The sequence below is a fragment of the Syzygium oleosum genome, unplaced genomic scaffold (assembly GCF_021117445.2).
Source record: "Syzygium oleosum isolate NSW1041296 unplaced genomic scaffold, Sole_v2.1 Sole_v2.16, whole genome shotgun sequence".
Classification (NCBI taxonomy): Eukaryota; Viridiplantae; Streptophyta; class Magnoliopsida; order Myrtales; family Myrtaceae; genus Syzygium; species Syzygium oleosum.
Window position 1 is genome coordinate 955,559 of NW_026607500.1, and position 71,035 is coordinate 1,026,593.

A 71,035-nucleotide genomic window follows, 5' to 3' on the forward strand; every position below is an offset into this window, starting at 1 on the left:
TGCCTATGGCGAAGAGTTAGGAGGCGAGGGAATCGACGGAGCGTCAAAGCTCGCGAAAGGGGATGTGGAGCCGCATGAGAACATGAGGAGATGAAAGTGGTGATGTCGAGGGAGGGATTGGGGGGAGCAAAATGGGTTGCGCTTTGTTGTAGAAAGAAGTCGATTTGGAGTGATTTGGTCGCCATTGAATATGAATCTTGACTCCTTGGGAATTTGAACTTCAAGCCAAGCGATCTCTGTTCCGGGATTAGAGAGAGAAAGAGAGAGTTTTAAGGTCAGGTCATCGTCCACATTGGACTACCTATGCTATAAAAAAAAGTCACACAAACATTAAAATTTCTATAAAAAAAAAAGTCAAGTGAGACGAATTGTCGGAATTTATCGCTAGAGACACTTAAGTGATCATTTTCCCACCGAAATGATATTGAAGTGATCCGTCAAAAAGTTGCGATACCAAAGCGAGCGCCATATGAATATTATGTGACACTCCTAGTGTCTTTTTTCTGACTTGGTAATGAGCGTGTCAAAATGAAAACGGAAATTACGGATGGGTATCTGATTTTTTTTATTTTTTTGTTAGAAGTGGGTGCGTGGGGATACTAAATGACAATTCACAAATTATGTGTGGGCGAGAGACCCAATTAGTGAGAACGATGACAAAGCCAAGTGTGTGGTAGGAAGGAGCTCGATGCGCGAAACGAAGTCAAAATGTGATTTTTGTAGTTCCGGAAAAAAAGAAGAAAAAAGGAATTTACAGTCGTTTTCGTTTTCCAAAAAGTCTCAAATGAACAACCAAATCGTTTGACCCCCAAAAAAAAAATATAACAAAAAAAAAACAGAACAACCACGTCGACGAACACGCGTGACTTTGACCCAGCGCCAGCGGACAAAATCCCCTTCACGGGGGTTGGAAAGGCCGTCGTCCTCCCTCAAAAACCTCATTCGCTGAAAAAAACGCAAAATCATATAAAAAAAAAAGAAGAAGAAAAAACAGAGAAACGAGACTTTGGGGCTGAAGCTTGTCTCGTCGTATCGACACCTCCCGACCGACGGGGGAAGCCAAACACGTCACGTCGTTTCGGGTCGGGGGGATCTCCTCTGATGTGACCGGGGGAAAGGGATTGGGGTTGGGAGGGGACGCCATCAAATCGGAAAAAGATATTTTTCTTCGGATCCCTGACGTGTGTTGTGACTTTCAATTTGATTCGGGCAAGTAGTGTCCGAAAGCGTTGAACTTTTGAAGTCACGTCTCTTCCAGCGTTTTGCTTAGCATGTAAGCATTCCCCGGGTTCTCCCTTGCTGTTCCTCGTCCCCTCCCCCCCGCCCACCGCGTGGGAAGCTTGTCCCTCACGTCATGGTCCCATAATTCAACGGCGAACTGACCACGCGAGAGATCCGCGCCAATGACACGGGGTAGAAAGACCAAGTGGATGCCGTTTATTTGGCGAAAAATAAATAAATTTAAAAATATATTTTCTTAAAAATAATCACTCGTATCGTATTGAAATAATTAGTCAATGAATAAATATTTTCCACTATCGACATTAATTTTTTTGTTAAATGTTTTTCAGATCGTTCGTTTTTCAGCGAAGCAAACGGTGTCTGTAATAAAATTCCCACCTTTTTTTCTTTTACTTTTTTTTCCGTCATTTCGGTTATTGAAAATGTATATATTTACCTTTCAAAACCATATCAAATTTATGTCGAGATTAGACTCCCTCCAAAATTTGTCTTTTGATTGTATTTTAGCCCTCTCTAGCCATGCGTATGAATATGGCATTGTAATTGGGACAATAATCTATAGAAGAACCTAATTTCTCTTTCTTCTTTTTTCCTTCATACCAAACATTCAAAATTATTTTGGATAAATAAAAAACGGGAGATATGAAGCAAGATAAATGTTTACTCCTGAATTATATATTCGTAAATTATTTTCCCTCGAATATCCTCCCTTGAATAATAAAACTAGATAAGTCATCTGTCCCTTGGGGGCAAAGTCGGAATTCGAGGAAGAATCTTATGGAATATTCTAACTCATAAATAGCATGAGGGATCTGGGATAGATTCGAAACAAATTCGAAAGAACTGGTATTTATATGATTGGTTTAAAACGTTGGGATAAAACTGTAGAAAAGGATGGGATTTATTTTGTCACTTGGTTCGGGATATAATGACTTAAAAGAAAATGAACCAATACTTCTAATATACTTATCTTTTGAAACTTAATATTAGCATTTTACTTAAGCTTTAATCGATTGAAAACAATAATAAAAAAGAAGCCTTGTTACTGCATAAACATCTCTAATACTTCATGGCATCATAACTGCTTAAGTATATTTAATGGACAAATGAGACTTGAGGATACAAGGGTTGATTATATAATTTAGGGTTAATACAACGAAAAACCCCAAACCCGTACACCTATAACAAATTTACTCAAAACTAATTTTTTTTATCACCAAAAACCCCAAACTGGTATATATGTGATAATTTTACCCTTTGTTAGTTTCTGTTAAATTTTACTGTCAAATTTCTGAGTTTGATGACACGTGCCAGTTGACGGGTATACCAGTTTGGGGTTTTACCCTGTGTTTGTCACAGGTTTACCCATTTGTGATTTTTTGTGATATTAATCCAATTTAACGGAAGGGTAAATTTGTTATTAATGTACCAGTTTGGGGTTTGTGGTGGTCAAAAAAATAGTTTGGGGTAAATTTGTCATAAGTGTACAAGTTTGGGATTTTTTGTGATCAAAAAATTAGTTTGGGGTAAATTTGTCACATGTGTACCATTTTTGGGTTTTTCGTGGTATTAACCTTATAATTTATAGTATGAATTCATGTTAGTTAACTTGTCTAAAAAGTGTGGGGGCAAAAATGTAAAAGTATCTGTGTTGCATATCTCTATAAATAATGTTAGTAATATATATATTTTTTAAATTCGCTGATTGTGAAAGCTACATTTTAGAAAATCATTGTATAATTATACACAGACAAACGTTAGAATCCAAGCAAATGAAGATTTCATCGATTGTCGTTGTATAAACATTTTTATTTGTGGAGTACCAACCATAGTCCTTTTTCTCATTGAATAAATTATGGATGTTGAATTGATCTATTTAACAATGAAATTCAAGGTTAAAAGTATTTAAATTTGCTTTTGAAATTCGCAAACCGGAAAAAATTGAGAATTGGCTTTATTATATAGACTGCGTATCTAAGATAAATACAAAAAGTGGAGTCCTTGAGAGTATCCAACAACTTTAACTCATTTTCAAACTAAAAAAGAAAATCAAACTAAATTCCTAAACACGTCACATCATCAAATTCTTAATCATCACCTTTAATGTACACAAATTAGTCTACAGAATCAATTAAATAAATTATGGGGTACACCATGAGCGACTATTTTTTTTAAAAATTTGGTGATATTCAACTCTTGATAAAAATCTGACATATCATCATAGATACCAATTTCGTCAATCAATTTTAATAAGCATAATATTATTTTTTGAAATATTTAACAGATCATATAGAAAATTTTTATAGTGTAAGAATGTGGAGCAGTCAACCAAAATCCAATGTATTTTCCCGTCTTGAAATGGTACCGAGAGAATATAGTGTTTACAATTTCTTTTTCTTTTCTTTTTTTTCGTTTTTTCGTAGTTTTACCTAACGAAAACTTAGAAAAGGAAAAGAAAATTTGGACTTTAGAAAAATGTGAGCATCAGGGAACTATCGGAAAGAGCAAATTACTGAAAAAATCGATATTCATATGATACGCGGCTCGTGTATATATATATATTTTTACACTATTCATCTTTATCATTATTGATCGAGTCATTATAACTTAAAGAATTGATGAACCGTCGAAATCTATAACAATGGATGTGGGTTGTCTTAGAAAATAAAAATGAACGGGGTTGTATTTAAAAAGGAAAATTCTAAACGCCTTTATTTGAAACTATCACGGTTACTGCATGCCATTATTTGAAATAAAATTCATTTTGAACTTTTTTTTGAGAAAATGAGGATACTTCATGTCTTTATTTGAAATTTTCCCGTATTTAAAATATCTCCTCTACGGTTTTTTTTTTTTTTTGGAAAAACGATGGTGGAAAGAAAATGAGTGGAAAATATTTACCAAGACCGGCGTTTCCTTCCTTGAAGGGCTCAGCCTCTTCGCATGATAGAGAGAGAGAGAGAGATTTCTCTCTCAAAAAGCAAAGAGATTGTTCAGGAGAGAGAGAGAGAGAGAGGAGACACAAACACGAATCAGGAGAGAAAAGGTGGTCGACAAGGAGGAAAGAGCAGCAAGAAAGGTGAGAGAGATTCGATCTCTGACACACTTTCTTCCACCACCCTTCCGCCATCTTCCCACGGATCCCGATTCGGAGGGAGGGAGGGAGGGGGTGGGCGATGCTTCCGAAGGCCCCTTCTCTCTTGCATTCCCCGTGTCTCCCCGTTCATTTTCACGAGACTTGTCGGATTCTAGCCGTGTGCCGTCCGTGCCTTCGTTGTCCTCGCTTGTCGTCGTGCTAATCACCTCTGCACCCTTGCTGGGTAATGTCCGTTTCGCGAGGTGTTGTTCGAATTTGGGTCGTGAGCTTCACGGGCATCTCTGCATTTGGATTCCCCGTTTCATCGTCGTTCTTGATGATCCCTTTGGATCGTTCTCTTTGTAGCTGGGTTTTTAGGGCATCGTCTGGACTTTCAACTTGAATTTCTGTTCTGGGATCTCTCGTTGACCACGGGGGTTGGGAAATTTGATCCCTCGATTATAATAAAAGCAAGAAAATTTGCCTTGCGGGTCTGGCGTTCTCATTATCTTCTGTTTTGATCTCTGCATCTATGGATGAAGTTACGCACATCTGATTACGTATGTATGTATTTTTAAATTTGTAATTCTTTTCAGGGTTTGTGTCTCCTCTCAGTCAGCACAAGAGTCATTGCTCTTGATCAATCAGATGGAGCATGGTAGCCTAAACAGCTGGATATGGGATGGAGTGTATTACCACCCACATCTTTTTGGTGGACTCATGCTGACAGCGGCTATGCTTGGCTTGTCTACAAGCTATTTCGGAGGCATCGGGGTTCCGTCATTGCCATATTTGTGGTCGGATGTGGGCATTTTCCACAAGAAGAAGCGCGGGAAGAAGCGCGTTCGTGTTTACATGGACGGATGCTTTGATCTGATGCATTATGGACATGCTAATGCCTTGAGGCAAGCAAAGGCCTTGGGGGATGAATTGGTGGTGGGAGTTGTCAGCGACGAGGAGATCATAGCCAATAAGGGTCCCCCAGTTTTGTCCATGGAAGAGAGGTACTTGTTCACTCAGAGTTATTGACCTTACTTGAACATGTGTTGTTGACCTTACTCCTATGCCATACTCTGATCAGATTTGCTGTTTTTTCAATTGTTTCTGTTCTGAATTTTTGCTGATTAAATATAGATAACATATTACCACCATGGTAGTTGGTCTAGTGGTAAAGGGGTTTCCTTGTCTTCCATGAGGTCATGAGTTTGATTCACGCTGTGAGCGAACCGCCGAACAGCTCGTGTTGCGTTGCCTAGCTGCGGCATATCTCGTGTAGAAAGACTTCTCAACTCCTAGCATCGTGGGATTTGGTGACTGGCTTGCCAATCTCAGACCTTCGGGTCGCGGGTAATGCAACCGGACATTTTTCGGAGGACGTAGGACCCTTGTGGAGATCCCTAGTGCTGGTTGACCTACCCCACCCTTGTACTAATATGAAAAACTATTCTTAAAGCGAATCAGTTTTTGGTATGAGTGATATAGGGGGCTGAGATGGTGAAATTTTCCTCTTCTGTGGTTCTTTCTTATCTATCTTCTTCAAAATTTTCCCCCGTACTCTTGTTTTTCTACTGAAACTTTTTCTCTCTTCCGGTGATTCCTGAAATGTAATAGAAAAATTGGAGCGTTGGAGGTGCTCGATTGGCCATTAGTAAAGTTTATAGCCCTGAAGGACATCTACAATTTGAGAGTTTCATCTTGTGCATTCATTTATCATTTACATACTTCCATGGACATATCTGTGGTGCAATTGGCTATAATTTATGCTCGTAGATAATTAGGTGTCACGCAGTCAACAGATTGGTCTGTTTGGTAGTAGTATGGAGCTCATTCTCTTGTAATCTTGAAATTATTCTTGTCTAATCATGATGTTTCTAGGCTTGCACTTGTTAGCGGGTTGAAGTGGGTGGATGAAGTTATACCAAATGCTCCTTATGCAATAACAGAGCAGTTTATGAAGAGTCTTTTTAATGAGCATAAAATTGACTACATTATCCATGGCGATGACCCTTGCCTGCTCCCAGATGGAACAGATGCTTATGCCTTGGCAAAGAAAGCCGGACGTTACAAGCAGATCAAACGCACTGAAGGTGTCTCCAGCACAGATATTGTAGGTACTATATCTGCTTAATCTTTCTCCCGGCATTATTGAAAGGAAGTGCTCTTTTAAGATGAAATACATGGTGTTTCCTAACCATGGTTACTCATTTTATGCTAAAATTTCAATGCATAAGTAGCAATATATTAGCAAATGATAATGCTAGAGAGCAGAATTAGGTTCTTTGGCTTTTGTAACACGAGAACCTTTGCTTGTAATTTGTCACCGTCATGATACAACTTAGCAAGTTGCAATTGTTTATATGCTGGAAACGAGAGTAAAAAGCGGGTGGAGAGAGAGAGAGATGAGGGAGAGACTTTGGTAGCTGCCGAGGGCAAACCTCAATTGTAAATTCACTACATAGTCCTCTATACGTGGTAAAGTGAGTTAGGAATTATTCTATTTTTTATGCATCCTTTGAATCTATTCGAAACATCACATGAGCGATAAGTCTAACTGAAGGTTGGAGATTCGACATTCAAAACCCTTAAAATGGATAAGCGTTGAGGCCTTGAATGACGTAATATTTGCCATAGTCAAAGCATCCTAAGATGAGGACGTCGAGCATTGATGAGCATCATTTTGAATATCTTGAATGACATATCAGCAAGCAACACTTCCCTTCTTGTCTAGCCGCAACAAAATATCATTACATGCAGGTTTATGACAAGAGAAAGATAATTTGGATACTCTTTCTTTGTTCAAATTATCCTCTTCTGCTTCTGCTCATTGTCCCTTTTCTAGTTTCAGAATTCGTACTTGTTATTTCTTATCTCTCTTTTTTAATGCAAGCTAACTGTTCACTTGTAGGAAGGATTCTTTTATCTTTAAAGGATACAGAACGCGACAATTCTTCTTTAAACGGAGAGCACCATGAATCTATATCAGAGGATGCCCACATTTCCCAATTTCTACCAACATCCCGCCGCATAGTACAATTTTCGAATGGAGAGGTAAGGGCCATTTCTTTGTGAATCAGATTATTCTATTTCCTTATAGACTTTCCAAGTCTATTTCACCTCCTTGTTCTGCCCAGGCTCGGCAATACGTGTGATGTCTCCGATAGTCAATATTCCACCCTACATTAAAATCAATGCTTAACCCTTTAACTGTCAATCTAATTGGTAGAATTCTCTTTCAGTTCAACTTGCAAAAGTTCTGTTGCAATGCTGGTGGTTATGAAGCTAGCATGCAATGAGATTTGCTTTCTATCTTTTGATGCTGGTATCTTTTACACCTCAGGGTCCCAGTACAAATGCTCGTATTGTTTACATCGACGGTGCATTTGATCTCTTTCATGCTGGACATGTTGAGGTAATTTGGAATGTTATGCTTATACTAGTGCTCCTGTTTAGTGTTGTCGTTTATACCCCACATATTACCAACTGAAATTTTGACTAAACTACAGCAAGGAATTGCTTCCTTAAAAAAAAAAAAGAATAAAAATTGTATCAAGAACACTTCCAAGATAGAGTTACTGTGGGATTCACCTCCGCGATAAGCTCGGGAGGACCTTGGCCATTCTCCCCTCACGTAAGCCTGGACTAGCTTTTCTGCTTACCATGCACATCCTAGTACAGGAATCAAACTCAGAATCTTCTAGTTTTCTCTATTTATGTCGATATTAGAAAGAATGGCCATAAAAGATGTTTAAATTTTAATTTTGCTGCTATTTTTGTGCATTCCAATGATCTTTTCCACTTTTTTGTTGATCAAGGTGATGTCATAGAAGTTGAGTGAAAAAATATGGATTAACTGAACACGATGAAGCATCAACATCGGTGTTCCATATAATATGGGTATTCGAATATGTTTTACCTGGTACTTTGGCCTTGATCTAATCTCTTTAAAGTTCATGATTTTGGTCAACCTGAATGTGGTTAGCTAAACATTCTTTTTCTTCGCCAAAAACGAGAAAATATAAACATTCTTTTCTTCTTTTGTAATTTATGGTCAATTCCCTTGTTGATCATGACTGGCGTTTAAGCAGAACAGTCATGATGATTTATGCAAATCAAATCAGACTCAAGGGTGAAAAATTGGGGTTTAAAGATTGAATGCTGTCAGATCGCATCCACTGGCCTTGATGTGACAATTCGTACGCTTGGTCTGGCAATTCCAAGCTCCATTGAAGTTTGTAAATTGTATTCTGTTTTGTTATACCTGGAACCAAGTCATTTATATCTCATACATTCTTGCTCAGATCTTGAAGAGAGCCAGACAACTCGGGGACTTTCTCTTAGTTGGTCTCCATACTGACCACACTGTGAGGTACCATATGCTTGACTTTTGTTACCATTAATTCAATTAGCACCTAAACAATGGCCTTTATTTCTTTTAATATTAGCTATTTGAGGAACATTATGCAATTTAGTACATTCTGCAATAAGTGATATGTGGGGAGTCAATTAAAAGGTTTCGCTTTTTTTTATCCAGTGAACACAGAGGGAAACACCACCCGATCATGCATTTGCATGAGCGCAGTCTCAGTGTTCTAGCTTGTCGTTATGTTGATGAAGTCATCATAGGTGCACCTTGGGAGGTCTCAAAGGACATGGTATGTAAAATATTCTTCTATGTATGCCCAATTTCCATTAGATTATCCTTTAATTGCGTATTTTTTATATTTCTTTCAGTTATTCGTAGTTTCTTCTCTCTATTTTAAGTGGGTAAAAGAAATATAAATGTTGCAAAAGTTGACGCTTTAGTCAGTTGAATGTTCAAATTGAGGATCCTACCTGCACTTTAGCATTGACAATGTTGCGATAACAAATAACTTTTTTTGGTGATGACTTTGACATCTTCGAATTTACTCTGTTCTTTGTGGACTCCATCGATAGCTTTTGTTGGTGATGACTGAAACCTCTCTGAATTTTACTCTGCCAGTCCTGAAGTCCTTAATAAATTTTGTTGGTGATGACTACAACCTCTTTGAATATTATCAATCCACCAGTCCTGAACATCCGAATCGAACATACTTTTGGAGTAGTGAACAAGAATCTAGTTGTACTTAGTGGCTTTTAGTCTAGGTAGTCATAATCACTTTTCTCTAAGATCGGTGGGAGGATCATAAAATGGAATCTTTAAGACGAAAGATTTTCAAAGTAAATAAATCATTTAATCCTATGAAGAGTGTTAATGTACTTTGGACAAGACCATAATTGATTTGATACGTTATGAACGGTTATCCATGAAGTAGTTTAGCTACAAACCCAAACTCAAGAGTCAAGATAATTTGACCACCACTCAGAGAAGCATGAAATAGAGCTAATGGACTATAATAATGAATATTAGAAATTAAAAAATGAGTAAAAAAAGATAATTCTCCATTCTATTTTTTGAACTCAGTTAATGACATGAAAGTGAGGCGCAAGGATTAGCCCCATTTAGGCTAGTTTAGATAATGTGTTTGTTGACTTGGCAATGTCCATAACCTTTAGTGAAGGTTTCGAGTTTCCTCAATTTTGGGAGAGAGAACATATTGTCATAGAGTTCTGAAATTTTTGGGGCCACTTCAACATATTAAAAGGAATTTTGTCTTTTTTAACTCATCTACATCTTCATCGGATGTGCATGGTTCACCGTTTCACTAAAAAATCATTCTTATCTTTATCTACTTGGGCTCTCTGTTCAAGTAACTAATAAGTAAAAATAGCCCAAAACCGAAATCTGTTGTAACACAATTGTCGCAATTTTATCACTTCAATGGCTCAACTCTCAATGTCAAGCACCATCTTATCTACTATATGACTTGTGAATGAGTTGGCTTATTCCAGCACATTTGAACGTAAAAGAGTATAACATTATGATTTGTGAACGAGTTGGCTTATTCCAGCATATCGGAACGTAGAAAGAGAGTATAACATTAGCTTCAATAATGTGTACCATACGTCAATAGTATATTGTTGTGATTTGGTCCGTATTATTGTTATCAGTGCACTATAATCGTAATTTTTTCTGTTCAAGTGCTTTTCCTCTTCACTTTATGAGCCATATCCTACTTGGTGCTTTGGTTGATGATATAGTCACCCCAGTTGGCTGCTGAATGCTGTAGCTTTGGAACTGCTTGTGTTCACTAGTTCAAATTAATAAAGGGTTCAGAATCCTTGATATTTTCTTATGTCAAAATAATTGGAGCTTTTGGAAGTTTTAGAATCGTTTGATGTATAAGTCTACTCAAGAGATATTTTCTCAAAGAAGTAATTCTTCATTTGAATTATGGGCTAAGAAGTTTGTTCTGCATTGAGTTGGAACATGGGTTTTATCAAGTCCAAAATGAGAATCAGACCCGAAAGCAAAAGACTCTGGATTTCACATGATGTATTTATAATTATAGTTGCAAAGTTTTTTTTTTGTGGTAGTGAAAAATGCAATCTTCCATGATTACGCAACTTAGTTGAGAACTATTAATTCATGATACAGTAGGATTCATGTTTCCTTTGTTTCATGTCCCTCCTAATATTTTAACCTGATCAGATAACAACATTCAATATATCCTTGGTTGTGCATGGCACAATTGCTGAGTCCAATCCTTTGTCTCCTGTAAGTTGTTATGTCCCCTTTTCGTTTCCAACCTATGCATTAGATTCATTATTGAAGCGGACTTGTCTTGCGTTATGCAGGTTGGAATTGATCCATATGCTGTCCCTAAGTCAATGGGAATTTTTCAGTTGCTTGAGAGCCCAAATAGCATAATTACTTCTTCGATAGCCCAAAGAATTGTTGCAAATCATGAGGCTTACTTGGTATGCTCTCCAATCTTATTGTTCTCTTTGCATGCAATGTATACATGCAATGTTCAATCACTCTTGGCTCCACTATTTTCGTAGATATTGTGTTCGATATCCCTGCCTTGCCAAATTTTGTCCCCCTTTCTGTTCCTATATGTACTTACCAGGAAAATGAAATCCTGTCTACGTAAGGCTAAATTATCTGTTAGAGTAGGGAGTAGTTCTACTGCCATGGGATATTAATTTGGCAAGAATGGTTTAGGATAGCGAACAGAGAATCATTATATCACTAACTGGCACCTAAAATTCTTAAGAGGGTTACTGCTATTGAATATATGTCAAGTCACTATATTCGGGAGCTCGCTAATAAGATTGGGTAAATACAATGTAATCGTAGCTGGTGCTTTACTGCTCTGTTCAGTTCACATACTTTTGTGTTTAATCTTTTAGAGTACTAATGTAGCCAACCTTTCTTTTCTAGAAACGCAATGCGAAGAAGGCACAGAGTGAGAGGAAATATTATGCAGAGAAGAAGTATGTATCAGGCGATTAGCTTGGATTATCGATTTTGGTGGTTAGTTCAGTTGTCCACACCTGCCAACCTTAACCATTTTAAGGATGCCTATTGTTATTAAAGATGAGAGATGTAGTTAGCACATATCTAGATTTGTGTACCCAAAGATGAAGAGATGCAATCAACACGTACCTAGATGATAGGAGAATAGAAGACTATACAACATTTAACTTTTGTCCGCACTTCAATCTTCAGTGTTTGTTCATCTTGTTGTAACAATATTCAGAGCAGAGACAACATATCAAATTGATCTGATAATTCATTTTGCATATTCATGGTCACTCCTTCAGTCCTACAAATGGTTCTTGTTATATTCCAAGTCTGATGCAATTTTGTGGGTGGGGTGCCCGCTATTTTTCGAGAGGTTATTGCAATCTAGAATGATCTTGAGTGATATGTATTTTATCGTGAAGGTTGAGTTATATTTATGATGTTCTAAATATCAGTGGTACTTCTTAGATGCTTATTCACTTTGGTACATGTTGTATGAGCTGAATTTGACCTTCCAAAACTCTAGAGCTAAGAATTGGATGCTTATAGTTATATGGTGGTACTTTTTAGATGCTTGTTCACTTTCGTACTGTTCAGATGTTGCTAAGTTTGCCATGTAAAAGGTTGGAGCACAAGTTTTACAACCCTCTTTTGGATTGTACTGTGAACAAATTGATTAATCACTATAATGGGATCCGGAAATGAATGTTTGGGTGCATTTGTTTTATCGAAAATTTCATGATAAAGGAAAATATTATCCATGAAAATCATTTTCTAGAAAAATAGTGTTTTCATTTGTTTCGTGGTTTATTGTAGGTGATTTCTTTTTTGCCAGGAGGGGAAGTTATTATTCCCAATCTAAGCTTGTTAGTTTTAGTCCATGGAAAACTTTTTGGCTGATATTTTCCGTTGGAAAATCGAAAAATAATTTTTCAAAAACAGTTTTTTTTTTCAAACAAACAGCTTAAGAGGTTCGGGCTTTTCTAAAAAATTCCTTTACATTCCAAACTGAAAAAAGTATAATGCAAACTGTATTTATGATTTGCAGCACGACAAATATGGTTTTATAGAAGGAAAGGTAACTTAAGCAAGAGAAAGGTATAATACAAATTAGAAAGACGTTGTACGGACAAGAAAGTTTCTTCATGAAATTGAAAGTTACGTTCCAAACGTTACTTACAACAAGATGAGAGATATTACTACTTGAGGAACATATTGGGAACATATTGGCAATGAACGAAATTCAAAGTTTTCTTATGAACGGAAAGAAAAAATTCGAATTGAAATTCTCTCCTGATTTAATTTAGAAGTATTTTATTATTTTCATCTAGTTTTTTTCTTTATTTTTTTCTTAGTTCGCCGTGATGCTCTTCTCTGATCGCGCGTATGTTCTGCTTCCATCGTTAGAAATTAACCCGATATATACATATAGTTTATTGTACAACCAAACTTCTTGGTACACCTAATCCATTCTGTCCTCAACTAAATGAAAGTTTGATCATTCTGCGTAAGTAACTTTTCTTTAATGTCCGTGAATTACCGACACAACCAATTTTGTGAGTAACCCGATAAGTACCGATAGTGCATCGTACAACCAAACTTCTTAGTGCACCTAATCCATTCATGTGCCAAAGGAAGCCTAAGGGTAGAACCAAAATTAGATAGAGCGGATGATCTCTGGCGAAAGAAATCGAATAAAAAAAATGATGTCAGGATACGATCCCCTCCACCAAAAGTTCCATCTTTTGTGTAGCGGCTAGCATGACCGTCGATCCATAGAATGGTGAGCCGCAAGACTTTCTGTTTTTTTGAGTTCTCAACCGTTTTCATTTTTGACTCTATGTTTTTTTTCTTCTTTTTTTCTGTATTTGACTTCTTTGTTTCCTTATTACAAGCTCAAATTGAGAGATAAAATCATAAGAGAGCCCACGGAATAAATTTAAATTAGATACTGAAATATAGATAATTACAAGTAAAAAAATAGGTTTAATATCACGAAAAACCCCAAACCGGTACACCCGTGACTAATTTACTCCAAACTAATTTTTTGACCATAAAAATCGTGATAAATTTACCCTCCGTTAGTTTATGTTAAATTTTAATATTAAATTGTTGAGTTAGATGACACATGGGAGTTGACAGGTGTACCGGTTTTAGGTTTACCCCCGTGTGCCATAAGTGTACCGGTTTGTGATTTTTCGTGGTATTAATCCAATAATAGAGGATAAATTTGTCATAAGAGTATCAGTTCGGGATTTTTTATTGTCAAAAAATTAGCTTGAGGCAAATTTATCACTGTCGTAGCAGTTTTGGGTTGTGGGCGGTAAAAAAAAATTAGTTTTAGGTAAATTTATCACGGGTGTATCAGTACGGGGTCTTTCGTGATATTAACCTAATTAAAAGATGAGAAAAGATTTAAAACCTTCACCTCGCAACTAATAACAAAATCATTATGCAATGGATCGGCCTCGACTAACCAATTTACATGATATTTGCACACGTGAAATAATTCAACACATGCATGCAACACGTGGAACCCTTGCTCTGTATTTCTTGCACACGAAAATTAGCTCCCGTCCGATGTTCTCAGCACGAAGTTAGATGGGGACACAGATCCGGTCGGAGACCACAGGCGGTCACCATCGTTCGTTGACCTGCGGGTACGAGGCCTTCGCTCTCCCCATCTACCTCTGCTGCCTTGGACGCTGCTGCTTTTGGATGTTTAGTTCGGGGACGTTCGCTTGCCTTTCCTTCTCCGCACGCCCCGCCACCATTTATCTCCTCCTGCACCTTCGCTTTCTCACTCAGACGAAGTGATCCCATCGCTCGCACTTCTTCTTCTTCTTCTTCTTCTTCCTCTTCTTCTTCTTTTGCTGTTTCCCTATCTGTCTCTGTCTGTCTAGTCTTCTGGGGCAAATAGATGGTCACGGTCTCCCGCAGTTCTCACACCGCCAGGAGTATGGCCATGCCGCCTCTCGCCTCGCTCGTCCTGCTCCTCGCCGCCACTGCGGCTTCCCTCGCTTCCTGCTCGGTCATCGTCAAGACCCTGCCCGGGTACTCCGGCGAACTTCCGTTCTCGCTCGAAACCGGGTGAGCTGCAGATCGCAGATTTTCTCGCTCTCGCTCTTCGTTCTTGTTTCCCCGAATTCCCATGAACAGTAAACGGATGAGTTCATTGTGGTGTGGGGTTTGTGTGTGTGTGTGTGTGCAGGTATGTGGGAGTAGGGGAGGACGAGGTAGTGCAGCTGTTTTACTATTTCGTGGAGTCGGACAGGAATCCTTCCGAAGACCCGCTTCTTCTCTGGATCGAAGGCGGCCCCGGCTGCTCCAGCCTCGGCGGTTTCTTCTTCGAAAACGGTGCGCGCGCTCTCTCTCTCCCTCTCCGATCGAACCATGCTCGTGAATAAAACCAAGTTGTTCCCGCAATTCGACACTTAGTCTACGAAATACTACATTGACTACAAAGGAAAATGTCATGGTGCACGTGTTCATGAAAATGCTAGATGTAAATTGAAAATCTCATTAAAATCTCCTTACTGAGTGACGTGGCAAGTTTCGATTGGGTAGCGCCACAAACGGAGCCAATTGAGTTTAAAAAGGTTGGCTTATTTAAACAGCCAATAGAAAATTGCCACATTATTCATAGCATAAGTTTTTGTCAGGATAACTAGATTTTGAGCCGAACCGTTCTTTGCCTGACGAACATAATTTAAGGAGAGAATCGTGTGTAACCGTGCGAGCGTACATTAAATTACACTGAAGTTGGCTCTCTTGTCGGCGAGTCAAGTGATTTGGATAAATGTAGTACGTGTATAATAGTTCAAGAATTTTTTGTGATATACAGATTATTTTATAATAAATATGATATGAGCGTACCAATTTAGAATAGCTTAAATATCGGGAAAAATACACAACCGTTGGCTGGTGGCCCAAAACAGATAAAAAGGAAGAAGTGAATATTTGCTCCGAGAGAAAGGGACAGCCATATTTAAAAATGTTCCCGTACATCACCGTATATTATCCATAAGTCAAAATGTATAGTTGACCATGAATTTTGAAAACCCTGGACCCCCAACCTGGTCTACGAATCCTAAGTTCATCTAAACCATGAATTTGATGGGTTGGTGGAATTCACCAGAAGTTCAATGATTCGTATGTATTTGGATGTGTGCACTCGGCATGTTTAGTATACCGATGTGTATACTACCGAATGCGTCATTTAGTATGTCTACTCGATCCATCCTATTTGACAGGCACACGGTGTCGACCCGGCACATAAATTTAAATTCACATAAATCACGTTGGTGCATGAAATTGATTGGATTTGACTATTTAAACGTAGATTTGACGTAGAGGCTCAATGCGTATGCCATTATTGCGAGCAAACTCTGTCTATAGTATTTCTACTTGACCATGTAATTTTGTTGTGCTTAAGGAAGAAACCACCAGAAGTCAGGCAGCGCTGTCTTTTCTCAGTACAACAACCAGCACTTGGTTGAAAGGTTGGTAGAGAAAGTACAGAAAAGATTGCCATTTTTGGACCGATTTTTAAGGTGTCTAAACTAAGTTTTTTGTTGGCGAGAGAAGGTGTCAAGCTACTTAACGCGTCAATTAGAGCACTGCACGGACCGATACATCCAACACCTTTCTAGTTATTCCTGAATGTCCCGGATAACACGAGACCTGAGAAGTTTCACATTTGTTTCTCTAAGTGGGGTGACAGAGACTCCCTTGAACTTAGGTTTTCGCAAGATACCGTAAATCGAAATTATTATATTACGAGTCATTCACATCGAATATTTACTTGATATTTATATTTTGTCTATCAATGTGATTGATTGTTATATTAATTATGTCCGAATAAACATAACCGGTGATCGGGCAGCGGATTGGGCCGCCAAAGCCCGTGATGATGATCAGGGTCTCCATCCCAATTGGGTTCTCTACCCTCCTTCAATCCACTGGGCCTTGCTTTGTCATGATGTTTCAAAGTTACTTAATGAAATGAGTATCCCTTTGTGACCAAAAACTCCAACAACAACATCAAACTTTCTCATGATCTTCTTTCTTCTCTGCAATTTCACAGGTCCACTGAATTTTCAGACCAGAGATTACAATGGAAGCTTACCCAGTCTCCATCCCAACCCATTCTCATGGACCCAGGTGCAAAGAACCCCTCGAACTTCCCTAATCTATTATCGGCTTCATACACACAAAGCGAACTGCATTTGTTCCTCCGACGAACCCTTTGATTGATGGGTCACACAAAGTTAGGGACATCGCTCGGGATTGTAGTTCCTTCTGAAATATAAGCACGGACGGCGTCCGTATCAGTAACCCCTCGATCGGGAAACATCGATCAAATCTCTAAATTCGATGTTGTTGTTGTTGTTCCCATGTTTCTTCTAGGGCATGAACATCATATTTTTGGATGCACCCGTGGGGACGGGGTTCTCTTACTCGACCACCACCGACGGCTACAATGTGGATGACTACTCCTTTGTGGCACAAAGCTACGAATTCTTGCGAAAGGTTTGGTTCTTATTTTGCCTATTTTTTTCATTTTTTATGCGTTAATACCTTGTCATTTTGATGAAATTTTTTTTAAGGGAAAAATGATACAAACAGTTCATAAATTTTGGCTCAATGTGCAATATGGTCCTTGAACTTTTAATTTGTTCATTTTAATCCCTGAACTTTAACCTAATGTGTAATATGATCGTGAACTTTTAATTTGTTCAACGTCATCTCTCAACTTTTGATACATGTTCAATTTAGTTCCTGAATCATATAAAAATATTCAAATTTAGTCCTTCCATTGAATCAAGTTCAAGGACTACACTGAAATATTTACACATAGTTCGGGGACTACATTGACCATGTACCAAAAGTCCATAGACCACTTTGAACAAATTAAAAGTTCATACATCACATTGAACATTAAGCGAAAGTTCAGTAATCACATTGAACAAATTAAAAGTTCAGGGACCAAATTGCATATTAGATCAAAATTTACGGACTGTTTGTGTCATCATCCTTTTTTATGAAGTGATTTTCACTTTCGTCCTTGGGCTTGCTATGGCACAGTGGTTGGTGAATCATACGCAATTTTTGGAGAACCAATTCTACGTGGGGGGCACCTCTTATTCCGGAATGGCTGTTCCTATGATCGTGGAAACGATCTTGGAAGGTAAGCCATCCATCATTTTTTAATGTATTTATTGTATAGTCCATGTATTTTTATCTGAAAAATCAAAACCGTCATTCTGTATTTTTTTTTAAAATTTTACATTAAGGGTGCGTTTGTTCCGCGAAAAATGAATGATTTAATAAATATTCTCCTAAATATAATCGCTCAAATCGCTTGCAAAAATGAACAAACAAAATTTCTTTTTATTGTCCGCAAAAATGTTCAGATATAAATTGCCGTCTAAGTGATCATTTTTAGAAAAATGTTTTACAAATCATTTATTTTTCGTGAAATAAACAAAACCTAAATCCTCCCTTTATTTTTTTTAAAATGTCACCAGCCATCCTTAAATCGGCACCCAACCCAAACCCAACCCAACCCAACCCACAAAAATCTAAGACACCAACAATGCATAACCTCTAATTTGTAGATAAGTCGCTCATTATTTTTCATTCGTTCATTTTTACGAGGGATAAAAATGATCATTTTTAGCTAAACGTTATCATTTGTTTTCCGCAAAATAAACGGAGCCTAAACGCAGAAATCTGCCCGCTCACGGTAATGACTTTTGTTTCGTCTATGTTATATAGGAATTGCAGCCGGGAATGAGCCAACTATCAACTTGAGGGTTTGAATCCTTTTGCCAGCTTCATTTCAATTTAGATTCTGCTTACCAATCTTCTGTTTCATGAAAGCTAAATCCAATTCTTTTGGTGGTGAATCGTTAGGGTCTCTTGATGAGCAACCCGGTGACGGATGCATTCATAGACGATAACTCGAGAGTCGAATATGCTAACCGGATGGCGCTCATTTCAGACCAGCTTTACGAGGTAAAAACATGTTGTTTCCACAGCTACTCATCGACGGAAGTTAATCACGCAGTCGAGTCGAGTGCGTTGATCCGGCACATGCATGATCCTTTTTGCTAAAGCCGATACTAACCGGGGTGCGCGATGTTGTGATCCAGGCGGCCAAAACAAACTGCAATGGCGACTATGTGAACGTCGACGATGACAATGTTCAGTGCATCGTAGATATAAATGCCATCGACGAGGTATGACTCAAACCTTAAAAGACACAAAAAAGAAGAAGAAGCAATTGACATGTTATGTCCGTATATACACTGTTTTTGCATGCTTTCGCCGTGTGTGCGTACATGAAAACACCTCCTTTTATTTGAAAAGTTCGCAATTTCTGTCACGCAGAAGAAATAATTTACAATTAATCCCCTGCACGAAGGATATTCAATTCTAAAACGTTCAATTTGGTGTTCGTTGGGACGCAAATCCGGTCAGGCTAACTTTCCGATCGGAGGAGCGATCGAATTTGCATTACGAAACACGAACGGGAGGGGGGGCGGATGGTGAATGGTGAATCTTCCCTAGGAATGGAGGAAATTATGCGGTTTACCCTTAAACTCTGTGGTGCATCTTGTGATTTGCAGCTCACCAGCCAAATCCTGACGGTCCACATCCTGGAGCCGGATTGCAGCAACGCCCTGCCTGATCCACAAGACGACGCTTCCCTCCGAAGATATCTCCGGGAAAATGCCACGGCCAAGTCCACGGACCATCCCCTCCATGGGCCCGCACTCTGGTGTCGTGTACGTCTCTCTCTCTCTCTCTCTCATTTCGAACAAAAAATAGCGATACCGTGCTCGCTAGATGCATCAGATCGATCTAGGACTAATACGAGTACATTCGGTTACCATGAGTTAGGATCATTTCACTTTGCTGTGAGCATTGCTGGGCTAGTTTCTTCTTCTGATCTGCTTTTGTGATGATCAGAACTACAACCACATGCTCTGCTATATTTGGGCGAACAATAAAAGCGTTCAAGAAGCGCTTCATGTCCGACCGGTATGTCTCAACATAAGATGCTTTCTCATTAACAAACATCCATGTACACACCTTCGCGCATGCACGCACTCGTTCTCAGCAATACAGTAGTTCGATTGATGCCCACGTTCCATCATCGAACACTTCTAAATTTACCATGCCATGATCCGGCGTCCAACCTAAACATGCTGGAATTTCCGATGCATGTGTATGCATGTCGCTGAGCAGGGGACAACGACCTACTGGCCATACTGCAACATGACATTAGCTTACACGAAGGTCGTTAGCAGCGTCGTCGATTATCACAAAAACCTCACCAAGGCAAACGTACGGGCTCTCATCTTCAGGTACCGAATGGCATTTTCTTTTCATGTTTCGTTATCAAGAACGCCTTCGGATTTCGAATCCCTCTATTACTTTTTCACTTCACTGTGTCTATAAATTTGTCATTCTGGTGCAGTGGGGATCATGATATGTCAATCCCGCACATCGGTACTCAAGCCTGGATAAACGCTCTGAATCTGACTTTAGATGAGAGTTGGAGGGTGTGGTCTGTGGACGGCCAGACAGCAGGGTATGTCCTTCAAATTTTTCTTCAATTTCCTGGCCTCATGCACGCAAGCGCCGTGTGCCGTACATAAGAATATCGAAGTACACGAGCATACTCTCTCAACGTAACCTAATAACTGGGGCACTTTTTGACATGTTTCCTCTGCAGATACGTCAAGACGTACCTTAAGGATGATTATAGCCTGACGTTCACCACGATCAAGGCAAGAAAAAACCCCCCTCACTCAAATCTTCTTGTGTCATATAATGCTCAATTGAAAACACACGAAGCATTCAAACATGAACTTACTTGACTTCTCGGGGTGTATCGTACAGGGAGCAGGACATTTCGCGGCAGAATACAAGGTCAAGGAGTGTTTTCACATGGTGGATAGATGGATGGCTTACTACCCCTTGTAAAAGGAATATCAAGCCTAGGAGACACTTTGAGCTCAACAGTATTAGCAATCACTGCTTTTCTCGTGCAACGCCATGTTTTGACGGGATGATTGTAGCTCCTTTCTGCTGATATTAGAGGAAAATAAAACTACTCTGATGAATGATCTCGCAAGCAATTGTCGGAATAGATTGTTGGTTTCTTTGCCGCAACATGAGGCCAAAAGGGTCCATAAGTAAGCTGAACAAATAGAGCACATACCACACGCACTTGAAGTAGAATGCTCCATGCTACTGCAAAAGACAATTTCTGACATCGCTGTCAACTCTACGAGCAGGAACAGAGGCAACTTCCTAGTTTTGCAACTTCAATATGCAACAGAAGAGTCCTAAGCCCTAAATTATGAGAAGATTCTAAATAATGAGAAGTTTTGGTGCACTATCAGAAACAAAGTCATCTGAATTATTCCCAGAACCAGACAGTTGCCAATAATTTTAACACACTAGGCAAAAAAGGGCCTGCAAGTAGACACATGCATACAGCCAGAGTGTATACCCCCCCCCCCGGGCAAAAATAAAGGGAGAGATCCAGTATTTTAATATACATTTTCTTTTTCTGTACAAAAGGGTAAGGAGTAGGAAAGGAAAATATCCACTTTTATCTTCAAAATGTCGGCCAACACAACCAGAAATTTGATACTACTCTAATGCCTATCGAAAATGAGAAGCCAACTGAAGTTATTGTTACTTACCTTCGAAAGAGCAACCATGTTAAAGAAGTGTAATTTCCACTTTGTGAATTATTACCATAAGATTCGACCAACAAAAAAAATATTACCACAAGCATATAGAACATAAAAGAGATTTGGCATACAGATATACATAGCCATCCGTATGATACAATAGGATACCGCACCACTAAGAAGTTTTCATCTATCTGACTTTAGCGAGCTTAAGAAATCCATAATGCATGTGCACTAAAAGACACTGGGTGTTCTAGACTTTCACAGCCAAATCATCAACTCAGGCACTCCAAGAAAATACGTCTCGGTAAAGAAATCTCACAAACTCAAGTCAAGTCAGCCTCGCTGACAAGATAAAACAGATGGAGGAATAGAATATTTAAGACTTGCATGACAATGTAGGCCATTGATGCACATTCAAAAGCCAATAACATGATTATAGCAGACATAACATTGAATTCGAGCAAGCCACACCAACAGTGACAATGAACCAAACAAAAGTCAAACATCTTGTATCACCAGTGGTAGGACTCATCAGCAAAAAGAAGCCGCCAACTTCCCGGTCTTAATTTAAATGACCTCAAAGTAAGGATAAAGTGGAAAAGGCTTCACTTACAAACAGATGCCAATGCAGAAAACAGGAATGGTGATATCTCTTGCAGTGATATTCAGACAATTTCCATATCTGATCCATAGGCGTCATAGCTAGATTAAGTTTGTCCAATCACACCTATAGGTTACACATAAGTGATATAATATGCTTCAGAAGTTTCATGTCGAAACAAGTTTTACAACTCACAGAAAGGGAAACTCAAAAGCCAATTGTGGACAGTTGAACTGCCCATAAGTAGAAAAGATGCTTAGGGCTCACCCATTTTGATGAAAACAATCTTCTGCTACAGTAGCCCAAACATAGCAGAGCTTACGTCGGTACTTGTTTTAAAAGAGGAACCATTGAATCCAGAACATTAATATTTTCAAAAGTGGAAAAGCATAATGTCTGAGATGATATAGAGTAAAAACACCTCAAGCTTTAGTATCTATGCAAACATTATCTATATAGGAGCACAACAAAGTAAAACATTACTGAAATAACAAAAAGAAAAATCAACACTTATGCGCATGCACTTTTCGCTTTAAATATTGCAAAAGAACCACACCTTATTCTCTCAGATTTTGTGCACTATGGTTCTAACCACCAAAACAGGACATCTGTAGTTCTTTGCCCCTTCCTGGCTTCATCACTCAATCATCATCAAATAGTTAATACTCAGGAAGTCAAGATGCACCGAAAGATCAGGACACGACAAACTTCACAGCCAGTCATCTTACAGTTCAAACACCTACTCAAGAAGAGCATTCTGTGTACGAAAAAGCAGAGGAAACAAATCAACTCCAGGAAGGAAAAGAGGAACAAATGACGATATCATCTTATCTAAAAGCTTCGGCACAAATAAATTAGTCTAGTGAATTCATTTGTTTCAGCAGCCCTCTAAGAAAGGGATTTTTGTTGAAAGGATTGGGATTTTGGATTGCCGTCCTTATCCCTCCCTGAAAAGAAGAAAGACAAATGAAATAGAGACCCAGCAAAGCTTACAATCAAGTGAGATTGTTATAGCAGCAAATCTAGAGACAACTCCACGATGACCTTGGCCCTCAGCTAGATGGAGAAAGCAAAATGTACATAGAAAAATCCCTCCAAATGGATCATCGTAGACATATTTCATTCTCACAAATAAAAACACTTGCATTACATATATCATGGCCATCGACGGGAGAGAAGAAAATACCATCATCACCGGAGGCACTAACACTGCTTCAAGCCACATATATTACATTACGTTGAAGCGCGGAAAACTGAAAGAAACTTGCAGATTTACAAGATCGTAAATATCAACAAGGAAAGCAATTTACATCAAACAGGAGCTAATGTCTCGATAAATTCATAAGCATCAAGCCACCCATATTGTAATGAGCCATATCCTTTAGAATGATCAGCTGGTATCTCATAAAGCTTCCTGAAAGTCTTGTCACCAACATTATATGTCAAGATTTTACCTGGCAAATGAACTAACAGCGATGACTCCTCATCGTTTCCTTCTCTGACCAGATGAAGCATAACAAACGCATAATAATTCATATAGCCAGGATCCATGTAATCCCGCACCATCTCCGGGAAAGCACTCACGATAGAATCAAGTTCCACATGATATTTAACAAACCACCCAGAATAATCCTTTTCCAACTCGAAAATCTTAAATTGAGCAGTCCGTGACCCATAAATCTCAAAAAAATGCATATGCCCACGAGACTCCCCAAAATATCTGAACCTCCGACTCCCCCGATTCTCCGAAATGGGAAGTCTTGGCATCGTCCCAAACTGCTCTTTCTTGACATCAAAGCACAGGGAAGCCCCCGTTGGGCTAATCCAATGAATACCACCATTCCAACAGACCCCATTGTCAAACACCATATCGAACGGAGCGACAAAAGGAGACCCAGAAAGCCTCCACCCGCGGTCTCGAGACGAGTAAATCTCAATTTGATAATAGAACGCGGATTCGACAGTGCTTCTAACGCAAACGACATCATAATGAGACGATTTAGAAGGGTCGAAGGCCAAACTTACTCCATAAACAGTAGAGGCACAGGAGGAAGCACCCCCCAACTGGGGAAGCATCACGAACTGCCTCGTCGTCGGATTAAAGACGTAGTAATTACGCTGACACCCGATCTTGCGGAAGCTGCAGCACAGGAGCAACCCGCCGCAGGACTGCAAGATCTTCAGCCCCGCAGGGTCGGGGGCGAAATCGAGGCAGTTGAACGGACACCCAGAAAGGGAACCGCCGCGCAGCGGCAGGAATTGGTGCTCCGAGGGGGTCCGGCGCAGCAGGACGCCGGAGATCCCGGAGCCGGCGTGGAGCCGGGCGTGGCGGCGGGCGAAGTGGGGGCCGGAGATGACGGACCGCCACCGCCGGGAGACGCACTTGAAGCGGGCGAGGGACCTGGCGGGCAGGAGGAGGAGGATCTCGGAGACGAGATCCTCGTTGCCCGCGATGATCTCCGCGGCCGAATTGCCCTGCACCCTCATTTCAAGAAAAGGGTCGGAACGCCCTGCACGCAGAGAGAGAGAGAGAGAGACAGACAGACAGACAGAAAGGGTCTCTTGCAAGAACATCAGCGGGGCACTTTCATTTCAAGAGGAGGGTCGGAACGCTCTGCACACACGCAGAGAGAGACAGAAAGGGCCTCTTGCAAGAACATGAACGGGGCACTTTCATTTCAAGAAAAGGGTCGGAACGCTCTGCGCGCGGAGAGAGACCGAAAGGGTCTCTCGCAAGAACATCAACGGGGAGCTTTCGTTTCGAGAAAAGGGTCGGAACGCTCCGCACGCAGAGCGATCTTGCGCGAACATCAACGGGGGAGACATTGGGGGAGAGGGAAATAGTAAAGAGCATTCATTGGGAAAGAACCAAAAGGGAAGCGTGCGATTGGCGGAAGGATTCGCTGTCACCGGGGGAATTTGGTGCGGTGGGGTCCGCTGTCGAGCGTGACGGGAGCACTGTGGATGATGGATGGGGGCTGCTGCTGGTGCTGGTGCTGCTGCTGGTGGGCGGCCAACCCCCAAAAAATAATCTCTTGAAGATTCAAAGCGAGTTTGATGAATATCGAATGCCCAGTTGCCCAACCAGCAGCGCGCCAAACCCGAGCCGGTCGTATTCGTTTTTTTTTTATAATTTTGCCACCTTTTAGAATTTCGTCAAACGCAACAAAATTAACAAAATATTATTTTATTAACGAGTGCTCTTCATGTTAGCCACGAAAACGGCACCCGAGATGTCCATAGAGGGAAAAGGTATTCACGCACCTAATTTGAAACACATCGTTCTTGATGCGGAAATCGTTTTTCCACAACTCAAGTGATTCTCCTCTATTGTCCTCTGTATCACCGGCTCAATGAGACTGCCTCTCGATGCAATTTTGTATTGCTCATTATGGGAGGTTATTTGTGCGTCATGATTAGAGAAGAGACTTGAATACTACTTATAGAGTTTTCAGCCACGAACGCTCTCTCACAGGTCGGACTTTACTCGACCCACACCAGCTAGTCTCATATTAGACCAATTAAGAATCTTGATATCTTACCTTATTTGACCAACCCTTATTATACGTGGATACCCAATAAGTATGTAAAAACTAGTATGATATTTTAAAATACTTGACATGTAAGATAATAATTGAAGTTCATAGTGGAAAATTTTAAGATTTAGTTTAAATAAAAATGAGATTGAAAAGATTAACGATAGAAACATTAGAAAATTTATTTGGATTTTTATAGCAAGGTGTGTTTTACCATTTGAAATTTGAATTACAATGGTGAATGAGATATAAGTTGAAGATAAAAATGTAGTGATATTGATGTGCAATTATATGAGTGATTATGAATTTTACGGATGATAATTAGAGCACAATCAGTCACTAAAAAATTTGAAAAAGATTATTGAAGATATTTTTTGAGTAAATTGGCGATTAAATGTAGATTTAATCATGGCAAACGAAACCCCAATTGGGTTTTTCTCTCTTTTAGAACATCAATTATAAAATGAATGAAAAAGATAATCGATTCTTATCAATCCATACCCAACCCTTGTAAAAGGCGGGTTAAACCTTTTTGACTAGTTTTTTCTTCTCAAGAAATGGGTCATATATTTAGGGTGCGTTAGTTTTGCGGAAAACTTTATAATAAAAGAAAATGTTTTCTGAAAAATCATTTTCTAGAAAATTGTTTGCTATCCTCTTTTCAGTTTAGAAAATTCATTTTCCTAACTTTAAGTATGAATTTTTTTTATCGCAACTGGTTTTCCATTGACCAACCATTTTTAGCAAACCAAAAGCGTGAAAGTTCGAAAAACTAATTCACGGAAAATTTTGTCACTCAAACAAACACATCAGTAGTGTGTAAACATTTCATGCAATAAAGATCTGAACCTAACTAATAAATGGAAAATTTACATGTTGGTCGCAAATCCATATTATCTTCTAAAGAAATCGCAAAAATGATTTGCTCCAAAATCAAATTAACAAATAAATAGCTATTCAAGAAGTTTCACATCCCTATAATTTCTTGACTTGGAAATATGAAAAAACAATGTTTTGGAACCATAATAAAGTTGATTTCATTAAAGAGCATCATCAAAAGTAAATATTGTACAGAGTACTATACTTTTTTTACCAATAAAAAACACGATAAAACTGAAATAAAACTCCAAATTTTAATGTGACAACATCAAATTAGCATCTAACAAACAAGCGAAACATCCAGGAAATTATATAGGTCACACAATTCTCTTACAAGTAGCCTGACTAATATAAGCCTGTATATTTTGTAATTTTGACTATTACTAATATCCAACTATAATTCAAGCGAAAAAGAAAATATTGTTCCCATGTCGAGTCAACTCGAGTTAATACGTTTTTTTTTGTCTGTTAATAATAAGTTGACCTGGCCTAAGAAGTCAATTATTTTAGGAGTACCGGTACCAACCAGCACCCGACAGAAAAACTGTCACACTCCCTCAACAAGGAAATTTTGTTTAAGTGTCTTGTTATGTCTCCCATTTTTCAAATTATTTTGATTCATCCATTCAATATAAGATATTAGACTAATGACATAATTTGAGTGCATTACACATACGTTAAGCTAAAAAGATTGAGTACCGTGCAGCTTTGACTTATTAAAAATTCTAACTAGGATTTGTGCAAAAAAAAATTTGGCACCATCGAGTTGAGATGGGTAACACTAAGTTGACCCAACCCGCCTCGGAAATTTTTAGGTCCCAGTCGGGTTGGAAAAAAAGTCAACCGATACCCTATCATTCAAGAGGTTGGCTCCAATATAGCAAGTCAAAAGTCGTAGTGGTGCTCCTATGCTATCTTTTAACCCAAGATGTTATGGGACCTCTCCGGCTAATTGATGAGACAACCCTGGTTTTTTTTTTTTTTTGGGACAAAGCAAATGTGTAAACTGTTGACCAACTCATTTTCAGGACCAAATCAAGAAACACAGCTATCAATTTTAGAAGGTTCGACCGTGAATATTGGTGAAGCCATGTGGTAGGGGCTGCACTTCAATCATGGCTCTTATCCAGAACCAATGGGTCCTGCTAATCTAATGAAAGAGACAAACGAGCTCTTACTTGTATGGCAATTGGCAACAAGTTGGAATACAAATAACGTTGGAGTTCATTTGACGAGATCTACACGAGAAACGTGTACTTCATCCTCCTAGTTGCCTTCATAATGCCTCAATATTAGTCTTTTTTGCAAGAAACGTTAAAAGAAAGTCTTTATTTATAATGTTTACAGCAAGGTGTGTTGCCTTTTGAAGCATGAATTGCAATGGCAAGTAAGTTGTAATTTAAATCGATATAGGTTGTGATGTCGTTATAGAATTATATGAGTGAAATTTTTTGGATGATAATTATGACAAAATCAATCGTGAAATGATATAAATGAATTATTGGAACTTTTTTTTCAAGTTGAAAAAGTTGGTGATCAAAAGTAGATTTTGTTGTCGGCTAAGTTCGTATATCAGAAATTAAAATCAAACGTTAGGAAAAACTAACCTGAAAGCAGTACAACCAAATAAGCAGAATGTTGATCCGAGCCCAACGAAATAACGTCGTGTCCTTAAGACGAATTTGGCCCCTCAATCAGTACCCGAGGATATTGGACAATCGTCTCCCAGGATAGAACGGATCTCGTTCCTCCGAAGCGGTACGTATTCGGAGGACTCCAACGAACGCAATTTTGCAGAACAATCGCACCAAATGAAAATGATGAAGTGGGAAAAAATGAATGTCACGAAGTGATATTTTTTTCCGAACTAAACTGTTCGGTCTTATTCAAGTGGCGAAAAGTGAAGAGTTGTGAGTTTTCGAGAGAACAGTAGCGAAGGTCCACTTGAACCGGTTCGGTTCGTGAACAGTCGCGAAGGGCTTCGGTTTTCCGTTCGGGCGAACCGAACCTCACGAACAGACATGTTTATTTGTCCAAAAAATAAATAAATAAATAAATTCTAAACAACGTGTCTGTTCGAAAAATAAAAATAAAAACCGATAGAGAGCGGACCCGGAACCGAACCGAGCCGGCCGGACGGACGGCGGCGGCGGCGCGCGCGCGGGGGGTGGACCGACCTAGCTTGACGTAGGTCCTCTCTCTTCCACAAAAGTGGGGTACCCCTTGGGGCCCAAACCCATTTGTGAGGCTCAACTTTTTGAACCCATCTCCCATCTCTCTTCTACCCTATGTGGGACACTTTCACCCGCACACTTCTCATTCAATTCTATGGGATTTTGGTTCCAAAATCCCAACAATCTCCCACATGAATGAGAAGTTCAGATTTCATGACTCTTCGTGTATGCATGAGATGCAATGTGCGATTATTCCATGAGAAAACGTTGCATCAGGATAAGTAGTCTGAGACCTTGAACTTTCCTTAGTGAAACCTATCGGACTTACTCAGTCAATCAGTAGACTTGATGTCTTTGAACTGTCGACCTTTGGTGTAAGCCTAGACAATAGAAATCACACAACCTGTTTCTCGAACAAAATTGGTTCTCACCGTTGTGTTCGTTTTGGCCATGAACACCGCTCGGTCTCATGAGTGTTTTAGAGAATTCGGCCTTTTCAATTCTCACAGAAGCGCCCTCACTTCACACTCACATAGGTGATTTCTGAACATATAGTATATCACATACTCAATTCAGAATCATTAAAAGCTTTTGCTTAACCTTCACATATTAGTACTGTCTTCATCCGGGAATGAGTAAAAAATTTGACAGTACTCTACACTGTCTTCATAACTTAGTTGTCCCTTTGAACCTAGATCTTGGGATCTCCAGTCAACTAGGTAGGGTTTCCGCTATGATGACTTGTTTATAGGCCTTAAACCCATTCCCCTTGATGTTTTCGTAACCATCTCTCTAGTTAGGCCTTTTGTCAATGGATCCGCAATATTATCTTTTGACTTCACATAGTCAATGGTGATAATTCCACTAGAGAGAAGTTGTCTTACTGTGTCATGTCTTCGACGTATGTGTCGAGACTTACCGTTATACATGACATTCCTTGCTCTTCCTATTGCCGCTTGACTGTCACAATGTATACATACAGCAGGCACTGGTTTAGGCCAATTAGGAATATCTTCCAAGAAATTTCGAAGCCACTCTGCTTCTTCACCGGCTTTATCCAAAGCAATAAATTCTGATTCCATAGTGGATCTAGCAATACAAGTTTGTTTGGATGATTTCTAAGACACTGCCGCTCCCCCAAGTGTGAATACATATCCACTTGTCGATTTTGTGTCTTTAGTGCCGGTTATCCAATTTGCATCACAGTATCCTTCAAGTACCGCTAGATATTCTGTGTAATGCAAAGCATAATCTTGAGTATGCTTTAAGTAGCCCAATAAACGTTTCATTGCTTTCCAATGATTTTCATTTGGACTAATTGTAAATCGACTTAGCTTGCTAACCGCACAAGCTATGTCCAGCCTAGTACAGTTCATGACATACATTAAACTGCCTAGTATACTAGCATACTCATTTTGAGCCTTACTTTCACCAGTATTCTTCGAAAGATGTAAATTAACATCTATCGGAGTCTTTACCGGTACAATATCTAGATTCTTGCACTTTCCAAGAATCGTCTCAATATAATGGGATTGTGATAGAGCTAATCCTCCATATGTTTTATGGATTTTAACTCCTAAAATAACATCTGCAACCCCCATATCTTTCATATCAAATTTACTTGTGAGCATGCGTTTGGTCGCCTTAACAACCTCACTATCGCTGCCCATTATAAGCATGTCATCTACATATAAGCACAAAATGGCAAAACCATTATGAGTTTTCTTAACATATACACATTTATCACACTCATTGATCTTGAAACCATTCGACAACATGACTTGGTCGAATTTAGCATGCCATTGTTTCGGTGCTTGTTTCAATCCATAGAGTGACTTGATAAGCCGACATACTTTCTTCTCTTGACTTGGAACAATGAACCCTTCGGGTTGTTCCAAATATATTTCTTCTTCCAAATCCCCGTTTAAGAAGGCCGTCTTAACATCCATTTGATGGATTTCAAGCTTATACACCGCTGCTATGGCAATTAGCATCCTTATAGATGTAATTCTAGTAACAGGTGAATAAGTATCAAAATAATCAAGACCTTCTCGTTGCTTGTATCCTTTTACTACAAGCCTAGCCTTATATTTTTCAATAGCACCATCCGCTTTCATTTTCCTCTTGAAAATCCACTTACATTGTAGTGGTTTATTACCAGGAGGAAGGTCAACCAATTCCCATGTATGGTTTGACAAGATGGATTCAACTTCACTATTGATAGCTTCTTCCCAGAACGGGGCTTCTGGCGAAGTCACAGCTTCTTTGAATGTCCGAGGCTCATTCTCTAACAGATACGTTAAGAAATCAGGTCCAAAAGACGTGGAAGTCCTTTGTCTTTTACTACGTCTAGGTTCATCCTCAATTGGATCATTTCTAGATATAGTATCTCGAGACCTCTTATTATTATCAATTGGCTCATATACTATGTTATACGGAAATATATTTTCAAAGAACGAAGCGTCCCTTGATTCAATTATCGTATTAACATGTATATCTGGGATCTCTGACTTGTGAACAAGAAAACGATATGCATTGCTATTCTGAGCATATCCGATAAAAACACAATCAACAGTCTTTGGTCCTATCTTAACCTTTTTAGGCTTAGGAACCGCAACCTTAGTCAAACACCCCCACACTTTGAGATAATTCAAGTTAGGCATTCTGCCTTTCCATTTCTCATAGGGAGTTTGTTGTGTTTTTCTGTGGGGCACTCTATTTAAAATAAAATTCGCCGTCAAAACAGCTTCCCCCCACAAATTCTGTGGTAAACCGGAACTATTCAACAATGCATTCATTGTTTCCTTTAAAGACCGGTTTTTCCTTTCTACCACTCCATTAGATTGCGGTGTATAAGGAGGAGTCATTTGGTGAACGATACCAAACTCAGTACAAATTTCCTCAAAAGGAAATTCATATTCACCTCCTCTGTCACTTCTTATCATTTTAACTTTCTTATTCAACTGAGTTTCAACTTCGGACTTATAAATTCTAAAAGCATTCACAGCCTCATCTTTGCTACTAAGCAAATAAACATAACAATACCTCGAGCAGTCATCTATAAATGTGATAAAATACTTATTACCACCTCTTGACGGTATTGATTTCATATCGCATATATCTGTGTGTATCAAATCTAAAGGTTCTGAGACTCTATTGTCTACAGAATGAAAAGGAGGCTTAGAAAATTTAGATTCAACACACACTTGGCATTTCTCACTAGAACATTCGAATTTTGGCAATAATCCCATGTTCATTAATTTCTTTATCGACTTATAGTTAACGTGTCCTAATCTAGCATGCCATAAATTAGGAGACTCAAGCACATAAGCAGAAACAACTTTATTCATAACATCATTGGGTACAACAGTCATTACATTCAACTTGAAAAGACCATCACTGAGGTAACCCTTTCCTACATACATCTCATTCTTGGAGAGTACAAACTTATCGGATACAAAAACCAACTTGAAGCCATTCTTGCTAAGAAGAGATCCGGACACTAAATTCTTGCGTATATCTGGCACATGTAGCACATTATTTAGTGTCACAACTTTCCCAGATGTCATCTTTAGAGCAACCTTTCCAATACCTTCAACCTTAGAGGTCGATGAATTACCCATGTAGAGTTTTTCATCACCTTCCATAGGCATGTAAGATGAGAACATTGATTTATTGGCGCAAATATGACGAGTTGCTCCAGTATCAATCCACCACTCCTTGGGGTTTCCCACCATGTTACACTCGGATATCATAGCAGTTAGATTGATATCATCAACACCATTGGAAATTTGTTCCACCACATTAGCCTGAGTTTTCTGTCTTTTCTTGGCTCTGCAGTCTTTGGCTCGATGTCCAGACTTGCCACAGTTGAAGCACTTGCCAACAAACTTCTTCAGGCCTTGGGTGAATCCCTCTCCAGACTTGCTAGGCATTTTCCTCTTCTTATTGGGTTTTGATCCTTCTTCAACAACATTGGCTCTTGAGACCGCCAAATTGCTGCCAACTTTCTTCTCGGAATTTCTATTGTCTTCCTCTATCCTCAACCGAACAATCAAGTCTTCAAGTGACAACTCCTTTCTCTTGTGTTTGAGATAATTCTTGAAATCTCTCCAGGATGGTGGCAATTTTTCAATGAATGCAGCCACTTGAAATGTCTCACTTAGAGTCCTTCAGCATGAATATCATGCATAATCACTTGAAGCTCTTGAACCTGACTTAAGACAGTCTTTGAATCAACCATCTTGAAGTCCAGAAATTTACCGACAATGAATTTCTTCAATCCGGCATCTTCGGTTTTGTATTTCTTGTCCAGACTATCCCATAACTCTTTAGCCGTTTTAGCGGACTATATACGTTATAGAGAGTATTGTCCAGACCGTTGAGGACATAGTTGCGACACAGGAAGTCAGAATGATTCCATGCATCCACAGCAGCAAGCTTTTCTTTATTTGTCTCTCCAACGTCCAATTTAGGACCATCCTCATTGAGGAATCTAGCCAAGTTCAAGGTCGTGAGATAGAACAACATCTTTTGTTGCCATCTCTTGAAATCCATACCATTGAACTTTTCTGGCTTTTCTCCGTGATTCGGAATAGGATTAACCGAAGTCGAAGCCGAAGCCATTTCTGAAATATAAACACATACCATATTCACGAACAGAATTGAAAATTTCTAATATCAACAGTATTCGAAAAATTTGTTAACGAACAGAATGTGCAAACAGAATCGTATTCTATACGACTATGACAAGGAACATACGAACTATACAAAAGTTCGAATTAAAGAAACGGCAATATGATATTTGATAGAAAAACTCAATGAACAACGCATAAGAATATACGAACAGAACCGAAGAAAATTCGTCTTAAGATTGTTGTCGGCTAAGTTCGTATATCAGAAATTAAAATCAAACGTTAGGAAAAACTAACCTGAAAGCAGTACAACCAAATAAGCAGAATGTTGATCCGAGCCCAATGAAATAACGTCGTGTCCTTAAGACGAATTTGGCCCCTCAATCGCACCGAGGATATTGGACAATCGTCTCCCGGGATAGAACGGATCTCGTTCCTCCGGCGGTACGTATTCGGAGGACTCCAACGAACGCAATTTTGCGTAACAATCGCACCAAATGAAAATGATGAAGTGGGAAAAATGAATGTCACGAAGTGATATTTTTTTCCGAACTAAACTGTTCGGTCTTATTCAAGTGGCGAAAAGTGAAGAGTTGTGAGTTTTCGAGAGAACAGTAGCGAAGGTCCACTTGAACCGGTTCGGTTCGTGAACAGTCGCGAAGGGCTTCGGTTTTCCGTTCGGGCGAACCGAACCTCACGAACAGACATGTTTATTTGTCCAATAAATAAATAAATAAATAAATAAATTCTAAACAACGTGTCTGTTTGAAAAATAAAAATAAAAACCGATAGAGAGCGGACCCGGAACCGAACCGAGCCGGCCGGACGGATGGCGGCGGCGCGCGCGCGGGGGGTGGACCGACCTAGCTTGACGTAGGTCCTCTCTCTTCCACAAAAGTGGGGTACCCCTTGGGGCCCAAACCCATTTGTGAGGCTCAACTTTTTGAACCCATCTCCCATCTCTCTTCTACCCTATGTGTGACACTTTCACCCACACACTTCTCATTCAATTCTATGGGATTTTGGTTCCAAAATCCCAACAGATTTGATATCCGACCAAAAAAAAAAGTAGATTTGATAATTGCACCACGAAAATACAATTTGGTTTCTCTCAGTTTTAACACATCAATCATAAAATGATTGAAAAGGATAACTGGGTTGTTAGATACAGATTTTTTTTGTTTAAAAAATCGTCAATACTTTCTTGGCGTATTAATTTTTGTTTATGTACTTGAAAATTAACATAAAATGTTAGAAAAATATTAATTAACTGAGGTCAAATATGGAATGTACGGGATTTCTTCTCCTTAACAGTTTGTTATGGTAGGGGTGTTTCTTTTTTTTTTTGGTCGGATGGTAGGGGTGTTTCGAAAGAAAAAACAAGGCGATACAAATAATTACAAATTTGAAGTTAAATGAATTGAATTATCATGTTATTTGGTGCCGGCGAGGGAGAAGAATGGAAAATTAAAGCATTATTATGACTTAAATGCCCTTTCAGGTACATATAGTTAAGATAAAATTAGCACATAAGTGAGAAAGAATAAAAATTTAGGCTCCGTTCATTTCGTAGAAAATGTAATATTTCTGGAAAATGGTTTCGAATAAATCATTTTCCAAGAAAATGACAATATTTTGGTATTTGGCTGAAACCTGAAAATGAGCGAGAAAATATTTTCCGTCATTTGGTATGGAAAATCTAATTTGATTTTCTTGAGAAAAAATATCAAAAAATTCGAATTTTTTAATTATGATTTTATTATTCTTTTCTTTTCTTTTCTTTTCTTTTTCCTTCTATCTCTGCCGGTCGCCGGCCATGGCGATGGCCGGCAACCGGCCACATGCAAGGTGGAGCCACAGGCGAGGTCGGTGAGCTCGAGACTCAGGCAAGGCTCCACCTCGCCAAATCTAGCAAGGTTGAGCTTGCCCGAACTGGCCTAGGAAGATGCAAAAATTTAAAATAAATTAAAATAAAAAAATAAATTAAAAATAATTTTTTTAATATTTTAAATTATTTTGAAAAATGATTATAATTAAAATTCGATTTAAAAAATTTAAAATTCGAATTTTTTTAAAAATAAAATAATTAAAAATTCGATTTTAAAAAAAATATTTCTATAAGAACGAGTTTCATTAATCAAGGACCCGAGCCTGAGCGTTGAGGATTTGCACACGACTTTTGTGGACCCAAGTTTGAGTGCTAGGGACTAGAGCTCGAGTGTCAAGGACCCGAGCCCAACCTTTATGGACACGGGCTCGAGTGTCAGGGCATTAGTCACAGGCACAAGGGGATCAGGCCCGGCCTTGATGGACCCGGGCACGGGTGCTGGGGGCTTAAGCCTGGACACCAAGGTTCCGAGCCCAGTCTCAATGGACCCAAGTCCTACCTCAATGGACTTGTGCCCAAGTGTCAAAGACCCAGGCCTAGCCTTGATGGACCCGGCCTAAGAGTTAGAGACTCGGGAACTAGAGTTTGGATTCCCGCGTTCAATCGTAGAGTTTCGGGTCCAAACGTCAATACCTAGTCATATTTTGGAAAATGTTTTTCAACTTTTTCAAATCGGAAATCATTTTCCTAAATTTAAGCATAGGTTTTCCGCTGACCAGAAAAACGTTTTCCGTCAACTCATTTTCCCAAACAAATTGAACGGCAAAAAATGAGAAAAATATTTTATGCGAAACAAATGGAGCCGTACTCATTAATACACAAACCCATCTGGATCCCTTCGTAACTTAGAGGAATTTAAAATATTAATAAAATAACTTTACTAATCGCTCCTAATTTTTCCTACTATTCTTCCTCCAGCCAAATACGAATGCATTTTAAGAGAATCCTTTCTACTCTCTCTTATTCCCTCCTACCAAATATAGTGTAAATGTACAAATCCCTCTAGCGTCTATTAGCTGATGCAATATTTGTAAAATAAGCAACTGATTATATTTTGAGAAAAATCAAGAGCTGTCAAAGACTAGTTACTTTCCACGAGCTATATGGGTACATGTTTTTTTAAGTATGTTTATTCTCCTTTTTGTTATTACCGTCGACAATATTTATATCATAGTACTTTGTTGTATTGTATCCATTGAGCATGAAAATTACCGATAAGTTGTAATTTAAATCAATATAGGTTGTGATGTCGATCTAGAATTATATGAGTGGTTTATGAAATTTTATGGATGATAATTATGACAAAATCAATCGTGAAATGATTTAAATGGATTATCGGAACAATTTTTTCAAGCTGAAAAAGTTGGTGATCAAAAGTAGATTTGATAATTGCACCACGAAAATCCAATTTGGTTTTTCTAAATTTTAAAACATCATCATAAAATGATTGAAAAAGATAATTGGGTTGTTAGAAAAATAATAATTAATTAAGGTCAAATATGAAATGTATGGGATTCCTTCTACTTAACACTATGTGATGGTAGGGGTATTTCGAAAGAAAAAAAAAAGGCGATTCAAATAATTACAAAGTTTGAAGTTAAATGAATTGAGTTGTCATGTTTTTTGGATGCCGGCAAGGGACGAGAATGGAAAATAAAGTATTGTAATTTAAATGCCCTTTCAGCTACATATAGTTAAGATAAAATTAGGGGATAAGTGAGAAAGAATAAAAATTTACTCATTAATACACAAACCCTTCTGGACCCCTTTGTAATTAGAGGTATTTAAAATATGAATAAAATGGCTTTACTATTCTTCCTCCTGCCAAATAATAGTGTAAATGTACAAACCCCACTAGCATCTATTCGCTGATGCAATATTAGTAAAATAAGTAAATGATGATATTTTGAGAAAAGTCAAGAGCTGTCGAAGACTAGTTACTTTTCACGAGCAATATGGGTAAATTTTTTTTTAAGTATGTTTATTCTCGTTTTTGTTATTACCATTAACGATATTTTTTATTATAATACTTTGTTGTGGTGTATCCATTGAGCATGAAAAACACCGAAGAAGATCGTTTGCTACATTGGACTAGCAAAATCTGGCCGGGAAGTTTAAACATAAAATTAACTAAAATAGACGAATAATAAAGCATTTCCAAAAGAAGAGTTTGAATACAATTAAAATTCTTCGCATTCGATTCTATTTGCATTTGTAGAGTATGTGAATTTCAATGTCATATTCTCTTAAGGACATTGTAATCCAATCTGAATGTTTAAGTTAAAACTTGAGACTATTTGCCTTATCCATTATTTCTGGTTCCATTTGAATGTTAGATTGAAAGCAAAACCTGTCAAAGAATAAAGTAATAAATTAAAACTTCATGAACTTCTCTCTTGTCTTATTCAATTGCGATGCCCCTTGCCAGGTGGCATTTTTTTTTTAAACAAAAATGGACTTTCTTAAATGACATAAGCTATCTTAGAATAAGTCGATTTCAAAAGATGGATATAAAACTAATTCATCTTGAAGTTTTGCCGATTTAAATAAACTATACCGTTTACTTCATTCTTAATTAAATATATTTGGTTGAATAAAATACAATATTTAAACCCAAATTTGCATCATTTAAGAAGACCCATTATTATTGGTACGATACGTTCTAATAAATTAAATAAAATTCTATCATTATTCATTCATAATTACATAGATTCGTTTAAATAAAAATTAGATAATTTAAATTACATCTAAGAGAATTTATCTTTATCGAAATTAAAACTTAATGTAAGATGAAACTTGCTGGGGAAGGTGAGACTCGTGCATAGAGGCAAAACGAAGTATCACGCGACGAATATAGAAGTCAACATTCTCTCGATTGTCCATACTTGTTTTATCGCCATATGAGGCTTGGTCATGAATAATATTGGTGAAGCCATGTGATAGGGGATCCACTTCAATCATTGCTTTTATGTAGTATTTGGACGATAATATCCACAACCACCTTACTCCTGCTAAATTAATGAAATAGACCAACGAGCTCTTAATTTCATGGCAACAAGCTGGAATGTTGGGGTGCATTTGACGCGACCTATTCAAAGAAACGTGCACGTCATTGCTATAGTTAAACTTATAATGGCTTATTTACATAGTTTTTGTAAGGGATAATGACACAAACAGTCCCTGAATTTTGACTCAATATACAATTTGGTCCATGAACTTTTAATTTGTTTATTGCAGTCCTTAAACTTTAGCCTAATGTTTAATGTGGCATTTGCACTTTTAATTTGTTCAAAGTGGTCCTTGGACTTTTGATATATGTTCAATATAGTCCCTGAACTTGATTCAATGGAAGGACTACATTGAACATTTTCATATACTTCAATAACTAAATTGAACATATACCAAAAGTTGAAGGATGACATTGAACAAATTAAAATTTAGGGACCACATTGTATATTGAATTAAAGTTTATGGACTACAATGTACAAATTAAAAGTTAAGGGACTACATTGCATATTGAGCAAAAGTTCAGGAACTGTTTGTATCATTTTCCCTTTTTGTAAAGGGTGTATTTGTTTCACGAAAAATGAGCAAGTTGAAAATTATTTTCCAAAAAACGATCGCTTATATTATTTAGAAAAATTAATGAACATAAAATTTTTACGTCACCTAAGAAAATAGTTAGGCATAGTTTGTTATTGATAATGAAAATATTTTCTAGTGACTAATTTTTCTAAACAATATAAGCAATCATTTTTCGAAAAATGTCTTTCAAATCACTCAATGAAAAGAACGCACCATAAAGCCCCGTTTGTTTTGCAAGAAATGAATATTTTAAAAAATATTTTCAAAAAAAATTATCGTTTGAAATAATTAGCTAATGAAAAATATTCTATTATTGATAATAGTTTATATCCAAATATTTTCGTAGACGATGAAAATATATTTCGTTCATTCATTTTTGTGAATGCTTCGTACAATCATTTTTAATTATTTTTAAATTATTTATTTTTTGTGAAACAAACGTACGCTTATACCAATACTAAAGGCGCCCTAGATAAAAAGATAAAAAAAATTTCAAAAACCAAAACCTACTTAGCAGATATTGGCCGACAAGATAAAGCTGACGTAGAATTGAAGAATCCTGTCCTGGTCGGTGGAAAGTGGGGGGAAAAAGTGACGTGACGAAAAAGACCGCACAGAATAACATTATTAATGCTTAAACTTTCGTTATCGTGTACTATTATCTTTGAATTTTTAATTAATTTAATTAAACCCTTAAACTCTTTTTCAATTTGAAATGACACCGATGAACTTTCAATCGATTTCATTAACTTTGTAAAACGTTTCGATAATTCTGGTGCCATTATCTGACATTGTTGACATAATCTAATCGAAATGGATTCCGATTAACAGAGTTATTTTTAATTGGAGATTAAATTAATTGTGGGTGGAGAAAATTATATAAGTAAGTAGTCAGTTTCTTCTGTGAGCCTAATTCTAAAAAAAAATATCAACTTTATTTTGAATGATAATTCTGAGTCGAACTTTTTTTGATCTCATAAAAAAATCATCAATTTTTATTCAAATTCCAAATCTGACCCGAACAATTTGAAAATTTCGTATCACAAAGGGTAAATTTGGGACTCAAGTAAAAGTTGGTGATTTTTATTAAGACAAAAAAAAAGTTCGAGTCACAATTATCACTTAAGGTAAAGTTAGTGCTTTTTTTTTTTGAATTAGTCATTCTTTTGTGCGATATTTAAATGAAACTGGAGAGAAAAAAAATTGATACATGATTCTTTAGTTAGGCGTGCCATTCACTTCAAACATTCTATATTTTTCTTTGCTTAACTAATCTAATTGACGCTTTCATTCATTTAATCTTAAAGCCCATGTGGATGGTGGGCAGCCGGAATATTGGGCCTCTCGAAGGAAGCCGAAGATCGTGGCTTACAAGGGACTTTCTAAGTTTCTGTCATTTCCTCTTCTTTTTTTTTTTTTTGCATTTCGGATTTACTGGTGATGCATATTAATTAAAGCAAAATCAATCACATCTTCCAGCCAAACATCTGTGATATTTGAAATGGTCAAAGGGTTGGGGACAAAAGAAAAGACGAGACTCGTCAAAAGGAAAAAAGAAAAGAGTGGACGCTTATATTCAAGGGTAGAACGGCATGCTTAGGAAGACAAAACAAAGACTAGTCAAAAAGACAAAGAAGGGTAGACGCTTATATTAAAGGGCAGAACGGCACGCGTAGGAAGAGAAAGAAAGAAAGGGAAAGGAGAGGAAAGAAAAATAAAAGAGAAATGAGTACATGTCATGAGGATCGTGTCAAGCCGGATTAATACCCGGTCAGGATTCAAGCTTTTTGTTCATTTAATCAGAATAATTTTAAAAATTAGGACATAAATTTGGAATCATGTGAATTTTAAACTACGAGATTCAATTTAGGAGTTGTTAAGTAGTGGAATTATATGAAAATGATAGTTTATGGCGTTATGGAGCTGTGGGGTTACAATTTAGTTGGAGTAGATTTTTAAAGTTTCGCACGCGTGTTCCGTGTTGTGGACAACTTTAAATATTTGCTTTGAGCAAACGTTTTGTTGATGTGCACGAGTCATTTTGTCAACGCTTAAACTTTATTTAGTCTATTCATAATTGAGGTGGCATTTTATTATTTTATTTTGATGTTGTTGCTCACTTATTTGATAGGATTGCAATTTTGTTGGTTCAAGTAACTTTTGTCGTTTGGTTTTAAGCTTTCATATGAGTGGTCCTTATCTTTTCTTTGAGTTTGTAAAAGTAATATAAATTAAAATATATTATGAGTTATGAAATGGCTTTTTTATTGCATAAAATCTAGATCATGCATTTACTACTCTTTGAATATCCGTGAATGGTTTGAGAGGTGTTGACACCTATTTTATAATTTACCCAAAATTAATTAAGTAAAAAATTAGGGGTCAATGTCCTTAATTACTAAAATTTTTTTTTATTCAATTGCATTGCATATAAACATAGGTACATTTTACATTATTAGAATGTCTTTTTCTTCTTTTAATTAAAATAAATTAAAAAAAAGGTTTAAAAAATAGGGGCAAAGCTGGGCCAAGGAAGGTCCAGCTCGGCTCGGCCTCCCTTTCTTTTTTTTTTCCCCTTCCCCTTTTCGCTGGGCTAGGCCCAGCTCTCTCTCCCTTTCTTTACTTTCCTTGGGCCAGCCTCTTTCCCCCTCTCTCCTTTTCCCTCTCCCTTTCCCCATGGTTGCCGTGGCCACACCACAGCCGAGGAACGGCAAAACGCTCCACAACCGTGCAGAGATTGAGCGGAGCAGAATGAAGAGCAGAGAAGAGCAGAGATTGAGCGGATGAGAAGGGGGTGAGCAGGTGGCTAGCGGCCAGTATAAAAACGAAGAGAGAGAGAAAGAAACCGGGTGGGGGGGGGGCGCGGGGTTCGGTTTTTGTGTGTGAAACCGAGAGAGAGGAGGGAGAGATACAGAGAGAGATTGAGCGGGACAGAGAGCCGGAGAACTTTTCCGGCGACCGCCACGCTCGTGGCGCGACCAACAACTAGTGGTCGTCGCCCCTCCCCCGTGCCAAGCCTCGGTAGGTTCCGGTACGCCGGTTTAGAGGTCGTTTTTCCCAAGGATCCCGGTTTGACGGCCCTAAGGCGGCTGGCCATGGCCCGACTTGTCTCGGGCTCGCCTCCAAGCCGCCGTCGCCGAGCTGGGTAGGGACAACTCTCGGCCGACGCCCCTGGTTTTCTCTCCTCGCCAGCCCCTGTTTTTCCCCTGTTTCGGGCATGCTAGCTCGCGGCCGTCCGGCTCGCACGAGCTCCGGCCCCATTCTGTCCTTCGTCTGTCTGATGTGTGTGTCGTTGTTCATGTGTTGAGAGTCCCGGCTCATGTTTGAGTCTCAGTTGAGGCAAAAATCATTCGTTTTTTAAGCGCTCACCAAGTGTTCGACAAAACGACTGAGTGAGTTCCGGTTTTGGTTCGTCCGTTTTTGGCTGGCGTCGAGTCGCCCGTGCGTGTCGTGTTCCTTTTTGGCGTCCCTATAGTGTTTTAGAGTTCCAGGCGTCGGCCACGTCCCAGCCACCGCCGTTGTTTCGTTTGGAAGTTGGCCGGGGATGCCCCAGCCGGCGCCGTCAAAGCTGGTTGGGGAACAGCGGCCCAGGTGGAGGCCGGGCCTCGGTCTGGGCTGGCCGGAGCGACGCCGGAGCAGGGCATTGCCAGGCCGAGACGAGTGGCGTCTCGGCCGTCTCTGTCGAGTCCCCCGGAGCAGGGGACTCAGGGGGGAGTCGGGTCTGTGTGGGGAGTGCAGAGTTGGGTCGGACCCGGGTTGGGCGAAAATAGGTTTGGGCTAGGTTTTTTTTATATTTTATTTACACCCTACCGGGCCCTTACCGGATCCAATCCGGTTTAGGACCCGGGTCAACGCCTTTGGATCGTGTCCGTTGACACGGGTCGGTTCTGACCCGGCTCTGGATCTGCTGCCCCCACCCGACCCGGTCGAATATTATATTAATAATTTTTTTTAAAAAAAAATTAATTTTAAAATTATGAAATAGTTTATAAATTAATATTTTTGAATATTTTTCTAAATTACTTGATTAATGATCATGTTTAAATCGGATAAGTCTAGTATTTTGCGTGTTATTTTTATTATTGTTGTATTATAATTATATATATTGTTTCTAATTAGAATATAATTGCATAAATTGTCATGTTTTGAAATTTGTTGTCTTAGTTAGGATTAGAACCTTAGGCAGCATATTTATCTTGACTACTAATCGTTAATGATTGTGCACTCGCTTGATCACCACACATGTTAGGAGATAGGTCCTAAAATCAATCCAAACTGCCTGATAAATATTTTCTAAAATGAACAAGATGAAAGGTATCGAAAGGGCACTACCCACTCAACTAATGTAATCAAGTCCCCGAATTCATTTAATTTTTAGTTCGTAGGAGTAAGGTGATTCTCCCGTCACTTTATTTGGGTTTCTAATCGACGCACCCTAAATTGATTAGTGGCGACTTCTTGATAAAAATCACTTGCAGATTCAAAACATAAATCACAACTCACGATATGGTATGGGCTTGGGAGAGCCCAATTTAAGTCATAGATCTAGACTTAGCGCGTACCAGGCTACGCCACATTTTCCCTCTCCAAAGAAAAATTTGACGGGTCGCGACAAGAGGCGTTTGATGAAAGGTATTGGGAAAGGTTATATGTATTGATTTCCAAATTTGGTTTTTAAAATGAATTTTGAAATGATTTGAGAAATGCTTTACGAAATGTATTCTGACTGAGGAACTGAGTTGTGAAAGGTTATCTGGTTTGATTTGTAAAATGTATTTTAGTTTATGAGATGAATTGTGGATTTGATTTCTAGTATTGGAGAATAAATGTTTGATGCTTATTATCATTGTGAATCCGATTGGGATTTTCTGGAATGCATACTGGTTATAGGTTATCCTTCTGGGTCGAACCACCGGCTCATAATAGGTGAGGACCTTGCTTTTGGGGGAATCTTGGTCGCTTTGCCACTAGGCATTATGTTGTGACCATATTTGGATATCGAGCAATAGATTGGTTAATGAAATGGACTATTGACGTGTAATTTGATATAGATTGATAAATATACTTGACAATTGATGTTTGAATTGTGATGGTGGGTTAAATGAGTATTTCTTGTTTGTATAAAACTTTGTTGAAATGAAACAACTCATATTTGATTTGGTACGTATATTATTATTTTGGGTTTTGATTATGAGATTCTAGTATTACTAATTATAAGTGTATAGTGAATGTTCGATTTGCTTATAAAAGATGTATTACCCACCGGGCTGCAATTGTTAATACCATTCATCTTAAATGTTTTTTAGGCTCCTTGGTTAGCAGGGCAAGAGTGCTATCAACAGGGAACTTTTGATAGTGGGATTTTTGGATTTGAGTTTCATTAGTTGTATATTTTTTGAGTTGTTTATGGCAGAGATGAGTTTGCTGGGTTTAGTTGTTGGTTGGAGATATATGAATTTATTTTTTAGATTATAGAAACTCTGATATTGAAACTAACTTGTTGGTTTATCAAATATATATGTATATTATATATTGAAACCAACAAGAATATTGATAACAAATGGGTGGTTTGTGTTTGAGGTTTTGTTCTTTGGTGGAAAGACAGTTGTGTTATTCTCATATTCTTGCTGGAGTTGGGCGTGACGATATCAACGACAATCACTCTGTAGATGCTAAGTAAGGATGCATTTATTTCACTGAAGACTTCATGATAAAGGAAAATACTTTCCATGGAAATCATTTTCAAGAAAAATAGTTAGTTTTCATTTGTTTGATGGTTTTTTTTTTGTTGAATTTTGTTTGGTGATTTAGGGAAAGTGATTTCTTTGCTAGAAATGGGAAGTCATTTTCTCCCAATCTAAGCTTGTTACTTTCAGTCTATGGAAAACGTTTTCTCTAGATTGATTAGTTTCCGTTATCTAAAGACCGAAAAGTCGGACAACAATTTCTCAAAAATAATTTTTCTTCAAATGAACGGACCGTAAGATTATTATATTAGTTGTTTTGTCACGACGAATGAACGCGGATCACTCCTTCCAAAATTAATTTCGTACATCTAGCTGCTCTAAAATGAGAGGTGCAAGGACGCGGGAAATTGAAAATAGAGAGCTTGTTGGGCCATCGAAGGCCCAATTCAGCCCCTCGGTTCATCTAGTTGAACAAAAGAGAAGAAAAGAATGAGCTTCTCTTCTCCTTTGCGCAACCGAAAGAAACTTAAAGAAAGACGAAAAGAAGGCAGGAGGGATGCGGTTGAAAATCTGGAGTAATGCTAGAAAATGCCTTTTGCAAGTGATTTGGTTAGCGTTTCAAGAAGCCTTAACCCTGCTACAAGTTAGTTCAATGTTTGGAGTTCAAGTTTAGAAACCCCAGCCGGTGACGCTTCGGCCTAGTCCAAGCTATCCAATGGTAACAATTAGATCCCTTTCATCCCTAGGAACGTGTAGAATTTCAAGAATCACGATTTGGACTTTAATTATAAGATATTTTGGTTTTCGAAGTTCTCGGAAACTACTATAATAGTAAGGTCTGATTGCCACTGACAATGTTCCGTGGAGTATTTTGTCCGCCGACCAGATTTTGAGGTCGGGGGAGCTTTGGATCTTGTAGTCCTCCGAAATTCTTTATACATAGAGTTCACTTGAAAAGAAATTCGGTAAAGAGAGATATGACGAGCCAAAGTTTGCTGCGCCAAGTTTGGTACTTGTGTGGACGATCTGCCAAAAATAGCGTCACCAAATAGAGTCTTAATCGAGTTAATTTGCGTGTAAGTTTGACATTTAGTTGATATTTGTTTGGTAAGATTTTGAGGCTTTCTGAACGGTGCAACTGTCACGCCCCGCACCCTACGAGCGCGCGATTATCCCGCGATGGTCGATCATTGAACGCGACGTCCCAGGACGCGTCGCCGACCCAACCCAAACATCAGAGATTAGGCATGCGCGGAAGCAAATAGAAACACCCCGGACAATTAATAATGACAAGGGGTAACAATAGCACAAAACAATAACTGTAATTCCTACACTTGGCAAATACATACAATGCTCATCAAAAGGGACAATGGTTCGCGAACTTAACTCCTCTACAAAAGGGGAAACTCAAAATACGGGACACTCGACCCGTCCTCGATCTCCGAGATACCCTTGCAGCGTCTCCCATCACTCACGGTCGCGGATCTGAAATGGTTATATAATAACCGTGAGAACGAGTCTCAATAAGCAACCCCCTATACCCCACGTAGGCCAATGCGTACCCAGACAAGTCGTACATGCAAACTACCCCATAACATATAGAGTTCACATCATTATACTTACCTTGCCCTCGAATCACGAGCCAACCCTGCATATTAGTCCAAACATGACAATGCAAGAACAGTTCATCATCATATCACGATCACCCTAAGACACGCAATCTCACTCGCATTTAACCAGCCCACCAAGCAACCACACGTTCAACCGGTCAATTAAATCACACGCTCAACCACCAAACCGCCACACGCTCAACCACCCAATTCACCACACGCTCAACCAGCCAATTCAATCACACTCAAATCACATGCGTGTCCGAACATCTTTCTCACAACTCGCGCCACTGCGCCTCAAATTCATTCTCACAGGCACACAAGCCTCACAATTCGATTAATTCCAATGGCCGCCGTCAACACGTCCCAAGCCATACCATTCAATCAATTCCAGTGGCCGCCGTCAACACGTCCCAAGCCACACTTTCCTTTCACGGACCGCCGTCAACACGTCCCAAGTCCGTAGCCCTTCGATCAATCCGGGCTCAAATTCCAATGACCGACGTAAACACGTCCCGGTCCAACACACCTTTAACGGGCCACCGTCAACACGTCTCAAGCCCGAATCCATTTGGCACATCGGCCATTCATGCCTTCACACGGACCGCCGTCAACACGTCCCAAGTCCGTAGCCCTCCGATCAATCCGGGCTTAAAATCGACAGGCAAGCACACGCCAATCAATTAAATCAATTTCACGCCAATTGCATCAAACAACCCATACTCACAACTCAGTCCAATTCACAATTCGCCACCTCAGTCCACAAACCCGACGTTCAAGTCGGCCACACACCATTACCCGAGTCAAGCATATCATTTAATCTAATTTAAATAGCGTAATTGTAACATAATATAATTAAATTAAAACACGCCCTAGCCGTTCTAAACCCGAGACAAGTCAATAAAGTACCCAAAATACTAGGTAGGGTTTAGGAAGTCACTTACTAGATTTTGGCCCGGGAAAAGTCGGCTCGGGCCTAAAATGGCCCGAGTGAACAGTGTCTCACTCGGCGCGGGCGAGGGCGCGACGGGCGCGGGGCTCGGCCACGGCGCTCGGCCATGGGCACGGCCCTCGGCCACGGGCACAAGGCTCGGTCACGGGCTCGGCCATGGCGCGGGCGCGGGCAACTGGCGCGCAGCGAGCGCGCGGCGGCGAGCGCGCGGCGAGGCACGGGCACGGGCAATGGCTGGTCGGCTGGTCGGCTGGGCTTGCTTCGGCAGCTGGCGGTGGCGGCGACGCGGCGGCGAGCAGGGCGGCTCTCCGACGACCAGCTCGGAGGGAGAGAAGAGAGTCGGCCGGAGTGGGGTGGCGAGGGAGAGAGAGAGCTGGGGCGGTGAGGGCTCGGAGCCGGCGATGCTCGGGCGGCATGGCGGTGGTCGGTGGCAGAAGGGACGCCGGGTGGTGGTGGACGAGGTAGCGACGGAGGCAGGCAGCGGCGAGCTGCTCCCCGACGACGATGGGAACGAAGGAAGAAGAAGAGGAAGGTGGCCGAGGCGGGTGGCGCGGTGGGGCGTTCGGCGGCGGCGGCGACGGACGCTCGAGGCGTCGGGGCGATCTTTGGGGAGCCGGGCTGGGCATGGCCGGGACTCGTCGAGCACGGCGGCGAGCCGAGCTCGCGCGCTCGGGAGGGGAGGAAGGCAGCGTCGGGGCGGCTAGGCGGAGGTGGCGGTCGGATGGTGTGCGGTGGTGACGAGCGACGGAGGTCGGTCCCGGCGAGCGGCGATTGGCGAGCCGGGTCGGCGGCCAGGCGGAGCGGGGGCCACACGCAGCTCGTCGGGGAGGAAGAAAGAAGCGAAGAAGAAGAGCAGAAGCGAAGAGAAGGAAGAAGAAAGAGAAGAAGAAGGAAGAGGAGAGAGAGAGAGAGAGGGTGTGTGTCAGGGGGTGGGTCTGCATGGGCGTGGGCTGAGGGGACGTTTGCCTGGGGAAGACGTGCGCGGCCAGAGGGGGAAAAGAGAGGGAGAAAGAAGGAGAGAGAGAGAGCGTGCGCGGCGGAGGAGAGAGGAGAGAGAAAGAGAGAGAAAAAGTTAATATTTATCCTCGAGCGCGAACCAACGGACACGGTTCAAACTAAATATCGATTTAACGGTCACGATTCAAATATTAAATGCGATCCGATGACCCAAATTCAAAACCGAAAGCGATTTACCGGTCCAAAATAAGCCTCGCATATAAAAAGGGACAAAGGCCGAATTAATTAAATCAAACTATAGCGAGGGGGTCTACTAGTCCAAATTCGCACCCGGTCAAAAACTCCCATTTTTCCATTATTCCCGACAATCTCAACGCCGGCTACGATAATATTGACACCGTCCAATTTATTTCGTCCCGAAACTCCCGAAAATCAACGCCAAGTTCGAGGTCTAAATAACGGCCAAATTCGATCGAATGCGATTCTAGCGAAATCTCAAGATTTAAAAATAATAACCGGGAGTGATCAGTTCCCGGGCGAGATTTTTACTATAAGCGCACTGACGAAATACCCGTTTTATAAATCCCAAAAATGGGCCAAAATTCGGAATGTCACAGCAACCTTCGGTTTCACTTTTGGCTTGTGCCAATGGTCTTTTTATCGCTTGTGAATTTCAACATATCATATCTTGAAAATTTAGCATATATTATTAGGGTTAATATTATGGAAAACCCTAAACTAATACACCTGCGACAAATTTACCCAAAATTAATTTTTTGACCATAAAAAATTCTAAACTGGTATACCCGTGGCAAATTTATCTCAAAGTAATTTTTTTACCACCAAAAACCCTAAATAGGTACATTTGTGACAAATTTTCCCTCCGTTAGTTTCCGTTAAATTTAATTAATATCACAAAAAATCACAATTTGGTACGTCTGTGACAAACAGAAGGTAAAATCCAAAATTGGTACATCCGTCAACTGCCGCGTGTCATTTAACAAAGCAATTTGATAGTTAAATTTAACGGAAACTAATGGAGGGTAAATTTGTCACACGTGTACCAGTTTGGGATTTTTGGCCGTTAAAAAATTAATTTAGGATAAATTTGTCACAAGTATATCAGTTTGGGGTTTTTTGTGATATTAATCCCATATATTATAATATAAGATACACGCGGCATGACATGGTATGTGAAAAGAAAGTGAAAGTATTCATAGCATTTCTTTAACAAAATTCGGATAGGATATTGACTCCCTTTTCATTAGTGGGATGCCCATTGTGATTTGGGTTGCCTTACACATTTAAAGCTTTAAGAACTTGAACTTAGTTTGATGATTGATTTTTGAAATGGAATAATAAAAAGAAATGCTCTACGAAAGTGTTTTATGATTTGACTCATGAACTCTACTCTAAAAGTGAGTGGTGATCGTTCCTATGATAAACGGAAAGTGATATTATTGGACTTTGTGCCCTTGTTATTACGTGGAATCCTGAGTTGGGGTTCTTCGTACTTTGTATACATATTTGGAGGCCTAATTCCAAAAAAAACCCCAAACTTTACACTTTGTCCCAATTATACCATAAACTTTTTTTTGTCTCAAGAAAAACCTCAAACTTTTCTCTGAGTCCCAAATCTACCTTACCGTTATAACTCCGTCCAATTAACGTCGGAAAAAAAAAAAAAACAGAACAGCAGCTGCGGCGTGGCCAAGCCTTCGCCGGTGGCCGCCGACCCCAGGCGAGGCCTCGCCTGGGCCTCCCGAAGGCCGGCGACCCTCGCCGGAGGGATCGCAGCCCCGATCCCGGGCGGGTCGCGCCCTCCCCGGATCGGGGCCTACTGTGCCCTCGCCGGGCGACTCCGCCCCGGGCCGGCGAGGGTCGCCGGCCTTCGGGAAGGCCAAAGGGCGAGGGCCGCCGACCCCGGCGAGTCGCCGGCGAGGGCCGCGAGCCCCGATCCGGGAGGGCGCGACCCTGCGCCCCAGATCGGGGCCGCAGGCCCTCGCCGGCGACTCGCCCGGGGCCGGCGAGGGTCGCCGCTCCTTCCCGGCGGCTATGGCGGCGGCCACCGGCGAAGGCTTGGCCACGCCGCAACTGCTGTTCTATTTTTTTTTTTTCTGACGTTAATTGGACAGAGTTATAACGGTAGGGTAGATTTGGGACTCGGAGAAAAGTTTGAGGTTTTTCTTGAGACAAAAAAAAGTTCAGGGTATAATTGGGACAAAGTGTAAAGTTTGGGGTTTTTTTTGGAATTAGGCCCATATTTGGAGGCAAAAGGACATCAGAAATGCCATAAGTTGTGTACGGAGGACACTTTGGTGCCATAACTTTTTTTCGGATCACTTTGGTGCCAAATCGGAGGAAAAGAGATCACTTAAGTGTCAATTTGACCGGAAATCCGACGTGACATTTTTTTATTAATTTCTGATGCCGACGTGGCTCGCCAGAGGATGAGTCAGCGTGTATAGTCAGCATTTTTTATTTTAAATAATTTTTTTCCTTTTTTTTTCCTTTTTCCTTTCCTTTCTTTTTTTTTTCTCCCCTCGCCGGTGGTCGGCTCGGCCGCCGGTGGTCGGCCCGGCCACCGGCGAAGCCCGGGAAGGGCTGGGCGAGGCGGCCTTCCCTATGGCGGCGAGGGCGGCCTCGCCAGATCCGGGCGAGGCGACCCTCGCCGGCGACGGCGAGGCCGCCTCGCCGGCGGCCGGCGAGGGTCGCTCGCCCGGATCCGGCGAGGCCGCCCTCGTCGACCACCGGGCGAGGCAACCCTTGCCCATGGCTTGCGAGGGGCGGCCTCGCCCATATTTGGGCGAGGCGACCCTCGCCCATGGCCGGCGAGGGGCGGCCTTGCTAGTCGCCGGCGAGGGTCGCCTCGCCCAGATCTGGTGAGGCCGCTCCTCGCCGGCCATGGGCGAGGCGTGGGGTGGGGTGGCCTTGCTAGATCTGGACGAGGGGCGGCCTCGCCCAGATCTGGTGAGGTCGCCCCTCGCCGGCCACTGGCGAGGCGACCCTCGCCTATGGCCGGCGAGGGGTGGCCTCGCCAGATTTGGGCGAGGCGACCCTCGCCCATGGCTGGTGAGGGGCGGGCTCGCCAGTTGCCGGCGAGGGTCACCTCGCCCAGATCAGGCGAGGCCGGCCCTCACCCATGGCCGGCGAGGGGCGGCCTCGCCTGTCGCCGGCGAGGGTCGCCTTGCTCAGATCTGGCGAGGCTGTCCCTCGCTGGCCATGGGCAAGGCCGCCCTCGCCCAGCCCTTCCCGGGCCCGGCCACCGGCAACCGGCCGGCGATGAGAGAAAAGAAAAAAAAGAAAAGAAAGGAAAAAGGAACGAAGAGGAAAAAAAAAGGAAAAAAATTATTTAAAATAAAAAATGCTGACTGTACACGCTGACTCATCCTCCGGCGAGCCACGTCGGCGTCAGAAATTAATAAAAAATGCCACGTTGGATTTTCGGCCAAATTGGCACTTAATTGATCTCTTTTCCTCCGACTTGGCGTCAAAGTGATCCGAAAAAAAGTTATGGCACCAAAGTGTCCTCCGTACACAACTTATGGCACTTCTGGTGTCCTTTTGCCCATATTTGGATATTGCTTTCTCAGGATATCCTTCGTGGGTTGAGCTACTGACTAATAATAAGTAGACAACTTAGTTGTGAGCCTTGCCACAACGATAAATGAGGTCGAAGTGTATGACATTGCGTGAGAGATTAGCCAATTGAACCACATTCTCTGGTGTGTTAGGATTAGGGATATGCTCACTAAAAGTCATAAAACTTGTTACGAAAGTGCAATTTAGTCCTAAACTTACAAAAAGTGCAATTAAGTTCTATAACTTGTCAAATTTATTCAAATGAGTCCTAAAGTTAACACTGTCAAACTAACTAACGGAAAATACTGACGTGGTTTATTTTAATATTTTATCTCTCCTACGTGGCGATGACGTGGCTAAAGTATGAAACATAAGATTAAAACAATGTCGTTTTGGCCCAAAATTGATTTTTAATACTAATTTTATTTAAATTAAATTTAAGAAATAAGCAAAAATTTTAAAAAATTTAATAAAAAGGTGGAGGAGGAAGCGCTCCCTCCCCGCCGCTGCTCCACCATCACCGAGAGGGGTCGGCGAGGGTGGGGGGGATGGCAAGCGGGGGTTGCCGGGCCCCGGCTAGGGGTCAGCAACCCTCGCTGACACCCTCCCTGCCGCCGTCGCCCCACCTGTCCTCCTCCTCCACTTTTTTTTAAGCTTATTTTTAAATTCAATTTAAATAAAAATAATATTAAAATTATAATAATAAGCCACGTCATCGCTACATAGGATATAAAAAATAATAAAAAAAGCCATGTAAGCATTTTCCGTCAGCCAAATTGGATGGCATTAACTTTAGGACTCGATTGAACCAATTTAACAAGTTTTACGACTTTATTGCACTTTTTGTAAGTTTTATGACTCAATTGCACTTCCGTGACAAGTTTTAGGACTTATAGTAAACATATCCTTTAGGGTTAATACCACAAAAAACTCCAAACTGGTAAACCTGTGATAAATTTACTCAAAAATAATTTTTTTACCGCAAAAAATCCCAAACTGGTACATTTGTGATAAATTTACTCTCTATTAGTTTTCGTTACATTGGATTAATACTACAAAAAATCACAAACCGGTGCACATGTGAGAAACGGAGGGTAAAACCCTAAACTGATACATCTGTCAACTGTCACATGTAATTCAACTCAGTAATTTGACGATAAAATTTAACAAAAATTAACGGAGGGTAAATTTGTCACAAGTGTACTAGTTCGGAGTTTTTTGTGGTAAAAAAAGTTTGAGATTTTTTATGATCAAAAAATTAATTCAAAGTAAATTTATCACATACATACTAATTTGTGATTTTTCATGATGTTAACCATTTTCGATTGTGATTTGGGTTGTCCTACACATTTAAAGCTGTGTGAACTGAGTTTGATGATTGCTTTTTGAAATGGATTGAAAACAAGAAATGCTCCATGAAAGTGTCATACGATATGACTCGTGAACTCCTTTTTAAAAGTGAATTGTGATGGTTCGCATGGTTGATGGAAAGTGGTATTATTGAACTTTGTGCACTCGTCACTACGTGGAATCCTAAGTTGGGGTAGTTCGTATTTTGTATACATGCTAGTATTGCTTTTTTAGGATGTCCTGTGTGGGTTGAGCCACTCGCTAATAATAAGTGGAGACATGTACTAAGGCGGGAACTTAGTTGTGAGCCTCGCCACGGCGATAAATGAGGTCGAAGTGTATGACATCGGGCGAGAGATTAGCCAATTGAACTGCATTCTTTGGTGTATTATGTTAAATATCATGTTGCGAACAGATATTTATATTGAGCCGCGGTTCATTCGCTCCTTTCTTTTAACATTTCAGCTTCCAAATCCTTTGACGCTTAGGAGGAGTGGCCCGAATTTTTGGGTTATACGATTTGGGTATTAGCTTTGGCCCAAGGTGTCGATATCTTTGGTATAGTGTTTCTTTTCTAAGATAGTGTGGTTTGCGGTTAGCGGTTATGTTTTCGTATTGATATTGTACTATGACACCTTTATAACCAGCTTTTGTTGCCCTTTTGTTACGTATGATGCCCTGAGGCTTCATTCTACTCTCAATGGAGACCGTCATGTCATCCCTTTTTCCTTTTTCACGAGACAATCATAAAAGTCCCAATGATGCATTTGAGTTCTAAACTTTTATTTGATGGGTTAAAATCATAAAACTTGTAATGGTCATTCATTTTAGATCATTTAGTCAGCTCTGTTAGATTTTAGTGGATGAAAAATCCACATAATATATAAACTTCTTTAACGGTGCCCGTGTGGCATTTTTAGTCCACTTAAAAGTGACGGAGTCAAAAGAAAGACTCTAGTGCATTGAAATTACAAGTTTTAGGATTTGAAGCGTGTCATCGTGACAAATTTTAGGACTTAGCTTGTAATTGCACATATTTTTAAAGACCCAAAGAATGCAGTAAAGGAAGTCGCATATAAAGTGGTATGCAAACTTTCAATATATTCACAAATGCTCTATCAAGAGAGATCCCAGGCTTTGCCTCCTCTCTTACTGAACTTGCTTAGCTTACCAAAAAACATAACCACGATGATGATTAACTTTCCGGTCTTACTCCACCTTCCTACAAAACCGTACAATGCGTCTTTACAGGAACCATCCGCTTTGAGCCGACGGTCGCAGCTATAACCGGTAGAGAATCCCACGTTCCCGTATGCGCTGCGGACATCCATCCAACGCGGAATCAGTACAGCCAAAAGATGCTTAAAAACCATGAAACGTGTCGGGGGCAATTCCATGTGATGTTCATTTGCACATAAGATCAAAGAAGGGGCAATGCAAGCGGAGTTCATACCTTATCACTTCTATCGCGATGTTCAGCACGCTGAAATTGAGGGGGTCGTCGGCCATCGCTCGTCGCTCGGAAATGCAGATGCCGACTATGCAGATGACTAGGTAAGAGAGCTGAGAAAGCGTGAAGCACCCTTCAAGAGTTCTGCTTTGTTGACGGATGGCATTTCCAGTTGGGCGTCCCAAGACAACCTTCTGATGGTACTTCTCTGGCGCAAAAGATGTGTATGGCGGGAGGTACCTGCGATTACAAGAGGCCTGCATCAGAGCACAAAGAGAGAGAGAACGGTGGATGCAAAACCCAATTCCCAGATAATTGCAACCCAGTTCGAGTATCGAGACATCATCAGTTCCTGACACAACTGCAGTAAGTAGTTGACTAAACAAAGGGATTTCCTGACCTTCAGTTAAGCATCTAATTACGGTCAAGCAATCTGATTGTACTTCCATATGTGTTTTCTTTCTAGAGAGCATTGATCGTATCGCATACGGGTGATCAGTGGCAATCCGGTTCCCTCCCAGAAATTGAAAATCGGACTAGAGGAATCGATTCTCCATTTTTGGAATCGGGAACCGGACCATTTGGTCCTCGAACCGTACCAGACCAAACCCATAGAAGCAGACCAAGTATTTCATTTAGAAAAAAAAAGTCTAGTCTAGATGGGTGGTTCTATCCATGAAATCGGAAACCGAACCAAAATTCACCTGTTCCAAAAAATTGGAACCCGAAACCGGACCGGTGCTCTCGGGAACCGCCCAGAATAGGCCAATTCGATCTGATTTGGACGGTTCTTTTTGCTCACCCCTAGTACTATCGCATGGTAAAGAGCAAGGGTATCGGTTTTGATGGACCTCGCCCGAACCCATCCTCGCAGGACCATCGATGGTCTAGACAAAGAACTGAAGATGGCAACTTCGAACTTTCCTTCTTGAAACGATTGTAGATCTTGAGAGGGACTTTAGTCAAAGGTCCGAACCAAGTTCCTGGCAGTTTCTGAGGAAGCCGCGTTGAAGTTTCAAGAGGAAGCCTGAAGGGCCGAAGTAGCATCACGATTCTTCTTGTGGACCCTATTATCTGCAGACACGTAGTCTTGGATTCGATTTACAAATTTAGCCTCATTTTTGTAGAATTTTATCTGAAAGTTGCTTTGTAGTTCACAAGAACTATTTGATGTGGAACCCACACGAGAACTACTTAATCCAACGGTTCATATAATATTGGGCTTACATAATTCGGGTGCAGTTAAAGGTTTTATCGAGAGCGAGGGAACGATTGATTACATTCCATCATGAGCTCTTGGTTACATTTCTCAACATAAGCGGCTCTTGTGCCGACATGCATTTTATAGGTACAATAGGTAGGAGTATGCAAAGGAATCAGGAATCGCTCAGACTGTCCGGAACCGGACCGGACCGGACCAGACCGGCTTTGAATCGGCGATTCCTAAGAGGACCGGTTCGGTTCCCCTTGGAACCGTTGAGCAGGACTCTATATATATGTTTAAAAAAACGAATCTTACCCTCAATTATAACTTCCTAGAAAATTCAGAAAGAGCTTGTGTCAATTGAAATAGTGAGGCCTTCTTTGGTATATTCTTCAAGATTTATGGACCGATAAAACCAGATGAGCATCAAATGTCAATTGAAATACACAATTATTCACTTATATACCTTTTTCCTTGCAAAAAAGTACCTACATAGAAACTAAATTAATCATAGTATTGATTGATGAATGCAATTTTGTAGGGATTGGGGACCGGCTCTATGGACCCACCCGGGAACTGGACCGGACCGGCGGTACGGTTTTTGGGTGGATCTATGAAACTAACAGGCTATTCCCGATTTCAATTTTTCAGAACCGGTCCTATAGCAAGTAGTAATTTTAGATATTCTTAAGATTGGTCGACAAAGTTAAATATAGAAAGTGACGGTGGAGAGCTGTGAGTCTTTAAACACAAAGTCCAAATTCAGCTCTAGATTATAATTTGCCACGTCCTCTAGCATATTAACTTTTTCTTTACCAAAATTACTTTATATTCTGCCACCGCCACACCATCTTAGACAGTCTAACTTTTTCTGTCATGAGTAGAATTTTCCTTTTATCTCTGAGTGCTTTCCTTGTGATTTTAGCAGATCATTTAGGACCATGAAACTTTTGGAGAGGAAAAGAGAGACTCACATCATCACGAGAAACAGGACCAGGACCGCAGGAGAGACCTTGGAGATGTCGAACACACTTTCCCCTGCATGCCTGGAGTTCACAACTTGGAACAAAGAGCACAGCAGCTTCTGGTACCGGCTCAACCCGCTCATGATCCCGGATCTCCACTCCAACCCACAAAACAGCACCAACTGTATCGTCACGAACCCGAGCGCCGTGAGACATATGTAACGGGACCTTACGCTCCCGATCAAATGGAAGTACCCCACTTCCCTGCCGTTCCTCAACGCGTAACCAAACTCCTTCCTCTTCACCGATGCCTTCTCGAGTGCCCAGACAGCCACATGCAGGCACGGCGCGTACAGCGTGTTCCCGGCAAGCACTTGGGGGATCAGGATCAGCAGGAGGACTGGGCTCTTCCGGAAGGCCGCCATGCCCTCGTTGATGGGCACGAACCCACAGTTGGCAAATGTGGACACCGTCGTGAAAAAGCCGAACAAGTCTGCTCGCAGCCCCTTGCCCTCGAGCACTTGTTTAGCATCTCGATCCAGATATACGTACAGCATGATCAGGCCCGACCCGAGCACGTGGAAGAGGAGTATATAGCCAAGAACGATCTGGCTCAGGCATGTCGCCGTGTCGTACTTCAGCTTGTTGGACATATCGGGGTTGCGAACTGATACGGCCTTCGCTTCATTGTGCTGGTTTGAGTCGATTTTCTGTGCAGAGCTTGGGATGCCCAACTCGATGCTGTCGACGAACCCGCTTGGACCGTTGACTTGGTCATCGATTCTGGACTGTTTGAGTAGCTTCAATCTTAACAGTTGAAGTTCGAGCAGTGAAGTGAAGACTTCACCGCTAAGTAACATCAAGACAATCATGACCAGGAGCTGAGCCCCCGAGAGCTCCTCCATTTCCAACGTGGACATGCTCGCAGCCGTTGTCGCCGATACCGAGGTGAAGAAGACGTCCAACTCCCGGTGCCTCAGCTCAGAGCCATCTCGTGCGGTGGCCTTCAGAGCGATATAGCCCGCCAGGGAGACGGCGAGGTAGTAGCTGAGCTGAATCCAGAAAGGGTGGACGTGGAAGAGCAAGAAGCGAGAGAGCGACGAGATCGAATCTCGGCATAGTCGGAGGAGTCGAGCCGCTTTGGGTCTTATGCTGTTGCAGAATTGGGAGACCATGTAATGGCAGAAATGAAGCAGCTTCTTCATGTTGGACATGGCGGAGGAATTCGTGAAGTGATTTTGGCGAGAAATGAGATTGTGCGCTTGCCGAGCATGTTGCGTTGCGGAACCAAATCAAAGGTTAAGCGTGTGCGAGAGATCTGTGTAGACTCCGTGTCAGCCCGTGGACCCAGGGTTCAACGACCTGGTGTCGGAAGGTATATTTTGTTGTCCTTTCGGAATCATTTTTACAAATTAGTTTACCAAAAGCCTCTCTTTCTTACTTCCACCCAAATTTCAATTTTGCATTCCAATATGAAAATACCACTTCATATCTTAGTCCATAAACTACATAGCCAAAATTCCAAAATTGCCTGAAAACTCTTTTTAACACCTAAAACACGGAAAATTATCCAAAAAATCTTAAACCTATTACACTTTTGCTAATTAAGTTCCAAGCCATTTAGTTTTACCAATTGAATCATAAACCTTTTTACATTTTGCCAATTGACTCCATCTGGCCAATTTTGGCTGGAATTCCATGACTTGGACAACTTTTAATAATATTTAGATATGTTTTTCGATTTTTTTTCCTTTCTTCTTCCTCTTTTTGCCGATGATTGGTCACCAGCCCTAGGCGATGGCTGGCCATCGACCATGGCCAAGCAGGCTAGCCTCGCTTGGGTGAGGATCGTCGTTGCCGCCACAAGCGAGGCCTGGTTGGGCGAGGGCGAGCCTCAGTGAGGGCTCCTCTCGCCAAATCTAGCAAGGTCGACCCTCGCCTAGGCCAAGGGCGTCGCCTTCGCCTGGGGGACGCTCGGCGAGGCTGCCCTAGCTTGGGCGAGGGCTGGCCTCTCTCCATCTGGTGAAGGGAGCCATCGCTGGGGCTCGCCCTTGCTTAGGCTAGATTTGGCGAGGGCTAGCCTCGCCAGATCTAGCGAGAGGAGCTCTCACCTGGCTGGGTCTTGCCTATGGTGAGCGACGACGACCTAGGCCAACGTGCCCGGCCATTGCCCGTGGTCGTTGGCTAGTCACCAGTAAAAGGAAGAAGAATAGAAAAAAAAGGAAAGAAAAAATAATTTAGAAAAAAATCTGAAAAAATAATAAAACAATCGAAAAATATTATTAAATATTGTTCATCTCAGTACCAGTTGTGCCATGTAAGATGGCCGGTGTCAACGTTAGCAAATGCCGGCCAAAATTGGCCGAATGGACTCAATTGACAAATTGGCAAAATGTTTAGGATTCAATTGACAAGATTGAAAGGTTTAGGACTGAATTGGTAAAAGTATCTTGGCCGAATGGATTCAGTTAACAAATTTTGACAAAAATGTAATATATTTAAGATTTTTGGACAATTTTCTTCCTCACTTTAACCGTAATTAATTTCTCTCTCCTCCATGTACCTACTACCAATAGCCACTATCCCATCTCGCACACCACTCACACCTCTCTCTCTCTCTCTCTCTCTCTCTCCGGAGAGATGCATGACTAGTGGCTTCCTCGTTGCCTCTACCCATAGACAACTCACGCCTTTCGGTGATGCTGCCATCCCATGCCGTCTTTATCTTCAAGGAAGCTAACTTAGAGAATTTGGTCAAAGGACACAGGTTGCGATCGATATTCAAGATGCAGGTCAAGACCAGATCTCTGGTATTTGAGAAGGTGCGAAAGACCATTTGCAATAGTAGTGCAGAAACCATATGAAGTTCAGATGGGTCCTAACCAACTGTGCACTTTCTTGACGTTGCTGTGACGACCTTATCCATTTTCTAAGTATGTCTTGAGCGAAGCCAAGAAAGTGTTGACACAAAACTTGACCAATTTTGGTAATTATTGACAAGTACCAAATGAGTCGATAGATACAGTTTGGTTAGAAAAATCAACAACTTGAAGAGAATTGACAACACTCCAATAAAGTTATCGACAACCAACCTTCACCTGGGATGAAGTTGTCGACACTGGCATGTAACTGCCAAGTAGAGATATTTTCGGATATGTAACTTCCTATAGATAAGTGTTGCTTAGTAATGGGATATCGCAAAGCAGCTTTTTGTAACCATGGATAGGTTAAAGAAATTATTTATTTTTTCAAATTGAGTAACCATTGTATGTAATTGCCATATGTAAATGTTGGTAGATGGTTATATGTATAGCTTGTTTATCCGCCGAATCAATAATAGAATTCAATAGTTTTTTACTGATTTACGTTACCATTTACTTTTTTACAATTTATATCGCTGACGACAATTGTTCAAAGTGTTGTACTTTTAAATTCTTTGTCGTTTACTTTCCTATGCAAAATCAACAAAAGACCCTTCACAACCTTTGTCGACTCACATTAATACATCCTTATTCTTGAAGGATATTTCATCATCATTTTTGGTTTAACATCTTTTTGGCAGGCCTGGTGGGACACATTTTGTTGATTCGAGGATATTACGATGGCAAGCACCAGAAATTAACACGAGTTTGAAAATGATGCTGGCAACAACAATCCATTACCACAAATTGGTAATGAGACGGCTGCGCATTATGATACTTTTGCTGCTGGGAGAGTAGGAGAAAATAATTGACATAAGGAAGTTGATCTTCCGATGCATCACACCGAAGAGAAAATATGTTGCTCTAACTGTCAACATGGTGTCAACCATGAGAAGATTGTTCAAAGAGTAGCATAATGATATGGCCAACTACATTGTGAGTCACAAGTCAGACGTGATCAAGTTGATCGTCATCAATACTATGAATGATGTCCTATTGAGGCCAAGATCGTCCAACGGGTATGTTCCTAGTCTGCCATTTATTGATGCTAATAATGTTGGTCAAAGTAGTCAACCCATCTTAAAAATAATGTAAAGGCCTTAATCTTCTAATCAAGGTCAAAATAATGGGTATAATCAGGCTAATGTTGTTCAAAATAACCAAATTGCTAACAATAATTTAGCAAATCAAATTGATCAACAAGTCGGTCAACTGTCAAATGTTGAGACTTTAAGGCTAGTGGCTTTATTGGTACCACTCAATATGAATATTCCCGTAAGGCTCAACATGACGATTAACGTAGATAATCTGGTAAGACCATTATCACTGCCTAGGGGACAAGATGGCCAATCAAATCCGCACTTGAACCTGCATATTCTGTTGAATAAGTTTGAGAGCAATTAGGGTTAGAGATGGGTGTTATCATACCGTTTGAAGGAAACCACATCCTGGATGGATTGATAACTAGCCTTTTCGAAGAGGCTTCAAAATACCTGACTTTGCCAATTTTTCTAGTGAAGATGAACAATGGACCATTGAACACATTATTTGATTTATAGCCTAGTGTGCAGAAGAAGGGATAAATGAGTTCTAAGACTTTGGTTCCTCTTGTCTTTGTCGAAAACTGCTTTCACTTGGTACACTAATGTATCACCTAAGTTTCTTGGCAACTGGGCTGAGATGGAAAGACAATTCAATTCTCAATTTTATAGAACGATACCTGAAGTATCGATCGCTGATTTGGCTAGATTTTATCAATATAATTGTGAGTCGGTTGATCAATTTATTGCTCAGTTATAGAGGGCTAAAAATAGATGCCTCACCTCGCTCTCACATAAAGAATTTACGAATTTCAATTGGTTAAAATTTAACATGTGAGAAAGATTTGAAGGCCAAGACTTTATCGATTTCTTTTAATTGGCAACGAGAGTGTTTAAGTATGAGCAGTTGCGAAAGATAGAGATAATTAGCCACGTGAAAACTTTATACGAAATGTGAATTTAATGGAAAGGTATGAGTCAGATAATGAATCCAACTAAGTGTAAATAATGAAACAGTTGTGGCGAAAATCGTGCTCAACAAGCGTTATCTTCGTCGATCCTTAAAGTTTGCCAAAATATAAGAAACAACCATGGCTATGGCTAAAGACACTAAGTTGACTCATTTGCTATTAATAAATCGGATGAAATCTTCAGCTTACTTTTGAAAGACGGCCTAATTAGATTAACCGAAGGCCAACTAATTCTAAATAAAGAAGATTTAATAAACAAAAAAAATTACAAGTGACACCAATCATGGAGTCATAACACAATTAATCGTAATATTTTTAGGAAAACAATTCAGGAGGCAATTTGGCAGGTAAAAATTAAATTTGCCGATGACAAGGGGCATACAATGATTTTTGATTATCTAATTTATAAGAGTCGAATCATCGATGAATCATTCAATTCTTTTAAAGGGAGCATTTATTGATACCAAAAAATGACCAACTTTTGGTAAATATCGAAAAGTAACATGCCGAGTCGATAAAGACAGTTTGGTTAGAATAGTCGACAACTTGGAGAGAATCGACAACTCTTTAATAAAGTTATCGACAACAAACATCAATCATCGACAAGAACCATTATTGGGGATGAAATTGTCAACACCAGCATGTAACTGCCAAGTAGCGATATTTTCGGATATGTAACTTCTTGTTAGTAAGTGTTGCTTAATAATAGGAGATCAATTTCTTGTAACCACATATAGGATTAAGAAGTTATTTGTTCTTTCAAATTCAACCATTGTATGTAATAGCCATATGTTACCGTTGGTAGAGGGTGATAAATATGCCAAGTGTATTCATTGTCATTTACTTTCTTACACAAAATCAACAAAGAACCCTTAACAACCTTTGTCAATTCACATTGATCCATCCATATTCTCGAATGATATTTCAACATCATTTTTGGCGAAACAGAAAGATAACCCACCAAAGAGACGGCGAGGTAACAATGAGTTGAATCTAGAAATGGTCGAAATTGGAAGCCCAAGAAGCAAGAGAGCGATGAGATGGATACTTGGCAATGTCGAAGAAGATGAGTGACTTCGGGTATCACGCAATCGTAAGAAGTGATAGATAATGCGATGGTAGAGATCGATTTAGAGGTAGTTTTTTGTACATCTTTTTGCAACAGTTTAGATTTGTAAAAATGGGCATTGCGGCTTTTATAAGATATTTGGCAAATACCTCATAACTGTAACACTTGCAAACTAGTCCTAAGGTGCTGCAGTTTAAAAAATGTGTTTACAAATACTGAGTTACATTACTCATTATACAATTACAACGTAGCATAGGTATAATTCTACCAGAGTTATATCAAACATGCTCTTAGTTCTAATGTTATCAAGCCAAGTTCTTGATTGTGATAGTAAATTCCAAAAGATGGAGATTGATAGTGCAAAGACATGATGTTGCCATGTGCAAGCTTTTTCGATCATATGTCGGATTTCGATGACTCCAAGTACAAGATAGAATGAGCATGTGCAAAATGCAAAGGGAAATTATATAGACTCCATGTCTTTATGGCGTTGATTTTCCATATAGTTAGGGTTTGATAACTTTAGAGAAATTTATTATGAGAACCCAAACCTAACCCCAATCTCCTCTCTCGCTCCCCCTCTGCCTTTGCCACCACCTAGTGCCCCTTCGGTGCATCCGTCATCAATCGTTCTTCATCTCCTTGCATCCACACTTCCATCACTTCTCCCCCCCCCTCTCTCTCTCTCTCTCTCTCTCTCTCTCTCTCTCTCATGCGCGCACATGCACACACACTCTCAACGAAGACAAAGGGGAGTGGGATTTGCGCATTGGTCGATAGCATTTTCGTTCATTAGATTTTGCTACTAAAATTCCTTGTTCTACTCTTGAAGAAAACTTTGGCTCAAACGTAATTGGAGGTCAGTTGTTGTAATCAGATACTCTCCCAAACTTTCCAAATTCTTCATCCCCTCTCTCAAAGTCGCCCTTTACTTTCCCCACTTTTTTCCCGTCACTCTCCCTTCCGTCTCCAAACCATCCATCCCCGTTCTCTTCTTTTGTTAAGCACCCAAGCACGAGTGCGCCTCATGCCTGCATATGCATTTAAAAAATGAATAACCCGTCAAATTTTCTCAATTGGTCAAATCACATTGTACATGTGGTCGGTCGAATTTCTTTCTGTGCGTCAAATTAAGTCCGCGTGTCCGATTCGACGAACGCGTGATGCCCGATGAGTGTAAAACTAGCCAATTGGGGTGGGGATGAATTTTATATCGTGGGACAGCGGAGAACGACACCAACGTTGGTCCCAAGTAGCGACAAAAGATGATTGAACTCATTCACATCACCACTTCCCCCTCGGCACGCGAGCAGAAGATGAGGCTGTGGTTTTGCAAGTTGGATGTCACAAAGAAAACGAGGAAAATCTTCTTCTGGGCACACTTCCAATTCAGTGCGATTTGATGATCCGAATCAGCTCATGAGAGCCCCACTTGGAAAAAAAAAATATGATAGGAATAATAATACAAATAGTTCATGAATTTTAACTCAATTTGTAATGTGTCCCTAAACTTTTAATTTATTCAATGTGGTTTCCGAACTTTAGCCTAATATATAATATGGTCCTTGAACTTTTAATTTGTTCAATACGATTCCTGAACTTTTGGTACATGCTTAAACTAGTCCCTGAATTATATAAATATATTCAATATTGTCCATGAACTTAACTTAATGGAAGGACAACATTGAAATAGTCCAATGACTAATTTGGACATGTACCAAAAATTCAGCAATCACATTAAACAAATTAAAAGTTCAGGGATCACGTTGCACATTGGGTTGAAGTTTAGGGACTATATTGAACAAATTAAAAGTTTAGGGATCACATTGTACATATGATCAAAGTTTCATTTGTGTCATTTTTCCAATATAATAATGTGGAATGGAGATCTCTAGCCTTATGGATGACCATGGGTATTTGATCCTCGGACCAATGATTGAACTAGTTGCTTCGTTTCCAAGATTTGATTTGATTGGTCATCCACCGGTGCTCAATAGTGCTCACATGGGTCGTCTCCGTGATGCTTGAATAGCTTCGTCTATTCTAACGGAAGATATCTTGAGCTGGATCATCACTTCTAATTGAATCGAGAAGAGAGTTCCTTCAATTAGGGTAGTAACTATGATTAGTGTGAGAGACGATCACATTATTAATTTGTAGTAAATTAAGAATGTATGGTGTTGTTCTCTAACAGCATAAGTTTTTGAAGTATCGATTATTCCATCGGTTTGGTGATCGATGTTACGTGATTTTGAGAGATCAACTCTATACATATTCTACCCAAAGGGGGAGATGAAATTGATAACGATTGAGATCCTCAGTTTCAAGAAATGTGGATTCCTAATTTATTTTTTACTCAGTACGGCCTCATCAAGTTAGCCCAAAGAAATTGAATCTCATAATTCATGAACGGATGGCTTACTTTTTTTTGAAAAATTTCACAATGCATCCCTCTATTTTGTACTCGTATTAATTTACATTCCCACTCTGCAATTTACAACAATCTCTCGATAAAATCCCAAAATCAGAAAGACCAAATTGCCCTCAATACTAAATACACACATGCTCTCTTTCTCTCTCAATGTCGCGCTGCCAAGTCGGTGTCGAGATTGAGGTCGGCCCGGGGTGGCAACGCCATAGTGGAGACCGTGAGGGCGAGGCAAGCGCAGCAAGGACCAGAATGAGAGGCAGCTAATTTTGGGTTAGGTACGGATTTTTATTTTAGGAATTGCGTGGTGGTTGGGCTTGAAATAGTGGAAAGGGACACACTTGAAAAAGAAATGACTGTTTTGCTAGTAGGACCTCGACAATAACTGCTGCCGGACGTAATTTGAAGTACAAAAGTGAGGATTCACACTTCAAATTTCAAAATTTGGGATGATTTATGAAAACATCCTACCGTTCATCAAATCATGAATGTGAACTTAATTTCCTAAACGGAGTTGGTGCAGAATACCACCCGAGTACAAACCTGAAAAAAAAAAAGAATACGAGTTAAAATATGGTCCACATAAACTAACGAAATCGATGGAAAAAGACTAGATATAACTAGAATATTGCATAATACATATGCTTCAATCATATTATATGCATATCGTATTTTCATTCGCATCAACCTAACTCTCTGTAAGATATTATTCTTAGGCTTTAATTTTGTCTGTAGCTAGTGGCCCATTTGTTCCCACCTCCCATCTGCTAAGCATGTGCGCACCCCTGTCGTTGCATTATTGGTGCAGGTGGAACATTTTAGCACTAGTTTTTGCAGAGTGAATTTTGGTGGGGTGGGGGGGTTTGGACTGGATAAAATAACCTTTTTCATTGTACTGGAATGTAAAAAAAGAAAAAGCGAGGACCCCAAAAATATGCTCATTTGCTTGTGTGCGCAGAACAGTGAGATGCTAGAAAGGAAAGCATAACTATATTTTACGAGGTAGATAAGAATAATTCCCCAAAAATTAGGGGATAATACTTGGAATATTATTTTTCTGAGAGGGAAAACAATGTTTGTGCAAAGTGAAGTTCCTTCTCAAATTCTCCATTCGAAGAAAGGGATTTGAAATGCAGTCAAGTCCGTAAAGGAATCAATTCCACTCATGATGATTAGAACAGATTACATTGCTTTTAGGAGATTATATTACATTTAGGAGATGAGTAGGTTCCCGTACGCCAAGTCTAGCCACGAAATTTGCCAATTTGATCGATGCAAGTAGAATTAGAATTTCGCTCGTACTCTTTTTCTTTTTGGTCGAAGCTCCTACTCTTTTTTAATTTTCCAACAGGCGACGCTATTTTCACTCTCTACACGACTAAATCCACCAAATTCCACCCAGTAAAATTTGGTGGATTTAATCACATAAGGGGTGGAAATAGCGACATCATTTTCTAACATGTAATGAACTTTTTGCCAATCCTAACAACTCAATTTGCGGTCCTTGTTGCAACCTCTGCAGAGATGGATCTCGAGCTAATTTAACGAATTGCTAGGCGGGCACAACTTCCTTTCTCGCACTATAGGAGAAACACCCTAACGTGACAACATATTTTGTAAAAAAAAAAAAGCCGCTTTAGGTACCCTTTACTTAAAGGCGGCAACATATAATTTTTGTCACCTTAGGATGGACCAAATGTCACAAATTGTTAATTTTGTTGCCTTAGGCCGACCCAAAAAAATTGTCACCTCCTTGTTATAGTAATTAAATAATAAACCATGCCCTCATCTAACAGCTTAAACTTTTAGAACAATTGGCAGTGATCCCACCAAAATCTAACATGATATTAGAGCTAGAGGTCCCGGGTTCAAATCTTTCCGGACCCCAATTGCCTCTATAATTAAAAATGTCCATGCTTAGTTCTAGATAAAAAAACCAGACTAAGAGTAGTTGGTAGTGGTCCTACTAAAATTTAACACTCCTAAAGCTACATAATTAGAGTTTCTTTGCTTTAAATCAAACTTAAGTGACAAAATTTGTATTTTGTCGCAATTGATTTAATCAAAGTTGGGGTAATTTTGGACTTATGGTGTAAACATGAAGTTTTGTCACCTTAGAGTAGACTTAAGAGAGACAAAACCATGGTTTTGTCGCTTAGGTTTAGGCCTAAGCTAGGCAACAAAATTGAAACTTTGTTGCCATTGATAAGAGAAAATTTTGAAACTAAGGCGAGAAAAATATTTCATCATCTTAGGGTCTCAACCTAAGGTGGCAACAACGTTTTTCTCGTCGCCTTTGGGTATGAACAAAGGCAGAAAAATTAATATTTTGTGGCGTTTGAGTACGACCTAAGTTAACAAACTTAGCAATTAGTCGCCTTTGATAAACCCTAAGGCGACAAATCTAAAAATATGTCGCATTTGATTAAGATGACAAAAGAAAGTTTCGTCCCCATTAACTGCAATTTAAGGCAACAAACTATCTGATTCGTCGTCTTATCGTTTAGAGAAAATGTCAAATAAGGACCCAAAGTGGGTCTCTTTTCTCAAATAAGGACCCCAAGTGGACAATGCTTCAATTAAGGACCAAAAGTGTCAAAATTAGTCTCAAATAAGGACCCAGCTTGCTAGTCGGCCAAATGTTCGACGGCCGGCGACCGTCAGACATTTTCCGGCGCCGGAATAGGGACAATTTTGTCTTTTTCTTTTTTTTTCTTTTCCCTTTTTTCTTTTCTCTCTTCCCTCTTATGGCCATTGCCGGCGATGTCCGCCGGCGTCGGGCGACGGCCGCCCTCGCCTGGGTGGGCGAGGGTGTCCCTCGCCTGGGCGGGCGAGACCCGCCCTCGCCCTCGCCAGATCCGGCGAGGGCCGCCGTCGTCCAGGGCGGCCGTTGCCCGACGCCGAATCTGGTGAGGGCGAGGGCGGGTCTCACCTGCCCAGGCGAGGGCCACCCTCGCCCACCCAAGCGAGGGCCGCCGTTGCCCGACGCCGGCGAAGGCCGCCCTCGCCTGAGGCCGGCGGACGTCGCCGGCGATGGCCACAAGAGGGAAGAGAGAAAAGAAAAAAGGAAAAATAAAAAAAAAGAAAAAGATAAAATTGCCCCTATTCCGGCGCTGGAAAATGTCTGACGGTCGCCGGTCGGCGAACATTTGGCTGGCCGGCGAGCTGGGTCCTTATTTGAGACTAGTTTGGGCACTTTAGGTCCTTAATTGAAGCATTGTCCACTTGGGGTCCTTATTTGAAAAAAGAGACCCACTTTGGGTCCTTATTTGACATTTTCCCTATTGTTTATCATAATGGGACAGAAATAATATCTTTTTTTGTCACTGTTGGTTTACCTAAGGCGACAAAAATTGAACTTTTATGTCACCTTTGGTTGGACTGGGGAGTGAAAGTTTTCCTTGAACAAGACAAAAATTAGTTTTAAATTTTTAATAGGTAGATGATGTAAATAGTAATTAATTTGTGCTAGTCATAACAGACAAACATTTGATACTAACACAAAGGTCGCAAACGGAAATTTAATATTTATTTCTAGATTGTAAACTAATAAGACATATGTGATATAATTAGTGAAACGTAAATATTTTGTGGTATGATTGAATATAATGCTTGCGTAATTATTAGATATGTTTGATTGATCTGTGTGTGTGTATATATATGTATAAATCAGTAAATTTTGAATAATTATTAATAGAAAATATTAGTAATTTGTTTACCACGAGAAGTTAGACAAATTAAATTTGAGGTTATTTGGAAACCAATTTAATTAATTGCATAAACTGTTCGTTGTTTCATTTTTCTTATATAGATATATATACCTTTCTCATAAGATTACCTAACTTTGTTATTGTGAGTAAATTAATCATACTTGTCACGAATTATATAGAAACATGGCAATGTTTAAATAGGCTGCAACGGTAATGGAAATTTTATTTCAAAATTTTCAACTAATATTACACCTGCTGTAGATATTAATAAATAGAATAGAAATATTTATTCGGTAGAAAATCATCTATACATAATATAAGCAAAAATGACCACATACTTGAAGAGATCTCAATTATTATTTTTTTCTTTCTGAAATGTTCTCACTTACTTTCTTTGTATTGCGTATTTTACCAACTATTGTTTTCGATGATTTAATGATTCAAATCTGCTAAGCCAATTTTTTCTTATTATGTACAGCATATTAATCGTCTCAAATTATTTTTTAACTACTAGAGCATTATATAAATATCCAAAACCTTGTAGTATTTATCGTTAAATACTAAATTAAATTAGAATTAAAAGCTAAACTACAATGAAACAAGGCAAGAAGCATACAAAAATGGTTCTTAATTTTCACTGTCTTAAATATCATGTTTACTACATGAAAATAATATCTTCACTGTCTCAAATTTTCAAATGTCAATTTATTGCATTTCCTACTATGTATAGATTATAACTGTTCTTAATATTTGTTTAAATTATCATAAGAAAAGACTGGTCATATTTTAAATAATAGACAATCATTTTGAATTGATTACCTGTCAATCGTCTTAATTATCATAAGTTATCAGTTTGATCCTCTATAATTATGTATGGCCATAGTGCATGTAAAAAATATGCACGGTGTACTAATCAAATTGTTTTGCAAAAGTTTGAGATTGAAATGATCGTTGAATTTTCTTAATTAAGAGTATAGATAACAATTTTTTTAGAATGGATTTTTTAGTGAAATGATTAAATGACAAAAAAAAAACCTAATGAGACGAAAAAAGCCCAAAAATAAAACGGGTAGGAAAGATCCTGCCGATTGGGCCAAAAATAAAAAGGATTTTAGTCCGCTCATTGGGCCCAAAACGAAAACAAAAAGAAAAAAAAACGCACACACACACTCCTCTCTCTCTCTCTCTCTCTCTCTCTCTCTCTCTCTCTCTCTCTCTCTCTCTCATCTGATATGTATTCTTCACCCGTCGCCGCTGCTCCCGCCACCGCTCATCCCCAAACCCTTCTTCCTTGCACCATTCGTGTCGCTTGTCGTCACATCTGCCCCTCAATGAGTTTTCATATCCTATTTTCCCTTTTTTTTTTGTTTTCTCACGGTTGTTGCCGAGGCCGAGACCATAAAGATCTTGTGTTGCTGCCACAATTGTAACCTAATGCGGAGTCGCGGCAATGGCGCATGTGAGGGTCATAGCCGCGACCAGATGTGAGGGTGGCGGCTGCAATTGTGACTACTTTTCATATGGGGGTCATGGCTTCTGATATGAAGTAGGGCCATGACCTAATTTGGGGTCGTCGCGGCTGTGCGTGACCAGATCTAGGGTGACGGCCTCGACCGACCCCCGTTACCGTTATCACACTATTGAGCATAACCGTCGAATTTTGGTTAGTAATATGCTTGTTTGATTTATTATATAAGCCTATACAATTAATAATAGAAAACCTTATAATTTCCATTTATAACTAAATTGTCACAATTTGAAGATTTATGACTAAATTGGCAAATCGTCAAAATGTTTAAAACTAAATTGGCCAAATTAAAAGGTATATGACTGAATTGGTACAAGTGCAATAAGTTTATGACATTTTTTTTAGTAATTTTCTCGAAGACCTTTATATTTTATTGGGATAATTACACCATAATTCCTAAACCTTACGTAGGGAATGCAATTGAGTCTTGAACACTTCAATTGGCTCAATTAAATTATAAATCTTTACCAAAAAGTGCAATCTCATGTCATACAAAGTGTTTATGACATAATTATAAATAAAACTAACACAAAATCTGGTCCATTCCTGCCTTTGTATCATGTCAGAATAGAGGGCTTTTGGAAAAATTACCAAAAAAGTCTAATTCTATTGCTTTTGCGACAATTCAGTCCTAAACTTTTTAATTTGGGCTAGTTTAGTCCTAAATCGATTGACAATTTGTCAATTTGGTCATTCCGATTAATGTTGTCCGGAAATTGCAGATGTGGCTATCTAGTCAATGTCGGCTGTCCTAAATCTAGTAAGGATTGACGGAAGGGCATTACCAGAAGTGGAGCCTGCGGCTTAATTTGACTCAACATCGGGAAACTTACCAGGTCCAGACATAGTAAGGATTGACAGACTGAGAGCATTTTCTTGATTCTATG

The 71,035-nt window shown here is 40.0% G+C and overlaps 4 protein-coding genes and 3 long non-coding RNA genes across 9 annotated transcripts; 4 read left to right on the forward strand and 3 right to left on the reverse strand.

The window, feature by feature from the left end:
- The first annotated feature begins 4,189 nt into the window (after positions 1 to 4,189).
- On the forward strand, positions 4,190 to 11,998 carry LOC115686932 (ethanolamine-phosphate cytidylyltransferase-like). 3 transcript variants are annotated; one of them, XM_056318777.1, is made up of 10 exons: positions 4,190 to 4,321; positions 4,915 to 5,322; positions 6,194 to 6,429; positions 7,224 to 7,366; positions 7,656 to 7,727; positions 8,617 to 8,684; positions 8,850 to 8,970; positions 10,890 to 10,955; positions 11,036 to 11,158; positions 11,625 to 11,998. In XM_056318777.1, exons 2-10 carry the CDS (start codon positions 4,967 to 4,969, stop codon positions 11,694 to 11,696), a joined length of 1,257 nt encoding a protein of 418 aa, XP_056174752.1. In that variant the 5' UTR covers positions 4,190 to 4,321; positions 4,915 to 4,966; the 3' UTR covers positions 11,697 to 11,998. The 3 variants fall into 3 exon arrangements, with proteins under 3 accessions (XP_056174752.1, XP_056174753.1, XP_056174751.1); XM_056318778.1 differs by having other exon boundaries at positions 4,194 to 4,321; positions 4,934 to 5,322; XM_056318776.1 differs by lacking the exon at positions 4,190 to 4,321 and adding an exon at positions 4,410 to 4,562.
- Positions 11,999 to 14,474: 2,476 nt separating this feature from the next.
- On the forward strand, positions 14,475 to 20,894 carry LOC115686921 (serine carboxypeptidase-like 13). Its single transcript, XM_030612340.2, has 14 exons — positions 14,475 to 14,798; positions 14,920 to 15,065; positions 16,795 to 16,871; positions 17,118 to 17,240; positions 17,796 to 17,898; positions 18,489 to 18,526; positions 18,627 to 18,728; positions 18,866 to 18,952; positions 19,343 to 19,501; positions 19,686 to 19,757; positions 19,965 to 20,083; positions 20,197 to 20,310; positions 20,455 to 20,509; positions 20,622 to 20,894. Exons 1-14 carry the CDS (start codon positions 14,629 to 14,631, stop codon positions 20,703 to 20,705), a joined length of 1,449 nt encoding a protein of 482 aa, XP_030468200.1. The 5' UTR covers positions 14,475 to 14,628; the 3' UTR covers positions 20,706 to 20,894.
- On the reverse strand, positions 19,761 to 20,725 carry LOC130140152 (uncharacterized). Its single transcript, XR_008818137.1, has 2 exons — positions 20,596 to 20,725; positions 19,761 to 20,448 (listed from the first exon to the last, which is right to left on the reverse strand). It is a non-coding gene; the product is annotated as an uncharacterized LOC130140152 (long non-coding RNA).
- Positions 20,895 to 23,127: 2,233 nt separating the features above from the next.
- Positions 23,128 to 24,876, reverse strand: LOC115686936 (F-box protein At5g07610-like). The gene has a single exon (XM_030612368.2). It carries the CDS (start codon positions 24,600 to 24,602, stop codon positions 23,340 to 23,342), a length of 1,263 nt encoding a protein of 420 aa, XP_030468228.1. The 5' UTR covers positions 24,603 to 24,876; the 3' UTR covers positions 23,128 to 23,339.
- A 16,715-nt stretch (positions 24,877 to 41,591) lies between these two features.
- LOC130140183 (uncharacterized) lies at positions 41,592 to 44,301 on the forward strand. Its single transcript, XR_008818198.1, has 2 exons — positions 41,592 to 41,745; positions 44,031 to 44,301. It is a non-coding gene; the product is annotated as an uncharacterized LOC130140183 (long non-coding RNA).
- A 9,637-nt stretch (positions 44,302 to 53,938) lies between these two features.
- On the reverse strand, positions 53,939 to 57,780 carry LOC115662830 (sodium transporter HKT1-like). Its single transcript, XM_030584923.2, has 3 exons — positions 56,491 to 57,780; positions 54,316 to 54,552; positions 53,939 to 54,179 (listed from the first exon to the last, which is right to left on the reverse strand). The coding sequence occupies exons 1-3, from the start codon at positions 57,693 to 57,695 to the stop codon at positions 53,981 to 53,983; spliced, it is 1,641 nt and encodes a 546-aa protein (XP_030440783.1). The 5' UTR covers positions 57,696 to 57,780; the 3' UTR covers positions 53,939 to 53,980.
- LOC130140174 (uncharacterized) lies at positions 57,751 to 59,755 on the forward strand. Its single transcript, XR_008818185.1, has 2 exons — positions 57,751 to 57,856; positions 59,242 to 59,755. It is a non-coding gene; the product is annotated as an uncharacterized LOC130140174 (long non-coding RNA).
- The last annotated feature ends 11,280 nt before the right edge of the window (positions 59,756 to 71,035 follow it).

What these genes read in the sequence shown, in the direction of transcription:
- LOC115686932 (XM_056318777.1), top strand. Translation starts at nt 4,967, where the DNA reads ATGGAGCATGGTAGCCTAAACAGCTGGATATGGGATGGAGTGTATTAC. An exon ending in CTCCAGCACAGATATTGTAG is followed by an intron (nt 6,430 to 7,223) that starts GTACTATATCTG and finishes GTTCACTTGTAG; the next exon opens with GAAGGATTCTTTTATCTTTA. An exon ending in CAAATCATGAGGCTTACTTG is followed by an intron (nt 11,159 to 11,624) that starts GTATGCTCTCCA and finishes TTTCTTTTCTAG; the next exon opens with AAACGCAATGCGAAGAAGGC.
- LOC115686936 (XM_030612368.2), bottom strand. Translation starts at nt 24,602, where the DNA reads ATGTTCTTGCAAGAGACCCTTTCTGTCTGTCTGTCTGTCTCTCTCTCT.
- LOC115662830 (XM_030584923.2), bottom strand. Translation starts at nt 57,695, where the DNA reads ATGTCCAACATGAAGAAGCTGCTTCATTTCTGCCATTACATGGTCTCC. An exon ending in GTCCTGTTTCTCGTGATGAT is followed by an intron (nt 54,553 to 56,490) that starts GTGAGTCTCTCT and finishes TTGTAATCGCAG; the next exon opens with GTACCTCCCGCCATACACAT. An exon ending in ATCGCGATAGAAGTGATAAG is followed by an intron (nt 54,180 to 54,315) that starts GTATGAACTCCG and finishes GGATGTCCGCAG; the next exon opens with CGCATACGGGAACGTGGGAT.
- LOC115686921 (XM_030612340.2), top strand. Translation starts at nt 14,629, where the DNA reads ATGGTCACGGTCTCCCGCAGTTCTCACACCGCCAGGAGTATGGCCATG. An exon ending in CCGTTCTCGCTCGAAACCGG is followed by an intron (nt 14,799 to 14,919) that starts GTGAGCTGCAGA and finishes GTGTGTGTGCAG; the next exon opens with GTATGTGGGAGTAGGGGAGG. An exon ending in AGCCAACTATCAACTTGAGG is followed by an intron (nt 18,527 to 18,626) that starts GTTTGAATCCTT and finishes GTGAATCGTTAG; the next exon opens with GGTCTCTTGATGAGCAACCC.